Source organism: Pongo abelii, chromosome 6 (assembly GCF_028885655.2).
Source record: "Pongo abelii isolate AG06213 chromosome 6, NHGRI_mPonAbe1-v2.0_pri, whole genome shotgun sequence".
Lineage (NCBI taxonomy): Eukaryota > Metazoa > Chordata > Mammalia > Primates > Hominidae > Pongo > Pongo abelii.
In genome coordinates this window covers 117,382,434-117,454,522 of record NC_071991.2, presented here as the reverse complement: position 1 = coordinate 117,454,522, position 72,089 = coordinate 117,382,434, and the positions used below count along the sequence as shown (strand labels likewise).

The 72,089-nt window shown below is 34.4% G+C and overlaps 1 long non-coding RNA gene across 2 annotated transcripts; it reads left to right on the top strand.

Moving 5' to 3' along the window:
• The first annotated feature begins 22,895 nt into the window (after positions 1-22,895).
• LOC129060459 (uncharacterized) lies at positions 22,896-43,382 on the top strand. 2 transcript variants are annotated; one of them, XR_008527204.2, is made up of 4 exons: positions 22,896-23,375; positions 23,815-23,969; positions 24,593-24,799; positions 43,210-43,382. It is a non-coding gene; the product is annotated as an uncharacterized LOC129060459 (long non-coding RNA). The 2 variants fall into 2 exon arrangements; XR_008527203.1 differs by lacking the exon at positions 23,815-23,969 and having other exon boundaries at positions 22,902-23,375.
• The last annotated feature ends 28,707 nt before the right edge of the window (positions 43,383-72,089 follow it).

Here is a 72,089-nt window from a genome sequence, read left to right as displayed (position 1 = left end):
AGACATTAAAATTTAGATGTCAAGGAAGTTGTTAGATATTTGAGCTAGAGTTCAGGGAGAGGCTAGATGTAAAGTTGAGAAATTGACAGCATGTAAGTGCTATCAATTCATTTCATGTATTGAAGAAATTACATGTGATCACCAAAGAAGTCATTACAGACAGAGAAATCCAGAACATAAATGTAAGAGCACTACAACATTTATAGCTGCTAGCATGAGAACAATTAATTGAAATATTAAAAGGGTGCAAGCCATGGTATCAAAGGAAAATTGGGATATATTTTATGAAGTCCTAAACAAGGAAAGTAGGTCTTGCCAGGAGAAGGGAATAATCAAAATGACAAATGGGACAGATAAAGGAAATATGCAGATGTGGGCTGAGAAATGACCACTGGCTGTGACAACATAGCATTCATTGGTCATATTAAAAAGACCGGTTTCCATGGAATAGAAGCAGTGAAGAACTGATTGTATCGGGGTCAAGAGCGAAATACAGAAAGTGAGCACAGACAACATAGTCAGAGTTTCAGTGGGTATTGGAAATGTTAAAGTCATTTGTTTACTTGAAATTCAATTTCTATCTTATAGTAACTAATATATTATTATTAAATTGGTGCAAAAGTAATTGCGGTTTTTGCCATTAAACCACAATTACTTTTGCACCAACCTTAATATTTCTATTTTATACCAATTCCATTCTGTGTCTATTTTGTAATAATTAATTTATTATTAATTAACTACCATCTATGAAAGATAAAGTTGTTGGCACTATAAACCTCAATCCAATTTGTTCCTCCCTAAATATTTAGAAAATATTTTTATCTGGTTACCTTGTAACACTTACATTTCTGCAACTACACTTACTGTAATCTGCAATTACAGTTTTCCTGGTTTCAAATCTTAATGTCATATTTATATGACTTCGGTAAATACCACCAGCCCTTCTCAATGGCTTCTCCACTTCTCAATTATATGTTTTAACTCTCTTTTGGTTAGCAAAGTTTAAATAAGTAGTTTTTGATTTAAAAAAAAAAAAGGCTCATGAAGGTGTCTTTGAGTTTTTTCGTATTTGAAAACATCTTTCTTTTTTTATATTTGAGTGAAAATTAGGTTGAATATAATTTTCTTGGTAACGATATTGCCTCAATACTTTTAACATTTTACTGAACTGTTTCTGATTTTGTGAATGTCTTAGTCCAGCCCGATTTTCTCTTTTCAGGTGACTTTCTTTTTCTATCTAGATGAAGTATACTTTAAAAATATTTGACCTTTTTAACAGTCAGCATGTAACTCAAAGTTGATTTTATCTTTTAACTCATTTTGCTATAATTGGCGTATTTTAATCTACTGATGCAAGTTTTCATTACAGGAAATTTTGCTGTATCATTTCTCTGAATACATTTTTCAGGTTCAGTTGATGCATTCTCCATTTTAGGAAGCTTCTGTTGGATCATCAGTCTCTTTGTACCTATTATCTCATTCTTATCACTTTAATCTCTTTGTCCTTTACCTCAGTGTTTAAAGTAACAGTACAGATTTCAGCAATGACTAATCTTCCTTGCTGTTTATAATTTATTTTATTAGATAAGCTGTAGTATTGTTTCAGTTTGTAATATACTTCCTTTCCTCTGCAATCTTTTTCACCATCATTATTAAACAAGCAGCATTTGTATGTATGTGTGTGTTCATGAGATTTTTAATACTGGGGTAGTTTTCTGTGTATTTGTATTAGAGATTTTTTTCACTTTTCTACCAGTTTGATTTCCTAGTGTTCTCTTCATTAAGATTTTCATTTTTTTCTTTGATAAAAAGAAAAAGCAAAAACAGGTTAAGTTTCTTGTCTAAGAAAATCAATACATAGATGAACATTAGATCCTAAGTATTTTCTTTTTTCCTAGTCTAGGTAGGTATTATTCTATTCTATTATGTTCTTATCTGAGCTTGGGTCATTCAAATTGTAGAAAGTTCCTCAAGTTACCAGGTGCAGTGGCTTACACCTGTAATCCCAGCACTTTGGGAGGCTGAGGTGGGCGGATCACCTGAGGTCAGGAGTTTGAAACCAGCCTGGCCAGCATGGTGAAACCCCATCTCTCCTAAAAATACAAAAATTACCTGGCCATGGTGGTGCTCATCTGTAGTCCCAGCTACTCTGGAGGCTGAGGCAGGAGAATCGCTTGAACCCAGGAGGCAGAGGTTGCAGTGAGCCGAGATTGTGCTACTGCACTTCAGCCTGGGCAACAGAGTGGGACTCCGTCTCAAAAAAAAACAACAAAAAAGAAACTTCCTCAAGTTTTGCCATTTTAGACTGTGAAAAATAACTACATAGGCTGGCTATTAGGCCTTATATTCAGTAGGCGGCCATCCCTCTTTGAGATGCATTTGTGATGCATCTCTATTTGAGTTAGTTTCTTCCCTCTTTCTGGCCTGGTCTTGCTACTTTGTTTCAGAAGTCAAAGTGGTTATAAGTCATAGACAATAAATTAAAACAGGCATCATCTACACTATGGTATTTTCTTACATATTTTGACAAATGAATGGTTAATGTGCCTGGTATCGTTTCAGTGCTATTGCTACGCTGCTTCTCTTAGGGCTACTTCAAGAGTATATGGATGGAAGGTAGATGTGGAGAGCAGGAATGAGGACAGGGCATGGAGTGAGAGAAACTTACTCTTTAGGGTCCCTAGCTTGGCTGGGCCTCTGCAGAAAAAAATATCTTTTCTGTAAACAAGAGTTCCAGCAATGTTTTCCTGATAAGTCATTCTGTCACACTTTCAAGTAGAAACTATGTGATCCTTAGTCATGATCTCTTTCTAGGCCAGCTTCCACTTTTTCAGACTTTCCCTCCTGTCAAATGTCATTGCAATGGCTGCGGAGATTTTTTATTTTATTTATTTATTTATTTATTTTTGGCTAAGTAAGTTTTGAGTTGAAAATAAATACTTTTAGTATTTTTTTTTTTTTGAGACAGAGTCTCGCTGTGTCACCCAGACTGGAGTGCAGTGGCGCCATCTCAGCTCACTGCAACCTCCACCTCCCGTGTTTCAGTAATTCTCCTGTCTCAACCTCCAGCGCAGCTGGGACTACAGGTTCCCACCACCACATCTAGCTAATTTTTGTATTTTTACAAAATTTTTTTTTGTATTTGTATTTTACAAAAATTTTGAATTTCACCATATTGGCCTGGCTGGTCTTGAAATCTTGACCTCAAGTGATCTGCCTGCCTCGGCCTCCCAAAATGCTGAGATTACAGGCATAAGCCACCACACCCGGCCCATATTTTTAGTTTTGAGTTTAGATGAGATGACTTCTTTTATGTTTGCTTTTGCCAGGAGCCAAAGTTACTACTTATCTAGAACCACCGTAGCCTCTTCAAAATTTCCACTCTCATATGCTTACACCTTGGTGTGGACTAAAGTCTTACTTTCCAGAACTTAGGACCCCTGTTGACTTTTGCCCCAGGTAAAACAATTAATGGCATTTATTAAACAGATCTTGTTTTAGTTTATGCTTGTTTGTTTGTTTTCCTCTTTTTGGTGATTTTCTTCTATGAGCCAAGTAATGCTTTTAAAAGTATGTTCCTGGTGGTAATTCAAAACTATTTGTGCTGTAGTAGGGGAGACATTTTCTTGTCCCCTGATAGCCTTCAGGAATCAGAAGTCTCTTAGCATTCAATATTTATTGCTCATGTTTAGACTCGTTTTCCAAATACGTGTAAAATTAAACAGCATCTATATATCTGAGAAAAGCAAACATCTAATCGTACTTCTGATTCCCTTAGCTATCTTCTGTCAAATTGGTCAAAAAGAGAGTCTGTCACTTTCTTACCACCAGTCTTTACTTCCCCCATTGATTTTGTCTGGCAACTTATTTCTAGATTTGTTACATTTTCCCATTTATACATATCTATACTTAACATTTAGCTTTACAGATGTATTTGTTCATTTTTTTTCCCTGCAACCTTATTCTGTCTCTTGAATTAAATTTTCTTCTCACTGAAGTGTATACTCTGGGAATTTTTTCATTAAACTTTTAGATGATATACTCTGAGAATTTTCATGTTTGAATTAGTTGTGCTTCAGCCTCATACTTGCTTAGCTACAGAATCTGTTCTTTCTCCTTTGAAAATGTTCATTGTTTCCTGTATTCTATTGTTGATGAGAAATCTGAAATAAGTTTGATTGCGGTTCATTCTAAATCTTTTTTTTTTGTCTGAAAGATTTGTTATTTTTGTTTGTTGATCCTCTAATTTTACTACACATATTTATTTTTAAATAATTGTTTTATCTTTTCCTGCTTACCACTTAGAGACTCTTTCAATTTGTATACGCACATCTTTCCTTGGCTTTGGAGTATTCTCTTTTCTTTCTTTTTTTTTTTTTTTTTTTTTTTGAGATGGAATTTTGCTCTTGTTGCGCAGGCTGGAGTGCAATGGCTCAATCTTGGTTCACTGCAACCTCCTCCTCCCGGGTTCAAGCGGTTCTTCTGCCTCAACCTCTCAAGTTGCTGGGATTACAGGTGCCCGCCACCCCACTCAGCTAATTTTTTGGGTTTTTAGTAGAGACGAGGTTTTGCCATGTTGGCCAGGCTGGTCTCGAACTCCTGACTTCAGGTGATCCACTCACCTCGGCCTCCCAAAGTGCTGGGATTACAGGCATGAGCCACCGCGTCCAGCCTCTCTTGCTTCTTTAAAGACAACCTATCTCCCACTTTCTTTTCTCCTTCCTTTTCCATTAGAAGAACCTGGAAAATCTGCCTTCATTTTCTATTTCCCTTATCTTTCTTAACCACATTTTTCACAATTAATCCCTTTGTGATGCATTCTGGAAAGACTTTGTGGCTACATTTCCTAGAAAAGTAATATGCTATTTAGCTCTATTCTTTTAAGAAAATAAATCCAACATAACTACCATTTTATACAATATTTCAACAACCATTACAAAAATTTTGCCTATGTCTATGTATTTTTTCTTTTATGGATTTTTTAATCTTGATGATTATATTGTTTATACTTAATTTAAAATTGACTTCCACAGGTTACTTTTATATCAGATTTCAAAATTTGGAGCGCTTATTCTTAAAAACAAAATTTATGTAAGCCCCTGGAGAGGCAAAGTAAATGCATGCAAACTTTCTGCCTTCACTCAGAAAGATAGAAGCAACCATATAATGAAGAACATAATGCAAAGCAGTGCAGGGAAGTTATGACATAGAGTTAGCCTAAAAACTCCAGATTGAAACTTTAGGATTATAATATGGAGGACTGGATTTAAGTCTTCGTTCATGTTAGACCTTTATATTTCATGCAATTGTAATTACTTTGGTTTGTTGCTATAAGTTTTTTATGTTACTGGCTTTACTCATATCCTTGTTGAATTTTCGACATGCCTTCTTTTTTGTATTTGACATTTTCTGTTAGACATTCTTCTGTGTCTGTTTGCATAGTTTGTATAGAAGGTGCTGCAGGTTACTAATGGTTATACTTGGCCTATCATTTGTGGAGGAAGGAGGTGGCCAGAGGGCTGGAGGGAAAAGCCTTGCAGGTAACTTATGGCTGGGGTCTTCCTAATCCTGTTGGAAATGACTAGCCACTTGAGACACTGCTTTGATGAGTTATTTGTAGGTGCATCTGTGCAGAAGAAAAATGATCCCAAATGATGATGCAGAAAGGAATGAAGAGTGTGGCATAATGAAAAATACCTGAGGAGAGTTAAAAAAAAAACACCCTTTTTATATTTGAAAGCAAAAAATAATTAACTATGATGTGTGAGTTTGAAAACAAGTGAAGTATTAAAATTTATACTAACAATAGCATGAAGTTGAGAAAGGAGGTAAGTGGAAATAAACTTTTGTAAGGTCCTCATGTTGTTTAAGAAGTGGTAAAAGTACTTATTTAAGGCAGGCTATAAGCAGCTAGAGCTGCATATTTTCATGCCTGCATTAAAAACTAAGCACTAAAAGAATAATATAGAAAGGTATAAATAATACATGAACAAAGGATGTCAAACAAAATAGTAAATGATATTTCATTATTCCAGGGAATAATAGAAAAGAAGAATAAAGAAATAAATAATACATGGAGCAATTTGAAAATAAATAGAAAAATGGTAGCTTTAAATCTATATATAGGTGATTAAATTAAACATAAGAGAAATAAACGGTTAAATGACAAAGGTCATCAGAAAGGATAGGATAATGAAAGGCCAGCCATTTTCTCTTTACGAAAGTCATACTTTAGATGTGAACATACATAGATTGAAAGAAGGCAATTAAAAAAAATCTTATGCCATGAAAATATAAAAATACTAACCAAAAGAAGTGTGATGTAACTATGGTAATATTAAAACTCCAAGCTTTAATGTAGGAAATATTATTAAAGGCAAGAAAAGACATTTTGTTTGTTTGTTTTTTTTTTTGGTTTTTGGTTTTTTTGAGATGGAGTCTTGCTCTGTTGCCCAGGTTGGAGTGCAGTGGCATGATCTCAGCTCACTGCAACCTCCACCTCCTGGATTCAAGCAATTCTCCCACCTCAGCCTCCCCAGCAGCTGGGACTACAGGCACGCAACACCACGCCCAGCTAATTTTTTTATTTTTAGTAAAGATGGGGTTTCACCATATTGGCCAGGCTGGTCTCAAACTCCTGACCTCGTGATCCACCCACCTTGGCCTCCCAGAAAAGACATTTTTAAGTAGATAAAACTGTCCTTATAAACCATAAGGCCCTGACTTGACCAGTATGAAATCTATGCATGTAACACAATTGCACTTGTACCCCATAAATTTATACACATAAAAATAAATAAAATAAGTTAAAAATATAAATAAACATGGAGGCATACACATATTAAATTTATATGCATCTACTAACATTGCTTCAAAATGCAAAAAGTCAAAATTTAACGACATAAGAAGGAAAATAGAAAAATTTAAAATCATATTTGAAATTTGAACAGAAATATTAGCAACAGTTAAAGCTGACACAAAACCATAAAGGACATATCATATTTAAATAACACAATTAACCAACTTTTCCTATTTGACATTTATAGAATGCTATGCCAAGAATGGCAGAATGCATATCATTCGTGAGTAAAAAAGGGACACTTCTCAAAATAAACTATATGCTAACCACTTAAGCAAGTGTAAACAAATTTTAAAGTATTGAAATAATAATTAAGATTTTTCTGATCAAAGTGGAATTAAACTGTAAAGCAACACTAAAATATATTTTTTAATCCCCAAATGCTTGGAAATTAAGCACACTTCAAAACAACCCATGGGTCAAACAAAACTCACAATAAAATTATAATATACTTTGAACTGAGTAAAAATAATACAACTTATCAAAACTTATCAGATGCAGCAAAAACAGAGGATATAGGGACATTTATAGCTTTAAATGCCTATACTGGAAAAGGTGAAGCATGAAGCATGTCAAAAAGCTACACATTGAAGTGTTATAAAATATCTTATGTTTGAGAGTCTCATTCTGCATACAGGAAGGTAATTCTCTTAGCAAGAATCATAATTTCATTGATAATTTATACATTATCCATTGTCACAGTGATTCTAAAATTCTTAAAATGCAAACATATAACAAACAAATTAGTCACTTTAATAATAAGCACATAATAAGTACTGTATATAACGTAAGCATATAAAAGGATTAATTTTCTCAGTGAAGATTATTTAACTATTACTTTTCAGCACCAAATTAAACCTTTTATACTCTGCTCTGATTCTGTTGTTTGGATTCTGCAAATTGCATTGACTGCACTTCGCTGTGGGCTGGCTTCACAGTAAGTCAGACAGTAGGCATTAGAGCATGGAAAGTAGGAGTTGTGGAGAAGTGATTCATTAAAGCTGGTGTACTACATCATGTGTGTTTTATTCAATAGGAGTAATACATTAATTATAATTACATATTTTTAAAAGATTATTTCTTTTTAATATAATATGACATTATAGAAAACTAGAAATAAAATATAATAAATATAACAAAGTCAATGACCTTCAGATTAGAAACCTATGAAATGATGCCTAGCAGAGGAACCTATTCTGTTTTAACATTATGAAAAAGGGTAAACATAATACTATGTATCCAAAGTAAGGGGAAATTTACTACAATGATTAACAGGCATCAGATCACGCATGCACACACACACATACACACACACGCCAAAACAAGGATTTAGGAAGAGCAAAACTGTAGGCTGGGTTTTTGTTGTAGCTTTGGCATCCTTGAATATGTAAAAATGACTTCATTCCTCCACGGCTATCTTTCCATCCTATTACCAGCTGTACCAACTGGTTTATTCTCTGCTCTAATATCTTTTCTTTTCAGTTTTATAGCAGTATTTATATTTTCTGATTTTTTTTCAAAACTTAATTGAAAGATAGTACATTATGCCTCGCTAGCCTTTATCAATATTATGACTTTTTGGCCTTTGAATATATTGGTAACTATTCTTTATGTTTTCTATATTCCAATTATTAAGAGAATAATATTAATATTTCCTTTTACTCTTATTTTATTATTTCAATCCATAATAGAAGCAACAATCAGTTTGGGATCAGGTATTAACATTGTATTAACATTGTTTAAATCCACGGTGGCTAGGGTATTGGTTATTTTTGGCATAGCTATTGGGGAGTACAATTTTAGACTTCAAGATGCATAATATTTAACAAACAGTTGATTGGAATATTTGCTATTTTGCTTCCATACTGATAATAGTGTCTCTTAAAGAAGACACATGAATATCTGGATCAACATATTTTGTTGTTTTTGTAAAAGATACACATTACTGGATTCCATCCTAGATCTGTTTGATTTTGGTTTCTGTGATTAGAATTGGGAAACATGCATTTCGACTATTTTTCCAGGAATATGAGAAACTCACCAAAATGCAATTCTAGACCTTCTTGAGTGTCATGTATTTCATCTATTCTTCTATATATTCTAAAGTTTATCCCAATAAGAGACTGTGTGTGAGTTGGGGGTAAAACTGTATCCTTGCTACTACAGACTCTTTAAGGCTTGAAATATAGACACAAATTGTCGATTGATTTCAAAATACTAGTTTTTCTTTCTGGGAAAACTAGATTTTAAAATATTGTATTTGCAGCAAAAATAAACATTTCTGCTACTTTTTAGAAAATCCACATCTGAGATCGATGCACAGAGATTTGGTCTGCAGTTTGGACATTTTCTCAAGCAGCCCAAGAAAAAGCACTGTTTTATATTCATCTTGTCCTCAAAGTGCTGATAAAGTAGGCTTTAATTCAAACTTGCTTCTAAAAGGCAGACCCTGGACACAGATGTGTTTATTTTATGGTACCTAGAATCAGTGAAGACTGATATGTTTCTGTAAGCTTAGCCTTAAAGTGAAAAACAGAAAACTATACTGAGACAGTCACCTTCAGCACCTCTAACTTTAATAACAGAGGAAAGAGTGTCAATAGCTGTGAGATCCTTGTCATTCCACTGATCAGAAAAATCCCTCCTTGCATAGTGAAAGGAGAGCCAGAAATATTTTTCCCAGTAATCCCCAAAGGGAAGAAGTTTCCATCATAATAACTCAAATAATTTGAGAAGAAAGTTATCCAGAGCCCAACCCTCCAAGATGCCTACTTGGATGACATATTTCCTTTAAACTTCCTTTCACTTAACTATACTTAAATATTATTTTTTGACCATGTAAAAAGATGTTGTTGAAGATATTGTTCACTGTGTTTCATCATCTTCTGTTAACACAGAGAGAGAAAAGTTCACGCTGATCTTAGTTCCAGAAATAGCTATGTTTCTTCTAAGCAGCTTCTAACACAATTATTTGTTTAAAGTATAACTCAATTATTTGTTTAAAGTGTAACTCACTTCCTTGAAACACAGTCTTTTTTGTTTGTTTGTTTGTTTTGAGACGGAGTCTCACTCTGTCACCCAGGCTGTGGTTCAGTGGTGCAGTCTTGGCTCACTGCAACCTCCACCTCCCAGGTTCAGATGATTCTCCTGCCTCAGCCTCCTGAGTAGCTGGGATTACAGGTGCCTGCCACAACGCCCATCTAATTTTTGTATTTTTAGTAGAGAGGGGGTTTCACCATGTTGGCCAGACTGATCTTGACTCCTGACCTCAGATGATCCACCCACCTGGGCCTCACAAAGTGCTGGGATTACAGGCATGAGCCACCATGGCTGGCCCCTCTTCCTGTTTCTTAATCTTTGAGAATACTGTAAGCAACCAAAAATGTGGTATTATTTTTCTTTGCTTCCTTCTCATTCATCATGTTCCTAGTACAATCTATCACTATATTTTATAAATTCAACTTCTTTAATATCTTTCTATTCCCACTATAACTACCTTAGTTGTCTGGATTACTACAATAGCATCCCAATGTGGGTCATTGCCTCCTATCTTGTTCTACTCCAGGTCGCATGTTTTGAATAATTTATCATAATATTTGGATAGTAGATTGAAATTGGGTATGTATGTATTTGTCTCACAGATTGGACTACGAACTCTGAGAAAGTAACTTCTGTCTCAAGAACAATAGGATTAATATAATTATTTTTCTGTCTGCATGTTAGACATTTGCAAACTCATTGTAATTTTTATGTCAGTTCTAATAGTAGTAGAAAACCTCAATGATTGTTTCAAGTCATAGCATCTCCATGGATGTATTCCATTTTGCATATTTTGGATCTTAGCTCTAATTTTCTCATGTACTCAATTATTCCTCTTGTAGGTATTTTAAGTACAAATCACTTTTGGAATTAGGAAAGATAGAAACAAATTAAATAATATAAACTAATTCAGTAGAGAAACCTGGGCTGGCAGACAACTTGCGATGTCCTTGGGGACAATCAGTTTCCTGTAAATTACATTTGAAGAAATATTAATCTTGCTCAGTGCATGTCTGTGAGGTTTTGTGTCTTTTATACCTGTAACCTCAGAAATAGCATGCTTTGTCCGCCTCCACTATAAATACTAAAGTATTAATACGTCTACCTATAGAATACTATTTTATTTCATGCTTCACATACTCTATGGATGTGACCTTTTAAATAGTGTTAGTAAATGCCGTAACTGTCTTTGACCTCATCCTCTTTAAGAGACATTTCTTAAAGCACTGCTGAGAGGCATAATATTAAAAACAATATTAGAAAAATCTACTGCAGATCAGCTTACAGAATATTAAAAATATGTGAAGTTTTTCAATTATGTTACCCACTGAATTATCTGGAGATATTTCTGAGGCTGCTGTGAGGGGGAAAGGGGCAGATGATTGGTTGGATGGATATTCCCCACCCTTCTTGGGTTTCTGCTTCAGCCATAGCACCCTGCTCTGGGGATCTGTGGAAGGCAGATCTATGTAATTGTTGGCAGAATTTTCATTTAATGAAGTATTTCTCCCACTCTGCTTCCCAACAGAAATCTCATTGACTATAGCCTTTATTATTTTCATCTCTTTCTCCAAGCCCTTATTTAAAGTATGCTAGTGTTTTAGTTATCATGATTAGGCCTCAGTTTTTATCTAGATTTTAGCCGGATTAATCACTCTGTTCAAAGATAGATTAGTCATCTACCTGCAGAAGAGCCAGAACCTCAATATATAGTACTTATTTTTGAAAGTTACAGGTTATTCCTTTTTCACCAGTTTATATATGCTGATTGTAATTGGATTAGATTAAAACAAAGTTACAGAGAGGGAACATTACATACATAAGTGTTTGAAAAAGAAAACATGAAAATGAAAATTTTTAATAGTCAACTCTAATTCAATCTGGGTAGCAGATCAATCTGGAACTGAGAGAAGTATAAATTGTACCCTAAGTACTTCTGATTCACTTAATCAGAAAATCTTCAAGAAGCAAATATCTCAGTATAAATTGCACTAGAGAACAGTTGTTACCAAACAGCTGGCACAATATCTAAAAAGAGTTATTCTCATTAACAAGATTTTTAATATCTACATTTTAAAACAAATGCACTTAATCTTACTCTGCATGATCACTACTACTCCATTAACTAATTTAGAAGATAAAATGTAAGAACCAGTGTTTCCTAGATGAAGCAGAACACTTCCAGAATGATGGAAAATATTCCAGTCCACTGAGTATAAAATTAGATTGCTGAATGACTGTGGCTGGCTCAGATTCTGAGGTCATGATGACTCTTCCTTATGCTAAGCAGATGAAATGTCAGAATAAAATCATAGCCTGGCTTTAGTTATGAATCTTAAATTAGGTGAGATAAAAAAACCTTTTGAAGTGTCATGTAGTATGATTTAAGTTTGTAGCTCCTTATTCTTATCCAGGGTACTGGAAATCTTATTATATACCATGAAGACAAGTTGCTAGCTAAGCTGACTTTAAATGAGCTTGTATTCACCCTTTGGGACCAGTGAAGTATCTTCTGAATACAGTTAGTTTACAATCATAAACTTGCTCTTGGATTCATATCTTGTTTTACTTTCGTTGTTAATATTGTCATTGGTAGGCAGGAAACCACACAAAGCCCAATACATCATTTTGTACATAATTAAACAATTTTATTTCCTCTCCTCTATTTCACTCAATGGTAAAACACATTTAAGTTTTGAGGAGGAATTCAAGAATTGATGAGTAATGAATTCAAATTTACTAAGTATTTCGTGAATTTAAAATAAAAAATTTAAACTGTGTTATCTTTGTATTTTTGATACTTGATTGTATTGTGTTCTAACTCCCTAATTTCAGAAGTGCTGGCTTGGAAGGGGTTCAATGTGTCAACACCAGTATACTTTGCTTAAATTTAGGCACTCTATATAAGGCAAGAGCCCATAAATTTTTTACTCAAGGTTACCACCATTACATCCTTAGCATATTAGAATTATTACTATTATTATTATCATAGATTCTTTAGTATGCTATTTCCTAGATTGTAGCCCAGTGACATCATGTGTTGTTCAATAAAACTTGGAATATTAGTACTTTTAGTAATATGGAACTTGGATCTGTTTTCCCTTTTCCATGTCAAAATTTTGAGATGGATGTTTCCTGAAGGACTAATAACTTCAGAACTCAAATTATGCACAGCACCCTTTGCATTTTTCTCTTCTATAAACTGCTAGAATATAAAAACCAAGAGTCTTCACTGACATAACTTTATATGTTATGTTCATCATTATCTCATTTCCCTGTCTCTATCTCCCTCTCATAATATTCTATCCCTTCAAGCTGATGGAAACATATATATTTCATCATATAAATACGCATACACAGACATGTACACATGCATACACATAAGCATTTTGTTTATAATCATTAACAAAACTTGCACCAAATTTGTGAGGCTCTGCTACTGCCCAGTTCTGAGTAATGAATTTATTTCATCACTCTTGGGTTCTATTTATACTGTTAACTTTGCATTATATATAGAGAGGTCAAGTCTGTTCTGGTCTTTGAATTAATTTTCAAGTTAATAGAATATTAAGCATGATATCCAACTTCACTTTTACATATCCAATTTTCCAACACCCTCATATATGATGAATTAATTTTAACCATTTTCTCCTATAGAAATTTAAATGTGTCTTTAGGTATTCCCTTCATGCCAATAATTTAAATTGATTGCTTCTATCATTTTTTAAGGAACCTGATTAATGCGTCTATGTGACATCTTTTGAAGGTCTTTCCAAAATTTTAATGGATACCTTGATTCCAGTCAAATGTGATTCAACATTCTATCTTAGGCTTAAGAAAGATTGATGATATTTGATTATAGTATTCTGTGGGACCAAATTCTTGAAGGAATATAAAACTATAATACTTAAGATCATAGTAACTGCTTTAAAATAAGTTCAGTTTATGTTAGATATGAAAAGAAGTAGAAAATAATGAATCAATAACTGTCATTAATTTTAATGTTTGTGTCTTTTCAAAAGTTATACATTAAAATTCAATGACTAATGTCATGGTATTATGGGGATGGATTAGTGCCTTTATAGAAGAGGCCCCCGAGAGCTGCCTTGCCAATTCTTCCATGTGTGTACACAGTGAGAGGGTGCCATCTATGAACCAAGAAGGCGGCCCTCAGCAGACTCCAAATTTGCCAGTGCCTTGATTGTGGACTTCTCAACCTCCAGAACTCTGAGAAATAAATTTCTGTTGTTTATAATCCACCCAGATTACGGTATTTAGCTAGAGCAACCTTACTGAACAGAGACAATAACTCTAAAAAAAAATTACCTTTATTTTCTAGACCATTAGTTTCTACAACCTGATTGTACAAAAAAAAATTACCAAGGTTAGTTCTTAATAATAAAGGTGTCTGGATCACAACATTTCTGAAACAGAATCTCTAGGGGTCTATTTTCTAAGAAGATTCCTAGATGATACTTACATAACTATTGGTTTTTTTTGTTTTTTGTTTTGTTTTGTTTTATAAAAAGGGACAAGATATCACTGGCTAAGAATTTTATACTTAAAAGCATTTAATTACACTTCAGGATTTATTTATTACATGTAGAGAGCTTGGAAATAATTACACCATCCTTACAACAGTAAAAGCTGGAAAAGCTGAAAACCAGTAATTTCTGGGTCCTATCAGAGAACTGAAGTTACAGAACCCCAAATCTGTAGAGAGAGGTGCATACAAAGAGATAGCAATGAAGAATGGCTTACTTAGAATAGGAGGCCCTGGGGCTATAAACTTGTTATTTAAAGGGTAATTTTGATGAATTGTCAAGTCTGGACTATTGATGAACTGTCGAGTGTGGGAGTGAGAAAGACCTCAGAACCACAGCATGGGCACTGCAAGATTTTCATGGATATTACCTCCAAGAATACCACCAGTTTCTCACAGTGAAGATCCAATGATGACCTCATGGCTCTGTTAGGGAGAGAAGAGTAATCATTATGCAATATTCCCAGAACCTTGATCATAATAAAGGCAAGTTCCCCAGGGGAAAGGACTTTGACAGAACACAGTTCTAAATCTAATACTAGTTTTCTTTCAACTAAGAAGGAAGAAAGGTAAAACAGCATTCTGGAACTCTGTGGCTGGAAAAAGAAGTAGACGGCAGAAGAAAATAAGAAGTTAAACCATTGGAAAAACACTTCTGAAAGTCACAGCTCTGGAAAGCAGGCCTGCTGAGACCAGCTCGGTCGGGGAGACCCTAACCCAGCGGCGCTGGAGGAATTACAGACACACACACAGAAATACAGAGATGTGAAGTGGGAAATAAGGGGTCTCACAGCCTTCAGAGCTGAGAGCCCCGAACAGAGATTTACCTACATATTTATTAACAGCAAACTAGTCATTAGCATTGTTTCTACAGATTTTAAATTAACTAAAAGTATCCCTTATGGGAAACAAAGGGATGGGCCGAATTAAAGGAATAGGTTGGGCTAGTTAACTGCAGGAGGAACATGTCCTTAAGGCATAAATCGATCATGCTATTGTTTGTGGCTTAAGAATGCCTTTAAGCGGTTTTCCGCCCTGGGAGGGCCAGTTGTTCCTTGCCCTCATTCCTGAAAACCCACAACCTTCCAGCTTGGGCGTTAGGGCCATTATGAACATGTCACAGTGCTGCAGAGATTTTGTTTGTGGCCAGTCTTGGGGCCAGTTTATGGCCGGATTTTGGGGGGCTTGCTCCCAACACAGGCCACTAAAATAATCAGATTTAATTAGAAGATTAGAGAATGTTCACCCTCCACAAACATTTCTAACCTAACAGAGTGAAAAACGAAGAGAAAAGATAAAGTAGAAAAGAATATACAAGACCTTTGAGATGATTTCAAAAGTGTAAAAATGTGTAATTAGAATGACAGAAGATAAATTGAAAGGAACTGAAGAAATATTTGAAATTATAACAACTGAGACAGAGACCAAAACACAGATTCAAGAAACTAGACAAATCCAAGCAGAATAACTACTGAGAAAAAGCAAGCTGCAGCTACACATTTTATATTTAAGCTGCAGAAAACCAAAGACAAAGAGAAATCTTAAAACAAGCCAGAAGGAAAAAAAGGTCACCTTACCTACTGATGAACAAATACAAGAATTACAGTAGATGACTTATCATAAACCATGGAAGAAAGAATAGAGTGGTGAAAAATATTTAAATATACTTTACTGTAAATATATTTAGAGTATTCTAAAAAATTTACATCCATTAAAATTATCCTTCAAATGTAAAAAAAGACATAATTTTTTTTTATGTATTGAATGTTCATTTTCAACCAGATCTTCCCTGCAAAAAAATTTAGTAGATATTCTACAGGCAGAAAGAAAAGGATGTAAGCCACAAACTTGGATCAAGCTGAGAAAAAGAATAATAAGAAAAAATAAAAGATCAGTTATATTTATTGATCTTAAAAGTAACTGCTTTCTTAAAGTAATAATATTAACAATGTTTTGGGAATTATATGGATAAGTAAAATGAATAACATTGATATAGTTTGTATCTTTGTCCCCTCCAACTCTCATGTTGAAATGTTATTTCCACTGCTGGAAGTGGGGTCTGGTGGAAGGTGTTTGGCTCATGGGGGCAGGTCTCTTATGAATGACTTGGTATGTCATGGCGATGAGTGAACTGTTACTCTATGAGTTCATGCAAGATTTGGTTGATTGAAAGTGTGTGGCACCTCCTCCCCTCTCTCTTGATCTCTTTCTCACCATGTGAAGCACCTGCTCCTCCTTTACTTTCTACCATGAGTGGAAGCTTCCTGAGGTCCTCTCAAAGGCAGATGCTGTTGCCATGCTTCTTGTATAGCCCATACAACTATGAACCAGTTAAACTTCTTTTCTTTGTAAATTACCCAGTCTCAGGTATTCCTTTATGGCAATGGAACAGACTAATACAAACAGCAGTGTCAGAAGGAACAAGAGGGAACAATTGAGAATTCTCTATTACAGTGTATCTGTGCTACATTTAAAATGATATATGATTTGAAGATAGATTTAGAATGTGTGTCAAAACTCTACAGCAACAAATAATTTTTGAAAGGCAAAATAGCTGATGTGCTTAAAGAGATCTTATAAAATGCTAAATTAAAAAAACAACAACAGAAAAGGCAGACAAGGAGAAGGAAAAGGGAAAAAAAAAAAACAAATGTGACCAATAGAAAACAAATACTGTATATATTAATCCAACTATAATAATTACTCTAAATGTTAGTGGTCTAAATACACCAATTAAAAGACAGATAACTAGAGTTGATAAAAAATCAAGATCCAATATGTATCTCCTGAAACTAACTCATGTTAGATTCAACGACACAGATATATGGGTAACAAAGGGACAGAGAAAGTTACATCACATAATACTAGTCAAAATAAAGCTGGTTCAGCTACATTTTACTCAGTCAAAGCAGACTTATGAACAAGAAAGATTACTGAGCATTTCATAATGATAAATGGTTTAATCACTTAAGATGAACATTTTAAATGTATATGAACCAAATAAAAGAACATCAAGGCACATGAGGAAAAACTGATAGAATTACAAGGAAAATACACAAGTTTACTATTTCAGTTGGAGGCATTGATAACACTTATTCAGTAATTGATGGATCAAGCAGAAAGAAAATCAGTAGTATACAGTTGGCCTTAACAGCACCATAAATACATTTGTTATAATTGACATTTATAGACTGCTCCATCCAACAAACCTTCCAGTGCCCTGATTTTGCAGGAGCTCCCAACCTGCAAAGCTGTGAGAATTAAATTTTTCTATTGTTTATAAACTACCCACTCTGTGATACTTTGTTATAGCAGCCCAAATAGACCAAAACAGGAATTGGTACCAGATGTGGGGTGTCGCTAAAACAAATACCTAAAAAATGGAAGTGGCTTCGGAACTGGGTAATGTGTAGAGGCTGGAAGAGTTTGGGGATGCATGCTCGAAACAACTGCATTCTGATAAAGGCTCAGAAGAAAATGAGAGCTATAGACAGAGTCTTAATCTTCTTAGAGATGACTTAAGTGGTCATGATCTGATAGATGTTGGTAGAAATAACAGTAAAGGTCATTCTTACGAGGTTTCGGATGGAAATGAGGCATGACTTATTGGAAACCAGAAGAAAGGCCATCTTTGTTATAAAGTAGCAAAGAACTTGGCTGAATTGTGTCTATGACCTACTTCCTGCCTTGTGGAAGGCAGAACTTGTGAGTGACACACTAAGGTATTTTGCAGAAGTATCTAAGAAAAGTGTTGAAGGTGATGCATGGCTTCTCTCCTTGAAATAAAACCTTTCTTCTACTTGAAATAAAACCAAGAAATAAAGAAATTAAAGATGAAATTTACAATCAAGAGGAAAGCAGAACTAAAAGATTTGGAAAATTCTCAGCCTGGCCATGTAAAGAATAAAAATCCTAATTCTGGTTAAAAAAAAAAAAAAAAAAAAAATTCCAAGGGTGTGGGTAAGTGAACATTTGATAGGGAGATTATTATGGATAGAAGAAAACTAGATATTATTCATAAGAACAGTGGAAGAATGACCCTGAAGGCATTTTAGAAATATTTGAGGCACCACTACCATCATGGGCCCAGGATGCCAGGGCCTTGATAGGAGAGGTTTCAGGGAAGGGGCCTAGGTCACCCTTCGGATGTCGAGGCTTGCAGCCCAGCTAGGCTCCAAGTTTCTGCCCTTCACATTTCAGCACAGTGCTCCTTGGCCACCTCAGCTGTAGCTCAAATGCACCCAGGTGCAGCTCAGACCACCACACCAGAGGTACAATCTTTAATCCTTGCAGCATCCACATAGTGCTAACTCTGAAGGTGCACAGAGCATCCAAGCTGTGGAGGCATGGTTGCCTCCACCTCGATTTTAAAGGATGCATAGGAGAGCCTTGGTGTCCAGGCAAAGAACCACCACACGGGTTGGGCCACTGTAGAGAGAATCTTCACTATGACAATGCTTAATAGAACTGTGGGGTTGAGGCAACCCCCAAAACCCCAGGACTGTAGAGCCACCAGTGTGCAATGCCAGACTGGGAGAGCCGTAGGCACTGGACTCCAACTTGTTAGCTGCTGTGTGAGTTGCATGCAGCAAAGCCATGGACACGGGGCTTCCCAGGGCTTTGAGGCCCCAACTCTGACCCCAGTATGTTCAGAAAGCAGGACATCAAGCCAAAGAAGATTTTCAATCCTCAAGATTTAATGTCTACTTTGTTGGGTTTTGAACTTACTTGTGGCCTGTTACCCATTTCTTTTTGCTTATTTCTCCGTTTTGGAATAGAAATGTGTATCCTATGCCTGGGCCACCATTGTATTTTGGAAAGAATAACTTGTTTGATTTTACACATTCGTAACTGGAGAGAAATTTGCTTAGTATAAATTGTACCTTTAGTCTCATCCATATCTGATTTAGATGAGATGCTGGGCTTAGACTCTTGAGTTCATGCTGGAACAAATGAAGACTTTGGGGGTTATTGGGATGGAATAAATATGTTTTGTATGTGAGAAGGATACAAATTTTGGGGAGCCAAAGGAGAAATGCTATGGTTTTATTGTTTGTGTCCCCTTCAGTTTCGAAACTGAAACCCCAATGCAACATTATTGAAGAAGTGAGGCCTTGCAGGCAATTGAGCCATGGATGTTCTGCCCACGTGAATGGAATTAGCAACCTTATAAAAAGGCTGAATGGAAACTAGCTAGGCCCTTCTTGCCCTTCTGCTTTCCACCATGTGAGGACACAGCCTTTAAGTCACCATTTTAAAGCGGAGTGCAGCTCTCACCAGGCACTGAACCTGCTGGTGCCTTGATCTTGGACTTCTCAGCTTCCAGAACTGCAAGATATAAATTTCTGTTATTTATCATGTAGGGCAGTTTAATGTTTTCCCTGAATATTTGATCATTTGAGTTTACAAAAGAAACAGAACAGATTAACAGGTAAAAAGAATACACAGTTATTAATGTGCATATACATGCATGGAAGCCATACAAAATATGAAAACTCAGAGAAAGGGCCAGATGGTTGATGTTTTTATACTGTCTTGAGGTTACAGAAAGAATAGGGCCTTGGAGCAAGGCAAGACAAGTTATGAAAGGGAGCAAGAAAGAAAGGCATAGAGCAAAGAGGTCTTGTTATGCAGATAAAACCTCACAGGTAGAAACTCTCAGAAAGAATACAGGGTAGCCTGTGGGATAAGTTTCTCTGTTAGACTTTCAAAGGTGTCAGACTCTCAGTTAATCTTTCCTAGATCCAAGAAGGGTCCTCAGAGAAAGCCAGTTTGCATCTGCTGTTTATCTCACTTTATTTCCTCTACAGATGTAAATCTCCCTCACAACATAGTAGCTTTTTAGGGCTGTTTTTGTGTTTGCAGTCCCTCTAAATAGCCGTCTCAAAATATGTCAAAAATATATATTTTGGGGTGAAACATTTTTGGTTTTCTTCAATAAATTACCCAGTTTGAGGTATTTTACTATAGCAGCACAAAGGGACCAAGACAATAGGTTTATTCTACCAAAATATATACAACAGGGTCTTTATGTGGAAATGTACACATCTTTGATTAAATAAATCAAAGATATAAATAAATGAAGAGACAGTTCATGTTCATAGATTGGAGGCCTGGTGTCAGTTATTCCCAAGTTGATCTATAGACTCAATGCGATACCAGCCAAAATACCTGCAAAATATATTACAGATATTGACAAATCAATTCTAAAATTTATATTGAAAAGTGAGCATTCTAAAAAGCACCAGAAAAAGAGAAATAGTTCTTCCTAGAACGTAGTTGGGCAACTCACAGTAATTGATTTTAAGACTTACCCTTAAGCGGCGGTATTCAACATAGGATGGTATTGACAAAAGAATACTACTGTTGAAATACTCAGTGCTTTCCTTTTTAACAAACAGTGCTGAAGCAACTGGACATTCATCATAAACAACCAACCAGGCAAACAAACAAAAAATATAGACACAGACCTCACATCTCTCCTACTTAAATGTAAAATGCTATATTTAATACTGTAAATATTCTAAAAGAAAATATAGGAGAAAATTCAGGTGACGTTGGGTGATGAAATTTTTAAAACAACCATAAGGACAATCCATTAAAGAAGGAATAGATAAGTTGAACTCTATTAAAATTCAAAACTTTCAATCTTTGAAGGACACTTTCACAAGATACAAAAGATAAGTCACAGACTGGGAGATATATTTGAGAATCATGTATCTCATAAAGTAACTGTATCCAAAATATACAAAGCATCTTAATCTCAAAATAAGAAAATGAACAACCCAATTTAAAAATGAGCAAAAGATCTGAAAATATACTTCACAAGGAAGATATACAAGTGGAAAATAAGCATATGAAAAGTTCAACGCCTGTGATATTGTAAAATACATATATTTAGTTTTCAGCCCCATTTCCTTGCATATAATGCCTAAAATACTGAGAATATCAAGTATAAGTTTACTGGTGGCTGACAGCTTCTAGGTAGCTTCAGGATAAGGGCTGGTCCCCAGTTTCTCCTCCCATTCTCCAGAGAGGGAAAAGGAGCTGAAGGTTAAGTTATCACCAATACCCAATGTTTTAATCAATCGTAGCTACATAATGATGCCTCCATAAAACCCCCAAAGGGTAGAGTTTGGAGAGCTTTGCAATAGCTGAATACATGGAGGTTCCTGTAGGATGGCATACCTGGGGAGGGCGTGGAAGCTTTGTTACCTCTCCCATACTTTATTCTAAGTATTTCTTCATCTATATCATCCATCTGTAAAATCCATTATAATAATCCAGTAAGCATAAGTAAGTGCTTCCCTAAGTTCTGTGAGCCACTCTAGTAAACTAACCAAACCCAAGGAGGGGTTTGTAGGATCCCCACTTTATAGCTAGTTGGTCAGAAGCACAGGTAAAACTACCTAGGACTTGTGGTTAGCTCCATAGGTGGGGGCAGGCTTGAGGACTGAGCTCACATCTTGTGACATTTGACACTATCTCAAGGTAGATAGCATCAGAACTGAATTGAATTAGAAAAGACTCAGATGGTGTTCACTGCGGAATTGATTGTTTGCTTGTTGATGAGGAGAATTCCCCACACATGTGGTCACAGAAGTCTTCTGTGTTGATTGCTGTACTGTGAAAGCACAGGAAAAACAATTTGTGTTTTTTCTACAAACAATCCCATTTGTCACTAGGTAGTTGCAAATCAAAACAACAAGGAAATGTCATTCCATACCTATTAAAATGGCTAAAATAATAAAAACCTTTCACTACCAATAGTGAGCAAGAATGCTGAACAACAAGAATGCTCATTGCTGATGGACATGCAAAAAAGCACAGACATATTGGAAGGTGGTTTGACAGTTGTTCATAAAGCTAGGCATTGGGTTACCATGTGATCTTAGCAATTGAATACCTATGTATTTACCAGACTGAATTAGAAATATAGGTCCCCACAAAAACCTTCACATAGATGTTAATAGCATCCTTGTTCATAATCACCAAACCTGGAAGCAACCAAGATATACTTCAGTAGGTGAATAGGTAACCAACCTATAGAACAATCATACAGTGAAATACTATTTACCAGTAAAAGAAAATAAGCTAGCCAGATATGCAGAAACATGGAAGAAACTTAAATGAATTTTGCTTAAAGAAATAAGTCAGTCTGGAAAGGCTACATAGTGCAGGCTTTTGTTTATATGATGTCTTAGATCATTCAGTCTCCTATAATAAAATACTGTAAACTGGGTGGTTTATAAACAACCAAAATTTATTTTTCACAGTTTGAGAGGCTGGCACGTTCAAGATCAAGTACCAGCAGATTCAGTGTCTGCTGAGGACCCACTTCCTGATTCATTGATGGCTGTCTTTTTTTGCATTGTCCTTATATGGTGGAAGAGGAGTGGAATCTCTCTGTGGTCTCTTTTATGAGGTCACTAATCTCATTTATGAGGGTGGATGACCTAATCAGCTTCCAGGTCCCATCTTTTAATACCATCAACTTGGGGGATAGTACTTCAACAATAGAATTTTAAGAGAACACAAATATTCAGACCAAATCATATGACATAGTGAAAAAGCAAAAATAAACATGGTAAAAAAGATCACTGCTAGCCAGGGTTTGCAGGGAGAGAGAGTTGAATATGTAAACCACACGAGATTGTTTAGGGCTTTAAAACTGCTGTATATGATACTGTAATTGAGGACACATGGCACTATAATTTGTTGAAACCCATGCATTATACAGCATAGAGTGGACCTTAATGTATGAAAATGACAAATGAATATTTACGTAGTTGGGAGATCCCAGGATAGAATGCAGACAATGAAAAAAATCTAATGTTATTGCATATGTATAGAATAATCTTACCTAATGGAGTCAGGGGAAAATGGTGCTGACCTAAGTCGCTTTGGAAATGATGGAGATAGTCAGATTAAAAGGTACAATATATAAGCATTATAGTCTAGTTAACAAAGTTGTTTCCAGTAAGACTATTGGCTAACAAGTCTGAAACCGCTAGATCTGTATACCAGAATTGAAAAATGGATGGTGAATGAGAAGAGTTTTCTCAATGTTAGAGTGGAAGGTTACAATAAACAGTAAGCCTGGTATGATCCATGTGGTAAGTGATTTGACTTACGGACATCATTATGAACTCATATCTAGCTTAATGCAGGCACAGATCCATAAATAGAGTATTATTATTATTATTTTGAGACGGAGTCTCACTCTGCCGCCCAGGCTGGAGTGCAGGGGCACGATCTCGGCTTACTGAAACCTCCGCCTCTTGGGTTCAAGCGATTTTCCTGCCTCAGCCTCCCTAGTAGCTGGGACTACAGGCACGTGCCACCACGCCCGGCTAATTTGTTGTATTTTTAGTAGAGACGGGGTTTCACCGTGTTAGCCAGGATGGTCTAGATCTCCTGACCTCGTGATCCGCCCGCCTAAGCCTCCCAAAGTGCTGGGATTACAGACGTGAACCACCGCGCCCGTCCCAAATAGAGTACTATGTATAGATACGTGCATGTACACAGGTTAGTGTATATATGTACATATATCTTCTTGTCTGTAAGCTAAGAGAGTATAGAAGTAATGGCATCTCAGCAGCAATGCACTATGATGACACACACTGCTTAGAAACGAAGATTCAAGATCTTCGTTTCTAATGGCATGTGCAATTAAAAAAAAATTAAACAGGTCTCTTCGGAGAAACATTACTTTTAATAGCAAAAGCCACAATTACTTTTACACCAACGTAATAGCTAGTTCTAGGACTACGGCAGGAAATATGTAAGATAGTCTTGATATATCTTATAGTGACTGAATGTAATAAAATACTAAAAAAAAAAAGAAAAAAATGTACAATTCTGGAAGTATGTTGAAGAGATACCATAGTCAAATGTAAGAGATTTTATTGGCCAAAACTGAAAAATTCAATCAACAAAATAAAGTTGTATTGGATCAAAACTTAGAGTATAAGATAAATATCCATGAGTCCATACTGATGTAAATAATTAAATAAATAAATAAAAGGAGACAAAAAACAAATCTCCCTTGCAGAAGAATTCCAATTACTTAATGTAGACAGTGCCCTAAAGGAGGTTAATCTTCACTTCCCTCTCCTGAAACATGGTCTGTACATTGTGACTTTCTTCAGAGGAGCACAGGTACGAAATGAGAAAAACAGTACCTTGGAGAAACCTGAATCCTGCAAAACACCGTACCAGTATACCTAAAATTGTCAAGATCATCAAAAACTAGGCAAGTCTGAGAAAGTGTCACTGCCAAGAAGAGCCATAAGGGACATGCCAACAAAACAAATGTGATATTCCGGATGTAAACCAGGAACAGAAAAATAACATAGGTAAAAACTAAAAACATCTTAATAAAGAATGAACTTTAGTTCATAAGAATGGATCAATACTGTTTCATTAATTGTGATAAATGTATGATACTAGCTTAAGATGTTAGTAATATAGGAAATGGGATAGAGCATATGAAAACTATCTTCACTACACAACTTTTCTGTAAATCTAAATATTTTGAATTTTTTTTTAATAAAAAACTAACAAAAGTAGTTTGGAATTATGTAATTGTTCTATTTCTCAATTCAATGTTAACCTCATTTTTGATTAATAAATTTATTACTTTTTAATTATCTTGAAAGGTATAATTATTTTGATGTTTGCTCTCTACCATTTAGCTAAGGGTCCTTCTTTGAGACTTTACTGGTAGATTTAGAAATGTTAAGCACCCCCATATTTATTTTGTTTATTAAAAATTACATCTAAATTTGAAATTCAATTTTTTTTTAAAGTGGGCATTCATAACTGAGAACTTGATTTATCTCAGAGATTGTCCGTAGAAATTACACTTTAATATCTTTCTTCTAGAGGAAACCAGACTGAAGATTCAATAAGTAAGATAACTTGCCTGGATAACACAGCTAGTTAGTAGCAGAGCTTAGATTACAATAAAGATCTCTGAATTTACAGTTCTGTGTTTCTTTCACTTCACAACATTGCTAATTTTCTTTCTTTATCTTTGGTCCTGTTCCTCCAGGTGTAGGTATAAATTAAGATAATTCCTCCAATTGTATTCTGGCATAACTGGAAATAAATTAGAATGAAATCTGAATAATCTAAATACATACCATTCTAAAACATTTAAAGATACGGAATATTTCTTGAAATATACTGCATTTTAAAATGTTTAGAAATTAATGTTTTCAGACATCTCTCACCTTTTTGAAAGGAAAATATATATGCATTTCATTTTTATGGCATCTTCTTTTTATAGTAAATCATTGCAGTACAGGCTTGATATTTTTATCTGTGAAAAATTACAGGTGATTTTAACCAAAGGATGGCCCATATGTAGCACCTGTACTGACCTAATCGACAGTTATGGCTCATTTGTAAGTTTTATAACCTAAGGGTTTAATATTTCACTGCAAGGACTCTAATACGCTTTGGCATAAGAAAAATCTATGGAGGAGTCAGATGACTTTTTATAGATTATTAAGTAAATAACACTCATTTAAAATAATATGCATTTCAGTACCAGGAGATTATGTAAAGTTAGAGATCCCTTTTAAAAAAATGCTTAAATTGCTGTCATGTTTATCATTTTTAGTAATAGTTCTGTTTTGTAAGAAGTTAAAAATTGCATACTATAAATGGTTGTTAAGCACATTTGCTTAAGAAAAAGAATATTGAGACCATTTAACCTGTATTGCCTCATCAGTATCTCCATTTCTTTTAAATTACATTCATTATTATAATAAACATTTCATACAAAATATTCAATGGGTGACAAATTATTGCTTTTATAATTAGCATAATGTAACAAAGCATTTAATTTTGAATGTTGTTTTTCTAGTTACTTATACTGCCTCTGGCAATTTCATCAACACATTCTACCTTTTATTATTTATATCATGTACATAATGCTATTTATTAGAAATAGAACTTTTTTCAAGTATATTCACTTTAGGGCATGATTTAGAATACTCCTATTAGGGTAATGTCAAGCAACTCTCATGTTATTAAGTGGCCCTTCTTGACAAAACGTTTTAAAATATTTCTCTGCCTAACCACAGCACATTGACCTACTTAGCACTGTATTACACAGCACATTACCTACTTAGCACTGTATTCTACAGAATAATTTGTGTGGGTCACAAATTATTCTGTAGAAGCAATTGCTCCAAACTGATGCAGATTTGTTTTTCAGACAATCTTTATATTTTCTTTGAAACAGTATCTCCATCAGTGCATAGTCTGGGAATAATTCCATTTGATTTTTTAAAATCCAAGCATATGCAAAAGATATGATGTTTTGGTGATGTTGTATGCAAAAGATATGATGTTTTCTGAGAAATTAGAAGGCAAATTTTGGAAGGAATTCTTTCTCAGGAGGCAGGAAGACAGGGATGATGAAAGAGACTACAGGATAAGCAGTCTTACAGTTGCTGGTCTCAGTTGTCTAGAAGAAAGCAAAGAATACAGAAATTCACTTGTAAAGAACGTTGCTGCTACCTGGAACATGGCATTTATGGAAAGCTCTATCCAACAGTAGCAGACCACCCATTATTCTCCAGCTTGCATGAAACATTCACCATGACTGACCACATTCTAGGCCATAAAACACAGCTTAATAAATTTTAAATAATATAAATTATACAAAGGATGTTCTCATAACACAATGAAATTAAATTAGAAGTCAATCACAGAAAAATAGCTGGGAAATTCCCACATATTTCATGATTAAACAACCTGAATAAAGGAGGCGATCTTGTCATTTTCATGAAACTGGAAGACATTATGAAATAAGCCTGACATAGAGATAAGCTAGACATAGAAAAATATTACATAATCTTGCTTATATGTGGAATCAAAAAGTCAAATGTATAGAGATAGAGAATAAAACATATAAATACGATTCTTACATGTAGAAATATATATAAATATTTGTATACACCTGGGTAATCATAGGCAGGTACATTTTTTGCCCTATAAGTCTAGAGAGCCTAGAAGCAGTGATCCTCAACATCAACAAGCATACATAGCAGCCAGATTTTGGGTTTTGATACCATTCTGCAGTAAAGGGACCCAGATTTATTTGGAGAAATGGCTGATTCTAGGATTGTGACAGGAAATACACAAAATTAGCCTGGAATATCTTGTAGTGCCAGAGTGCAATTTTTTTTTTTTTTTTTAGTTTACTTCTTCTTCTAAAAAAAGTGGGATACATTTACAGAACATGCAGGTTTGTTACATAGGTATACGTGTGCCATGGTGGTTTGCTGCATATATTGATCCATCCTGTAAGTTCCCTCCCCTCAACCTGCCACTTCCCAGCAGGCCCTGGTGTATGTTGTTCCCTGTCTGTGTCCATGCATTCTCAATGTTCAACTCCCACTTATGAGTGAGAACATGTAATGTCTGTTTTTCTGTTCCTGTGTTAGTTTGCTGAGGACGATGGCTTCCAGCTTCAGCCATGTCCCCTGCAAAGGACATGATCTCATTCTTTTTTATGACTGCATAGTATTCCATGGTGTATATCTGCTACATTTTCTTTATCTAGTCTATCATTGATGGGCATTTGGGTTGGTTCCATGTCTTTGCTATTGTAAATAGTGCTGCAGTAAACATATAGGTGCATATGTCTTTATAGTAGAATGATTTATATCCCTTCGGGTATATACCCAGTAATGGGATTGCTGAGTCAAATGATATTTCTGGTTCTAGATCCTTGAGGAAGCATCATACTGTCTTCCACAATGGTTGAACTAACTTACATCTCACCAACTGTATAAAAGCGTTCCTATTTCTCCACAGCCTTGCCAGCATCTATTATTTTCTGACATTTTATTAATCGCCATTCTGACTGGCATGAGATGGTATCTCACTTTGGTTTTGATTTGCATTTCTCTAACGACCAGTGATGTTAAGCCCTAGAAGAAGACCTTGGCAATACCATTCAGGACATAGGCATGGACAAAGACTTCATGACAAAAATGCCAAAAGCACTTGCAACAAAAGCCAAAATTGACAAATGGGATCTAATTAAACTGAAGAGCTTCTGCACAGCGGAAGAAACTATCATCAGAGGGAACAGATAACCTACAGAATGGGAGAAAATTTTTGCAATCTATCTGACAAAGGTCTCATATCCAGAATTTACAAGGAACTTAAACATATTTACAAGGAAAAAACAACCCTTTCAAAAAGCGGGCAAAGGAACAGACGCTTGTCAAAAAAAGACACTTACGTGGCCAGCAAACATATGAAAAAAAGCTAAACATTGTTATTGCTGGTGGTCAAAGAGACATAGGAGCTGCCTGAGAGCCCTTCCAATGGCTGAAAGGCTCCCCCAATCTGAAACCATTGGAACCACAAAATAAATGTATTAGTATTGGATTATAAACTCAAGCTTTAAAGTAAATATCTATGAGTCTACACTGATATAGATATCAGTGATTTTGATATAAATCAGTGATATCTATATCTAAAAGTAAATATTATAATATTTCAATGTAAATTATTATAATATAATATTATTTATATTTAGATATAGATACCACTGATTTATAATATTGTATTATAAATAGAGATATATCAGTGATTTATCTAAATCAGTATAGACTCATGGATATTTATACCTTGATATAATAGGTATACTTGATATAGTTATCAGTGATTTAGATATAGATATCATTTATATAGATAAATCATGGTTATTTACTTTATACCTTGAGTAAATGAAACAAGGAGAGTAAATGAATGAATCATTTATCTATATCAATAAGATGGAAGAGACACTCTCCTTTGCACAACAATTTCAAATAATTTATATAAATAATCCATCTTCAAGTGGGATATGGGGGCATAAATCCCTACTCTTTAGGTGTAGTCTGCACATAATGGTTTCCATACAGAAAGCATAATATGGAGTAGATAAAAAAAAAAACTTTAAGAGAGATAAACTTGACAAATACTACCTCAGCTAGATGATCATGGTCAATGTCAGCAGTAGATAAATCATGTTGTCAGTATGTACTCTTGATATGATGAGATGATAATGACACTTTGTTTCTGTAATCTTCCTCCCCCAAACCCATAACCCTATGCTAACCATGAGGAAACATGAGATAAATTTCAATAGAGGGACTTACCTATTAATCCAAACATTTAAGGTAGCAAAAATAAGGAGAGTAAAAATCTATCACAGCAAGGAGGAGTCATGACAACTAAATGTAGTGTGTTATCCTATATGGGATTCTGAAGCAGAAAATTAAATTAGATTAAAAAGAATACTGACTAAAGCACAGATCTTAGTTAATAATAATGTATCAGCGTTGGTTCATTAACCATAAACAATCACCATACTAATGTAAGAGGTCAATAATAGGGAAAACTTGGTGAGAAGATATATGGAAATTTTATGGATAACTTTTTAAATTTTTTATTAAATCTAAAATAATTAAAAACTCAAGCCTGTTTAAAAAATATAATCTGAAGATATTAGGTAGAAATACAGAAGTAAATAAGTGAAAAAGTGCCTTTTTTATTCTCAAATTAGAAGTTAATAGACAAGGTCTAGGATTAGAAAGTTATGTGTATTGTGAATGTTAAATTAAAGATATAAAAGGAATGAAAGAATGAAAAATGCAAACCTTCCAAAATCTCTGATAAAATACACATACAAAATTATTACAGAAAAGCAGACTAGATTTTAATATTAATAAATAGAATAAAAACAAAAGCAGAGCATAAAAATGATAGTAAGACCAAATATATCTGTCCTATCAATAAATACAACTGTAATTTCGTAAGTGCATTTTTAATGAGTAAAAGCTGCTTATTTCAATTTTATGATTTTTAAAAAGGGATATAACTATAAGTGGTCTGAAAAATTTGAAAATAAAATTAATGGAAAAAATACCAAAAAGATGAAGAACCTTGGTCATAATGTCAGAGTCAGACAGTTCTGAATTAAATTTAAATGGCATTAAATACCCAAGAAACGGATAGTTTATAATGATAAAATTTCAATCTGCAATAAAATAGGCAACAATTTTGGCTATTCATACACCAAATAATAGCTTCAGTATTTATAAGGCAAGAATTTTATAAATTTTAGAGTATTAAAAAATCTTAATTGAATATTTCAATAACATCTTAACAAATCTTATTTTTAGATAAACATCTTAATTATACCTTATCATATTTTGGTTATTTGTATTTCACTTTTGCATTATAAATTCCACATATAGAATTATGAATTATATATATCCTGAAAACATATATTTTCTTTAAGGTGCTAGGATGGCATATTCTGCAGAGGAAAAAACAAAAAAACAACAACAAAAACCTCTCATGTTGCATCTCTTCAAAAAAACTTAATGTATTACAAATATTTGCAGACAAATTTTGCATCTGAAAAAGAATAATAAATACTTTGAAATCTCTTTTAAATTATATGTCAAATACAAAATCAATGTGTAAAACTGCATATTAAATTTGAATGGAATAGATAACCTTTGAGAAAAATAAAAATTCCCAAACTGACCTCAGAGGAGATAGAAAAGTTTAAAGACTTTTGATTCATAGAAGAAATAAATTTGACAAAGATAGACTACTCATAAATGACCAGGTCTAAACATTTTAATTGATATTTTATGAATATAAAAGTATATAAATGTAAAGAAAATATACAAGAAATGCCATGCAGTCATAAACCAGCTTAAGAAATAAAATATTAGTTGTAGAGGCTCATAGAATGTGTGGGAAAATGAGAGTAAAAGGTTTAAGACTCTAATTTGGGAAAATAGCAATACTTTCTGGGATTTCCATGACCACATATAAAGAAATCATAGACATATTTAGTTTTTGAGACCAAACTGGTGGAATATCCCAGCTTGGGAACATATGTGATGGTGACCTTACCTTGGTAATTTAAATGCGTGAATGGCTTCCAGGGAAGAATTAGTTGTTGACTTGCTCTTGAAGTACAGGTGAAGTACCGTAGGATGGAGGGCCTCATATGAGTGAGTTTAAAGTCACTGAGGTAGGAGATAATGAGTGGGAAGGTCATAGAGGGTAGAATGGCAAGCCCAACAATTAACTTGTAAATGTCAAGGAATTTGTTCATATCTTCTAAGTTGTCAAATGTACGAGTATAATGCATTTATAGCAGTTCCTTACTCTCTTTCTAATGGCTGCAGGATTTACGGTAATATCCCCTTTTTCATTCCTGATATTAGTGATATGTCTTCTTTTTTTCTTAGTCTTTCTAGAGTTTGTCAATTTTAGCAATATTTTGAAGAACAAGAATCTGTTTAGCTGATTTTCTGTATTGTTTTTTCTTTTTAATTACATTGATTTTCTGTTTTCATGTTTATTATTTCCTTTCTTCTGCTTGCTTCCTTTTTCTAGTATTTTGAGGTAGAAATTTAGGTTATTGATTTGAAACTTTTTCTTATTTAGTTTTTGTAAATTTTAATGTGTATTATGATATATATATAGTAAATGGTTACAATAGTAAAACAAATTAACATATTCATCACCTGAAATAGTTACCCAATTTTCCTCTATGGAAAGAACACTCATAATCTACTAATTTAGCAAACATCCTGAATACAATACAGTATTATTAACTATAATTCTTGTGTTGTACATTAGGTCTTTAGACTTACTCATCATAAATATGTTCTACTTTGAATTCTTTGAACTGCATCTCCACATCTGCTTCTTCTTAAATCACCCCTGGTAACCACTGTTTTATTCTCTATCACTGTATATTCAACTTTAAAAAAAAATATTTCACATATAGGTGAGATCATGCAATACTTTTCTTTCTGTGTCTGGCTTATTTCATTTACTGTAATGTCCTCCAGTTTTATCCATTTTGTGGCAAATGATAGTATCTGCTTCTTTTTTAAGGCTAAATAATATTCCATTGTGTCTGTGTACATGTATATGTGTATATATGTTTGTATATATAATATTTCATCATATACACATATATGAATATTATTTAGCCTTTAAAATTAAGGCATATATATATCACAGTCTTATTCATTTATCTGTTGATGGACACTTAGGTTGTGTTCATACTTTGGCTATTGTGAATAATGCTGCAGTGAACATGAGAATATAGATGTCTTTATAAGGTGATGATTTCATTTCCCTTGGATATATACCCAGAAGAGGAATTGCTGGCTCATTTCTAATGTAGACATTTAGTGCTATAAATTTTCCTCTCAGAACTGCCTAAGCAGTGTCTCACAGATTTGGATGTTTCAGTTGAATTTTTATTCATTTAATTATTGAATAAAACTTTCTAGAGATTTCCTTTTTTAAAAGTGTGTTGTTTAATTTCATTGTATTTAGAAATTTTCTTCTTGACTTTCGATTATTGAGTCCTAGTTTAATTCCATTTTGATAAGAGAACATACTGTGTATGATTTCAATTACTTTTAATATAGTATTTTTTTTGTATAGGTATGAATATACAGAAACCAAAATAAAAAACACAATATCACTTATAATTGTTCCAAAAAAGTAAATATTTAAGTAGGCACAAAAAAATCTGTACAGGGTCTATGTATCTAAAATGACAAAATGCTGATGAAAGAAATCAAAGACATGAATAAATGGCATCATGTAACCTTCATGGATTCAAAGATTCGACATAATAAAGATATCTCTTTTCCCCAAATTGGTCTTTAGGTTTAATGCAATTTCTATGGAAACCCCTGCAGTCTGTTTTTAATATACAGAGCTGCTTCTTCTAACACATATATAAAAAAGGGCATAGACCCTAGAATAGACCAAACAATCATGACAAGGTAGAATAAAATGGAAGAAATAATTCTATCTTAAGTTAACTTTTACTGTATAGCTATAGTCATCCAGATTATTGCCAGGGAGTAGACACATAGATCAATGGAACAGAAAATGGAACCAGAGGCCAGTGCAGTGACTCACGCCTGTAATCCCTGCACTTTGGGAGGCCAAAGCAGGTGGATCATGAGGTCAAGAGATCAAGACCATCCTGGCCAACATAATGAAACCCCGTCTCTACTAAAAATACAAAAATTAGCTGGGCATGGTGGCGTGTACCTGTAGTCCCAGCTACTTGGGAGGCTAAGGCAGCAGAATTGCTTGAACCCGGGAAGTAGAGGTTTCAGTGAGCCGAGATTGCACCATGGCACTCCAGCCTGGGCAACAGAGCGAGACTCCATCTCAAAAAAAAAAAAAAGAAGAAGAAAATAGAACCAGAAATAGACCCACACCAATATGCCCAATTGATTATTGAAAAAGGAGCAAAAGTATTTCAATGGAGGAAGAATGTTCCTTCTAGAAATGGTGCTGAAGGAATTGGATATCAATAGGGAAAAATGACAATAAAATAAAATGACCTGAATTTAAATTTCACACCTTATGCAAAAGTTAACTCAAATGGGATTACAGATCAAATGTAAAACATAAAGCTATCAAATTAACAGAAATAAAATCTTTGGGATTTTATTCCCAAATAAAAATTTAGAGAAAATTTTTATTTCTAAATAGAGATTTAGAAAAAATCTTCGGGATTGAGGTCTAGAAAAAAAGTCCTTGGACTTGAAACCAAAAGCATAATTCATAAAAAGTTAAATTTATTAAATTAGACATATTCAAAATTAAAATGGCTCGCTTGTGAAAGGCCATGTGAAGAAGACTAAAAGAAAAGACGCAGACTAAGAGAAAATATTTGCAAGTCTCATACCTGACAAAGCATTGGCATCTAGGCTAGATAAAGAATTTTCAAAATATAACAAATAACAATTTAATTCAAAAATGAACAAAAGTATTAGCAGAAATTTCACCAAAGAAGATATGCAGATCAAAATAAATACATGAAAAGATGTTCGATATCATTATCCGTTAGGAAAATTCAAATTAAAATCAAAATGAGACATCACATACACCTTTCAGAATGACTAAAATATAAAATAGTGGCAATGCCAAATGCTGGTGAGAATACAGAGAAATTGGCTCACTCATGCATTTGTAGTGGGCATGAAGAGTAATGCAGCTACTCTGGAAAACTGTTTCATGATTTCTATTAATAAACCAAACTAAACATAGTACTACTACATAACCCAGTAATTTCAGTTCTGGGCATTTATCCTGGAGAAACAGAAACTTATTTTCACATAAGAATCTGTACCTGAATGTTCATAAGAGGTTTACTTGCAACAATCAAAAGTTTAATCACCTCAGATTTTCTACAATCGATAAATGTGGCATATGCATATCATGGAACACTACTCAGCAATAAGCAGGAACAAACTATTGATACACAAAACAACATGGGTGAATTTCCAGGAAATTATGATAAGTGAAAGTTAAGAAAAACCATCCCCAAATGTATTACAGGCATACTTCATTTAATTTCACCTTAGTTGTGTTTCACAGATATTGCATTTTTTACAATTTGAAGGTTTGTGACAGCCTTGCATTGAGTAAGTCTATCAGTACCATTTTTTCCGGTCTCATGTGCTCACTTCCTGTCTGTGTGATACAGTTTGGTAATTCTCCCAATATTTCAAACTTTTTCATTACTATATCTGTTACAGTGATCTGTGATTAGTGACCTTTGATGTTACTATTGTAATTGTTTTTTGGTGCCATAAACTACATCAATATAAGATGTTAAACTACTGATAAATGTGGTGTGCATTCTGACTCCTCTGCCTATCAGCTGTTCTCCCATCTCTCCCTTTTCTCAGGCCTTCCTATCCTCTAAGACACAATAATAATAATATAATTAGGCCAACTAATAACACCACAATGGCCTCTATGTGTTCAAATGAAAGGAAGAGTTGAACACCTCTCACTTGAAAACAAAAGCTAGAAATAATTAAGCTTAATGAGGAAAGCTTGTTGGCAGCCAAGATAGGCCAAAAACTAGACTTTTTGTGCCAAACAGTAAGCCAAAATGTGAATACAAAGGAAATGTTCTTGAATGAGACTTGAATGAGATAAGAAGTGCTATTCAAAAGTGAACAAATGTATGATAAGAAAGTGAAACAGCCCTACTGCTGATACGAAGAAAGATTAGGTAGTCTAGATATATCAAACCTGCTACACATATTTCCTTAAGCCAAAACAATGCAAGAGCAAGGCTCTAACACGCTTTCATTCTGTAAAGACTGTTGAGAGGAGAAGAAGCTGCAGAAGAAAAGTAGGAAGTTACCAGAGGTTGGTTCATGCAGTTTAAGGAAAGAATTGTCTCCGTAACATAAAAGTGCAAAGTGAAACAGCAAGTGCTGATGGAGTAGCTGCAGCAACTTATTTAGAAGATATAGCTAAGATCATTAATGATGGTAGCTACACCAAACAACAGATTTCCCATGTAAATGAAACAGACTACTGTTGGAAGAAGATATCATCCGTCAGGACTTTCATAGCTGGAGAGGAGAAGTCAATGCCTGGCTTCAAAACTTCAAAGCACAGCTGAACATCTTGTTAAGGGCTAACACAGTTGGTGACTTTAAGTTAAAGCCAATGCTCATATATCATTCTGAAAATCCTAAGGCCTTTAAGAATTATGCTAAATCTACTCTGCCTATGCTCTATAAATGTAACAAAAAAGCCTGGAAGACAGCACATCTATTTACAACATGGGTTTACTGAATATGATAAGCTCACTGTTGAGACCTACTGCTCAGAAAAAAGATTCCTTCTAAAATATTACTGCTCATTGACAATGTACCTGGTCACCCAATAACTTTGATGATGATGTACAAGAATAATAATATTGTTTTCATGCCTGCTAAAGTATCTATTCTGCAGACCATGAATCAAGAAATAATTTCAACTTTCAAGTGTTATTAAGAAATAGATTTTGTATGACTATAGCTACCATAAATAGTGACTCCTCTGATGGAACTTGGCAAAATTTTTTGGACAAGTTTTACCACGTTAGATGTCATCAAGACCAATCATGATCCATAAAAGAAGGTTAACAAGTCAACTTTAACAGGAATTTGGAAGAAGTTGATTTTAACTTTCATGGGTGACTTTGTGTGGTTCATTATTTCAGTAGAGGAAGCAACTACAGCTATCATGGAAATAGCAAGAAAGGTAGAATTGGAAGTGGAGGTTGAAGATGTGACTGAATTGCTGAAATCTCATGATAAAACTTGAATAGATGGGGAGTTGCTTTCTGTAGATGAGCACAGTGAGTGGTTTCTTGAGATGGAATTTACTCCTGGTGAAGGTGCTGTGAAGATTTTTGAAATGACAACAAACAGTTTAGAACATTACAGTGGTTTATAATGATATATATATAGTTGATAAAACAGTGGCAATGTTTGAGAATATTGACTCCAATTTTGAAAGAAGTTCTACTGTGAGTAAAAGGCTGTCAAACAGAATCACACACCAAAGAGAAATTTTCTTGAAAGGAAGAGTCAATTGATAAAGCAAACTTCATTGCTGTCTTAAGAAATTGTTACAGCCACACAAACCTTCAGTAACCACCAACCTGATGAGTCAGCAGCCATAAATATAAAGACAAAACTCTCCACCACCAAAGAGACTACAACTTGCTGAAGGCTCAGATAATGGTTAACATTATGTAGCAGTAAAGTATTTTTAATTAAGGTATATACATTATTTTTTAGACATAATGCTATTACACACAGAACAGACTACAATGTTAGGTAAACATAACTTTTATAGTCATTAGGAAACCAAGAATTCATGTGACTTGGTTTATAATGATATCTGCTTTATTGTAGTAGTCTGAAACCAAACCCCACGATGTCTCTGAGATATGTCTGTACAACATGACTGTATTTTTATAACATTTTTGATATGACAGAATTTTAAAAATGGAGGACAGATTAGTGGTTACTGGGAATTAGAGAGATGGAAAATGTGACAGGAGGAAGATAGGTAACGGATAAAAGCAGAAGGAATGTTAAGGTTAGAGCTGTTCATTATTTTGACTGTAGCCACGGACTCAGGTGAAAAGCTTGTATAGAACTTAATATATGAACACATACTCCAGATGAAACTGGAGAAATCTGAGTAAGTGGATTTTATCAATATCAATATCCTGGTTGTCATATCATACTATAGTTTTCCAATTTACCATCAGGGAAATGGAGGAATTGTGCAAGATATTTTGTATACTATTACCTGCAATTGGCATGTAAAGGTACAATGACTCAACTAAAAAAAATGAAAAAGGCAGAAAAATGATATCCTGGGACACAAATTGTGTAAAAAATATAATAACATGTCATGTTTTTGATAAGACTGCTCAATATTATATAATTTAATTTTTCCTAAATTTCCGTGGAAATTTCCTGTGATCCAATAAAATACTAAAAACTATTTTTGGTTTCAGAAACGTAGAAACAAAAATTCTATTCAGTAAATAAACTTCAATAAAGGAAGAGAACTCACTAGGGCTCACTAAAGTTGAATATAAAATAGATTCTGAAATTACAATATGTTAAAAATGTTTTATTGGTGAATTGATTGATAGAATAGAAAGTCTAGAGAGAAATATACTCTTGAACTTAATGTATTTTATCAGCTGAGAAAAAAATTATTCAGTGAATGTTTTTGGGACAACGGGATTATCAGTGTAAAAAGCAAAGCTGAGACCTCTTCTACTATTTTATCTACCTCAAATTTCTGAATTGATCTAAAATTAAGAATGATAAATCATAAAAGTTCCACAAATATAGGATGATTTTCTAATAATGTTGTAATGAATAAACATGACACAATATTTAGGTATCACAAAAGTAAGAATAAGGTTAAATAAATTTAAAATACCTGCATGAAGACAAAAATATGTAAACATAAATGACAAAGAGAGGTGGGAAAATATTTGCAATTCATATCACATAAATAGGGCTAGATTCTCTAACTGTTAAATAAATATGAAAAATGCATAATATAGATACATTAGCTCAATACAAATGCACAAAAAATATGAATAGTCAATTTAATTAAGTCAGTTTTAATAGTTCCAAACATATAAAACTGATCTCACTCATAATTTTAAAAATTATATTAAAATTATATGATGCCATTTTTCATAGCTTGGTTAGGCACTAACCAAATTTATATGTCATAATCTTAGAGGAAGTGGAAAGATAGGCAATGTCTAACCTGATGCTTGGAGTTCAACTATAATGCAGTTAGAAATATTTATCAAAATTAGTATTTCACTTACCCTCTGATATAGCAATATAGCAATTGTGTTACTTGAAATAATATATGATATTTGACAATATCTAAATATGACACAGCTATACATAGTTGTGTATATGTATGTCTACAATTGTAGCTGTTAAGAATAAACTGCACATATATTTATACATAAATTTCAAAATATAATGCTAATTAAATAAATCAGTGTACAGAATATTGTATATAGTGAACTCTTTTTGGCTATATAAAATATACATGTGCTAAATGTAATGCATGTTATATGCTTATATATGTCTCCAATATCTTGAAGAGTATCTTCAAAAGCACTACCAAGAACTGTCAACAGTAGTTGTCCCGGGGAGAAAAAGGAGAAGTCAGGGGCAGGGGTAAGGTAGGGTTTGTTTTTCCATATTGCATGTAGTGCCAATGGAAAAATAAATAAAATGTAACTCAAATATAAAAAAGAATTACAAATATTAATTGCTATCATTTGTACTTATATATTATTTACTTTCAGATAAAGTATTACTGGTTTACTTAGCTTGTCTCTTAGTAAAAGCAAAGTATATTTTTTAAATGTTCCTTAATTTATATTCTGTGAGAAATAATATCTTTGAACTACCTTTGACCTGCTTGTTCTTTTCCTATTTTTATACTAGCAGATTTAAATAAATGTCACATGATTATGTAACTCTGAGTTTAGATGGCCTCTTTATATTCTTTTAAAAATTATTTATAAACATTTAGAAAATATAGCTAGAATTATTTCCAAAAGTAGCATTGTAATTTCCTGGACTCATTTACCTTTTGAACTTGCTTTCCAGAGGACATTCCTAGTCATTATCATTAGCAAAAATCAATTTATTGAACTCATTTCTTTAACAGAATAATTTCCTTTTTTCCACCCGTTTATATTTAGAAAATCCTTTCTCAAATGTGCCTCTCTCTCTACCCTTAAATAATGCCTTGGATATCTTTAATTAATTTTTCATCATATATATATATATATATATATATATATATATATCTAACTTTGACTACAAAGTTATTTTTTTGATCCTTATTGTGATCCTTACCGGATTCAGAGGGAATGGCATCACATGCCATTTCTAAACAACTTCTGTGTAACTTGTTAGTCATCTAAAAGTTCAAGATTGTATGAAGATATCAGCTCAAAAGTAAGAAAACAATTTCTTTGTTCTATTTGAAGGTTTTCTGATTCCCTTTATACTTGAAGGAAGATTTAGTTATGTAGGCATAATTATCACCAATTCAGTTTTTTTTTTATTATACTTTAAGTTTTAGGGTACATGTGCACAACGTGCAGGTTAGTTACATACGTATACATGTGCCATGCTGGTGTGCTGCACCCATTAACTCGTCATTTAGCATTAGGTATATCTCCTAATGCTATCCCTCCCCCCTCCCCCCATCCCACAACAGTTCCCAGAGTGTGATGTTCCCCTTCCTGTCTCCATGTGTTCTCATTGTTCAATTCCCATCTATGAGTGAGGACATGCGGTGTTTGGTTTTTTGTCCTTGCGATAGTTTACTGAGAATGATGATTTCCAATTTCATCCATGTCCCTACAAAGGACATGAACTCATCATTTTTTATGGCTGCATAGTATTCCATGGTGTATATGTGCCACATTTTCTTAATCCAGTCTATCATTGTTGGACATTTGGGTTGGTTCCAAGTCTTTGCTATTGTGAATAGTGCCTCAGTAGACATATGTGTGCATGTGTCTTTATAGCAGCATGATTTATAGTCCTTTGGGTATATACCCAGTAATGGGATGGCTGGGTCAAATGGTATTTCTAGTTCTAGATCCTTGAGGAATCGCCACACTGACTTCCGCAATGGTTGAACTAGTTTACAGTCCCACCAACAGTGTAAAAGTGTTCCTATTTCTCCACATCCTCTCCAGCACCTGTTTCCTGACTTCAATGATCGCCATTCTAACTGGTGTGAGATGGTATCTCATTGTGGTTTTGATTTGCATTTCTCTGATGGCCAGTGATGATGAGCATTTTTTCATGTGTCTTTTGCGTAAATGTCTTCTTTTGAGAAGTATCTGTTCATATCCTTTGCCCGCTTTTTGATGGGGTTATTTGTTTTTTTCTTGTAAATTTGTTTGAGTTCATTGTAGATTCTGGATATTAGCCCTTTGTCAGATGAGTAGGTTGTGAAAATTTTCTCCCATTTTGTAGGTTGCCTGTTCACTCTGATGGTAGTTTCTTTTGCAGTGCAGCTCTTTAGTTTAATTAGATCCCATTTGTCAATTTTGGCTTTTGTTGCCATTGCTTTTGGTGTTTCAGACATGAAGTCCTTGCCCATGCCTATGCCCTGAATGGTATTGCCTAGGTTTTCTTCTAGGGTTTTTATGGTTTTAGGTCTAATGTTTAAGTCTTTAATCCATCTTGAATTAATTTTTGTATAAGGTGTAAGGAAGGGATCCAGTTTCATATTCATTATCATTAGCAAAAATCAATTTATTGAACTTATTTCTTTAACAGAATAATTTCCCTTTTTCCACCCGTTTATATTTAGAAAATCCTTTCTCAAACATGCCTCTCTCTCCACCCTTAAATAATGCCTTGGATATCTTTAATTAATTTTTCATTATATATATATATATATATATAAAACTTTGACTACAAAGTTATTTTTTTAATCCTTATTGTGATCCTTATCGGATTCAGAGGGAATGGCATCACATGCCATTTCTAAACAACTTCTGTGTAACTTGTTAGTCATCTAAAAGTTCAAGATTGTGTGAAGATATCAGCTCAAAAGTAGGAAAACAATTTATTTGTTCTATTTGAAGGTTTTCTTTTTCCCTTTATACCTGAAGGAAGATTTAGTTATGTAAGCATAATTATCACCAATTCAAATTTTTTTAATGCAAAGAAATGCCAAAGCCATGGCTCATGGAAAAAATACTTGATAAAGTAGATTTTACTGAAATTATGATGAAGTAGACCTTACTGAAATTAAAAATTTCTGTTTTGCAAAAGACAATGTCAAGAGAATGAGAAGACAAGCCTCAGAATGAGAAAAAACATTTGTAAAAGATATATCTAATAAAGCAGCTTTATCCAAAATATATAATACAAAGAGCTCTCGAGACTCAACATTAAGGAAGCAAACAACCAGAATAAAAAATGAGCTCTAGATACTAACAGCCACCTCATCAAAGACAATACACAGATAACAAATTACCATATGAAAATGCGGTCTCTATCATATGTCATCATGGAAATTCAAATTAAAGCCACAATGAGATACCACTACACACGTATGAGAATAGCCAAAATCCAGAATACAGACAACACCATACGCTAATGAGGATTAGGAGCAACAGGAACTCGTATTCATGCTGGTGGGAATGCAGCAAGATAAGTTTCTTTGGAAAACAGTATGGCAGTTTCTTACAAAACTAGAAATATTCTTACCATGTGACCAATTAATCACAGTTCTTGGCAACTACCCAAAGGAGTTAACACAGGTCCTATATGTATACAGGTCTTTGTGTGAGGCTAATGTCCATACAAAAATCTGTACACATATGTTTATAGCAGCATTATTCACAATTGCCAGCACTTGGAAGCAACCCAGATTTCCTTCAGGAGGTGAATGAATAAACTGTGGTATATCCAGACAATGGAATATTATTCAGCACTAAAAAGAAATGAGCTATCAAGATATGAAAAGAATCTTAAATGCACATTACCAAGTGAAATAAGCCAATATGAAAAAACTGTATCTTCCCCTCAATTTTTCTGTGAACACAAAACTGCTCCAAAAAACAAACTTATAAAAGTTCTTTGGAGGCATTTTCAAAAAGATGTTTGATCTTCTCTTTCCTTCTTTTTTAAATGGGCTGTCACCCTCATTGTATTTACATTTCATCACTTCTATGGAATGTATTTGGTTTTCTATGTATTTACCATAAAGTAAGTGATGTCTTGAATATTCTTTTTGACTTCATTGAAATACTAGCATGGTGGCTATTTGAGGATTAGTTTATCTTTCTCATTATGAAGTATAGTCTTTTCCTTCTTAATATAGTTCCTTTTTAATTTAAAAATTTCAATGTTATTGGTTTGGGGACATACAGCTATGTTTATGCACAAACGTGAATATTAAAATTTAATTTTTGAATTCTAGTGTTCTTTCAAAGGTATCAATTGCTAGTCTTGAATTTTTGAAGGTATTAGAATTAAGATAATGTACAAAGCTTTATTTCAAAAAATATATTTTGGGTATGCTGTAAAATATTGATACTATAAGAATATAAACTTAAGAAGATGAACTTAAGGACCCTGTCAGAGTTGATGCAGTGTACTCTTTGCAGACAGACCATTTTCTCTTCCTTGGAAAGTAGCATGGGCATATTTTCCAATATCCCTTGTAGTTCAGTTAGAAGCCATATAACTTTCTAGATAATGGAATGTGAACTGCAGTGTCATAAGCCAACTTCAGCCTTGAAACCTAAAATCATTTTACACAATGTTTCATCTCTTTTTTCATGTCCTAGGAACATTTCCCTCTCTGGATACATGTGTTTCAGATCACAAAGCCATAGATGAGAGGAATCTGTCTTTCTAAATCACTTTTTGAAGAACACCTACTCAAGAGAGTCACCTGACCCCACTGGAATATAAGATGTGTGGGAAATCTAACTTATTGCATTAAACTACTCAGATTTTTGTGTGGTTGGTTAAACAGTATTAATTACTATAACTAATGCAAGGATAAGATAAACATCTATCTACTGTTCCTTGAACGATATAAACAATAGGTATATATAGAGATATAGATATCCTTAAATTTTAGTACCTTAATCTTTAAGCACTTCTCCCAAGATGTCTCTTGCTGCCATCTCCTTGTGTTTTGAAAACTGTGTTTCACAAGTGAAGAAATAATGGAGAAATAATGTATTTGTTAGAAGAATCATTTCAATATATCTTGGATCATTCCTAACCTCATGAGATAAATGGTATATCTGCACAAGTAAGACCAATATTAGCATAAACACTGGACTTTCTGGGAGCAACTTGAAAGGTAGGTCAGAACTGAATATGTGACAACACAACAAGACATGATGTGTTGAGGAAACTGCAGGAGCAAAAGAAGAAAGATCAAATAGCTTAAAGTTTAAAGGAAGTATACTTTATGAACACACAGGTCCCGGAAAGACAATTTAGATAGCAGATTATAGCAATTTTATGAATAGCCTTGAATGTTTGAATATGGAGTCAAAACAGGCAGTGGGAAACCAGTATGCTTTTGAATAAGTTAGTTGGTTGCATCATCAGAGCTGGACTTGGAAAAATCAATCTATCAATAAGATGTAGAATTATAGCAGGAGAGAGTAGAAACGTGTAGACAAATGGGGGTGTTATTGAAACTGCTTATGAGTTAATAAGGGAGCTGGAAATTAAGGAATATTTTAGTGTAATATTGTGGATGTAAAATGCATAGTGTTGGCCAACTGAGTGGCTATGGAAGGCATTAAATGTAGGAAAGTGAAAGATTATTTAGTTTTTGAGTCTAAAATGGAGAGATTACCGAATTTATTTTAAAAAGATTAGAAAGAAAATGACAAATTCATTTTAAATAATATTGACTTCCATAAAGATGAATTAAAATGAAGTTTGAATCCAATATAAGAAAAATTTTCCAATATTATTCATGCATCAAATATTTTTAAATGATGATTATTATGACAACAAAATACCTAAAATGTTTATTTACTATATTATTTGGACTATACCATGTGAAATATATGAATCATAAAAATATTCATGGTAAGTTTATATGAGCAGGGCAGACATTTCCATGTTGTCAACAAGCCTAGTTTTATTTCAGGCTTTCTGGGTACATAGGAAGTCTACATTAGTTTAGCTGCTTTGACAGTCTGGGTTGTTCTTACTCTGTTCTGGCCTAGTCATAAATATCCCCCCCACGATAATCCATGATCTTTACTTCCTTCATGGTGTCCTTGGAGGACCCATGTTAATGATGACAGCACTGCAAAAGGGAAGGAAGCTGAGCTGCCTGGTGAATGCTTGGAAGAGAGCTACCAAGGAGTGCACAGAACCCTAATTAGACTATGACATGAACTTTGGTGGAACTCCCCTGTTGTCCTACCTACTCAGGAGGCTGAGGCAGGAGAATCACTTGAACTCAGGAGGTGGAGGTTGAAGTGAGCTGAGATCGCACCACTGCACTCCAGCCTGGGTGACAAAGCAAGACTCCTCCGTCCCAAAAAAAAAAGAAGTCTTTTTTTTTTTTTGACAGATGAGATTTCACAGTTTTCATCACAGCCTATATCTTAACTAATATAAAAATGGCTCTTTGAAGTGGGGACCTGTCTTAGCATAATCCAAACATATGTGACATTGACTTAACAGATTACATCAAATGAGAAAAGTGATATTGAAGATTTTTAACAATCATAATTCATCTTTGCAATGGCAAAAGTCATCACCTGCAATAATAGAGAAAAAAAACATGTGCTTGTCAGGTCAGCCAGCCTAGGGGATGAGACTAGAAAACAGGACTTAGAATAATACCAGAACTTATTATTATGTGTTGGCTCTATGGGATGAACTTAGAAAACATATCATATGTAGTAGGTTAACACGTGAATAACCCAGCCAGTTTGTAATCAGTGATAAAGGGATAATGGGTTTTTGGGGGGTTGAAAAGTCACTGTTTCAAACTCCAAAGAATGAAAATGAAAGTTCTGATAAAATATCTCAGTTGAATAAGGAGAGAGAGAAAGGGAGAGAGAGAAAGAGAGAAAGATAACCCAGATAACTTTGGGTGTAGTTAGTGATGAATGCAATGATGAAGAACATGTAGAAATGGAGCCTACTGAATTTGTGAAAGTATTTTATTATTAAAGAAACCATTAAGCTGGGCTAAAAACACCTTCAACTTTTGGAGTCATTAGTCCTCTAGTTTTCCATGAGCAGGAGGCTTTAAAGGCAGTACAAGTCCAAAGGATGATGTGCTCCAAAATATTGATTTCACATTTGGCCAAGGAGAATGACAGATAAGGCAGAGCTTCCCAGAGGGTAGAGCAAACAATAAACAGAATGGCAAACAATGAACAGAAAATTCCACCCAGATAAAACGTTCAGGGCCCTAATAAATGTTGCTCATTTTAATTGTTGCATTTTAATTGTTGCTGACCAATTGTTGCTATTTATGGTCAAGCAGTTAGACCCACCTGTATGTATATTTTACTTTTAAACTTATTTGAATATGAAAGATATCTTAGTCTGTTTGTGCTGCTATAACAAAATGCTTAAGACTGCTGGATAATTCATAAAAAACATTTTTTTTTTTTTCACATATCTGGAGGCTGGGAAGAGTAAGATAAAGGCACCAACAGGCTTGCTTTTCTGGTAAAGACTGTTCTCTACTTCCAAAATGGTGTCTTGTTGCTGCATTTTCCAGAGGGGAGAAAGGCTGTGTCTTCATATGGTGGAAGGCAGAAGAGCAAGGGAGCTGAAGGCTGCATGAAGCCACTTTTATAAGGACCTTAATCTCATTTATGAGGGAAGAGCCCTCATGACTTAATCACTTCTTAAAGGCCCACTTCTTAATAATATCACATTGACCATTATGTTTCAATACTGAATTTTGGAAAAAACACTTTCAAACTATAGCAACAGGTTATTAATTGCTTTACATCAATATTTTATTAAAGTACATTATAAACTAAATTTGATGTATATATTAGAAATTAAAATCTTTGTTCAAAACATGAATTAAGCAAGCACAATAGGATGAAGACTATGTATATATGTATATATATATGTAGTATTCAAATATATGTTGTATTTTAAACTTATGCCAATCTTAATAATTTTAAAATTACATCAAATGTTTTTGTACCTTTTACTAAGTCTTAACCATTTGCTTAGGGAATAGCCAGTGGTCCTCCAAATTGCATCTTCTCTTTCTTATGCTAACATGGCTAGATTATATTTCCAACTTCTGTTGTATCACAATGTCTCCATAAGACAAAGTGATTGTCAGTAAAATGTGAGCAGAAGTAATATTTCCCATTTCTGTGTTCATTCCTGAAAATGGTAGCCTTACACTTTCTAATGATAGAATAGTTAGAACACACAAGTGATTCAGCTTTGATTGCTGAAACAATAAGAATGCTTTATGGGCTGTGACTGAAACATGATGGAGGAAATCTAAGTATTTGAATGTCCATATAGAACAGGGTTGTCCTGTAAACATTAACTATTAACCTACAACTATTACATGAAAGTGAAATAAATGTCTCTGTCCTTTTAAGCAATAAATTATGGGGCTTTTCTGTTAGCATCAGTGAACCCGTGAAGCCTGAATATCTGAGACAGGTCTCAGTTAATTTAGAAAGTTTACTTTGTCAAGGTTGAGGACATGTGCCCATGACACAGACTCAAGAGGTCCTGACCACATGTGCTCAAGGTGGTCAGGGCACAGCTTGGTCTTATACACTTCAGGGAGACATGAGACATCAATCAATATGTGTAAGATGTACATTGGTTCTGTCCAGAAAAGCACAACAACTCAAAGCAGGGAAGGGGCCTCCAGATCACAGGTAGGTGAGAGACAGTTACATTCTTTTGAGTTTCTGACTAGCCTTTCCAAAGTAGGCTATTAGATGTGCATTTATCTCAGTGAGCAGAGGGATGACTTTGAATAAAATGGGAGGCAGGTTTGCCCTAAGCAGTTACAAGCTTGACTTTCCCTTTTAGCTTAGTGATTTTGGGGCCCCAAGATTTATTTTTCTTTCACAAAGCCAAAGCATAGTAATTTTTATATTACATTCCTAAACAGCATATGCATAGAGATTGGAACAGAATCCTGTCATCTAATGTGAAATCTCTCCTTATTCACTTTTTCATCACGTGGGTTAGTCAATAAATAATACCTTGTTGATCATGGGAAGGATAGATCTCATCTTACATTATTTTGCACAACTCATGCCTCCGTTCCCCAACCCCAGGTACCAACATGAAAAAGACCACTGCTAAGATATGCGTATGTAAAAACATAAGTCAGTTTTGAAATGCTTCATTTAAAGATAAAATGCATTATTCCAATCTTCACCTTCATTTTTACTTTATCTTTTCATGAGGAGGTCCTTCAAAAATAAAATGTAGTTGAAAATGTACTGGAAAACAAATGATATTTAACATATTTGAGAGCTTTATACACAAAGCTTGAAAATACATTTTGCTAGAAATTATAAAAAATTAAAGATTTCACTTTTTTATGTCTTAAATATTTATCTTGAGATGTTATAAGATACTGTATCATTTTTCAAAATTATAGTGACTATTTAAGCTACAGAGAGGACCATTATCTAATATGAAATAATCTATCTAATATATTATGCAAATAGTGAATTCTATTTTCCAATTTAAGCCTTGAAGGACAACTACGAGTAGCAGAGTCATAGGCATTGATATAAAAGCATAAGAATAAACACATATTTCTGCACAAAATGAATTTGAAATTTATTTTCACTTTCATTTAAATATAGATCAAATAAAGTCATTTTAGTGTGTAATTTTCTGACTGCAATTTTTGTTTTCTCATTCAGGCGTATAACAATATAAAAGCAAAGTTAATTCTTAAGCAATTGCTCATTAACTTCAACTTGATGTAATAATAAGCATTCCCCAGAGGAACTATCATCACTGATGACTTATGTGTCCATAGTTTGGGTTCCTCCAAGTGTAGTACTGAGAAGCACAAGTAAGGAAGTGGGAAAAGTGGGACAAAGAAAAGCTGATAAATAGTGTATGAATGAACTGGTTGCTCCTGAAGTCAACTGAAGCTAAATCCTGCTGGGATCTTGGTGCCCTCTGGAAATATCATCAAACAGACCCCAGGATAGTTTTATCAGAGGGCAGGTTTTTCTACTAACTCTCTTAGTGCGTTGTTGAGGGTCACTCCTAGTGGGTGGCAACTCCATGACACTACAGCCATTGCATCTGGCAATAGGGAGTAAGCTCACTTGGCACTGGGCAAAGATCTTATGCAGAAAAGGGGCTGGGTGCAGTGGCTCATGCCGGTAATGCCAGCACTTTGGGAGGTCGAGGCAGGCAGATGACCAGAAGTCAGGAGTTCAAGACCAGCCTGTCCAACATGGTAAAACCCCATCTCTGCTAAAAATACAAAAAAAAAAAAAAATTAACCATACATTGTGTTGGGCACCTGTAATCCCAGCTACTCCAGAGGCTGAGGCAGGAGAATCACTTGAACCCAGGAGGTGGAGGTTGCAGTGAGCTGAGATCACGCCATTGCACACCATCCTGGGCAATAGAGAGAGACTCTGTCTCAAATATATATATGTGTGTGTGTGTGTGTGTGTGTATATATATATATATATATATATATATATATCTTAGGCAGAAAAGGGAGACAGATGCATAACTTTGAGTTAAGAATGGTGGAAACTGTTTTTAGGTACCCATAAACTCAGGTGGCCCAAGCAAATGTTCTGGTTCATCAATAGCATCCGACACACTCTATTATGTATCTATTATACTTTAATTGTTCATTCAGTCACCCCATATTTATGAAACACTTTTTATTAGGAAAGATCAGTTCTAAATGCTTTGAAAATAGCAGTCACCAAAATAAAATCCATACTCTTGTGGAAATTTTAGTCTAGCGGGAGAGACAGAGATTAAAATAAATCAAATAATTATGTAAATAATAGAGATAATAAAATTGTCTACATCCTCCCACCCCCCACCCCAAGCACTGAAGAGTGACAAGAAGCAGGTTTTGGTTCTTGATAAGTCAGTTCTTATAGATAACTGTAAGAAATGAAATGGACCGCCTCTTGAATTAATAATTGGACTCTTTTGCATCAATTCTGTGTTCACGTCTGTTTGAGTGAAGATTTTAATACAGTGATATTCAATCTCTTTGGTAACTAGTGGTTGGTAGTGCTAAGCATGCCCAAAATATATAGTTTCTAAAATTTTCTATATGAAATGTATTTGTTGTATACTAATACCAGGTAATTTATGGGAAGATGTATGTGTGATAAGTTTAAAAAGTTGCTTTCTTCTTTTGATTATTTTTCTTTGAACTAGAAAAAAAATTGAAAAGTCAGAAGCTACTAAACAAATAGTGAAGTAGAAGATTGCCCTCCAAGAATAGGAAGAATTCTTTTATAGAACCAAAGTGTTATGAAAATACAGTCTTTCTTGACTTGTTTCTTCTTTGCAATATATGATGCATATTGCTTTAGATAATATTTTGAATGACTGATAGCATGTAATGAGATGGCACTAATAAAGCTGTAGCCACCCTACAGAAATTTTGAAAATTACCACATATATAAATATATATGGATACACACACACACACACACACACACACCCCACACACACATTAGTTTCTCCGTATCTGCAGGAAATTGGTTCCAGGACACCTCCCACCTATACCAAAATCCACGCATGCTCAAGTCCCACAGTGGGCCCTGCAGAACCCACATATATTAAAAGTCAGCCTTCCATATAAGCAGGTTTCACATCCTGCCAATACTGTATTTTTTATCGGCCTTGGATTGAGGATATGTACCCTACACATACAGAGGGTTGACTGTATTTATTGAAAACAATTGCCATATAACTGGGCCCATGTACATCAAACCTGTGTTGTTCAAGTGTGAATAGTGTGTGTGTGTGTGTGTGTATATATATGCACACATATTTGAGATAATATATATAATGAGATTATATTATGTCATATAATCTCATATGTAATATTATATGAGAATATATAACATAAAATTGCATTATCTCACATTATATATTCTCATATGAGAATGATATAATAATAATATATGAGAATATGTACTATGTATGAGAATATATAATATGAGATTATATTATCTCATAATTATGAATCTCATATATGAGATTATATTATTTCATAGCATTTTATAATACATATGATCATAATTATCTCATATTACATGAAGTAATATGTATACATAACATATAACATATATAGTATAATATATTTATATATCATATTATCTCATACAATATATAATCAATATATTTATAGTATATAATCTCATATATAACATGAGATATTTTATATTTATATTATTTATAAACTATCATATATACACATACATAAAAAGTAGAGGTTCTAATTAAATTCTACAGTAATTAATAAACTTTATATAAGTGAATATAAATTGATACTTTCAAATAAAAATTATTTAAAATGTTTATATTAAAATTATAATTGATTCCAGAAACTGACTTAAAACAGGCACAAAATCCTGGTCATGAGAACATGATCACTACTTTCTAGGAATAATTTATATTAGACAGTCATACAATTTTACAAATAATCTTGATCAAGCTGCAGTTTTAGATTCATGAAATTTTGATATATAAGTTCTTAAAATTTTTCTACACATATCTACATTATACAATATATTTTAAAAGAGAAATAGTATATAATTAGAAAAAATTGTTACTTTTTAATCTACACTCACACTTAGGTTTTCTTCATAGTGTTCAATTGAGGATACTTTTGGCATATGCAGATTTGTTTTTAAAGACTTGAGATTGTGAAAATAGCCTTTCCAGTGATGGATTCTCACTTTAGATTCCTAAAATACAGGTGTGAAAGCACATCACAATTGATGCTACACAAGTGAGTAGTGTCATGCTGAAGGACAATGGTGTGTGGTTTGTTTTATACACATAATGATGTATATGAGAAGCTGTACACTGTGGCAAAATGACTAATTCTAAATATGTGTGATAACCATTGGGTCTATATTAATATTTACCTTCCTGCCTTAGATATATCCTCAACACAGTTTGCAATTACTTCTCAAGATAGTTTAAAGGCCTGTATGCCTTTCCCAAATATCTAATTATTTCAATATTCATATCATTTACTTAGATGATGTCTACAAAGGTGACTTAAAACTGTCATGTAACAGTAAAGTCCATATGTGTGATCAATTCATTGTATCCCAACCTGGTCAAATATTTAGATTGGATTATATTTTCATTCACTTAATCTCAGTTTAATAAGTGCACAGTTCCCAGCATTGAGTTAAGTACTGAAAAACCTTTTAAAAAACCCACCCCACCCTAACATACTTTCTTTTTAGTAGTTAATGACAGCCTTTTTTTCTTAACAGAAGTTTCTCTCCTCCACTTCTTCTTTGTTTCTCGTTTTCTTTGCTTTTTTCCTTTCTCTTTTATTTCTTCTTTCTCCTTTGGCCTTTTCTCCTGCTTCCCTTCCACCCTCCCTCCTTCTTTTGTGTAATTTTATGTTATTATAGTGAAGTATAAACAAATAAGAATACTGTACTATTTTTCTTCTCTTATCACAACCTACCGCTTTCAAATTCACTATCTTTTGGTTTGCCATCTTTCCCCTTGAATGGCTTCTGCTGAGGATAAATCAGGTTTTGGGTTAGTTCTCAGTTTCTCATTCATTGTGCCAATTACATTTTTCACTTATAGATCTAAAGTAACACTTGATTAACCCACTGATGAGTATATGGATGCTTATGCTTTATTATTTCTTAGAGAAAAGTTATTTTCTTCAACTCACATTTGTCTTCAACTCTTGCCACATACCACTTTAACTTTGGGAGCTCAGGCTAGCTGCCTCAAATACATTATTTAACGTAAATGATATGATGTAAAGATCTATTATAAATGATTGATAGATAAATAAATAAGGATAGATACTTGCAAAAATAGGGAATAAATGGTGACAATATTAAAGTGTGAATTCCTCCCTGCCACGTATGGCATTACAATAAGTACTATTGAGGTGAATGCACAAACAGAAACTAAACTGAAGAATTAGATAGTCCACAAATTGTTATTAAGCACTGAAAATATATTCTTTCATTGTGAGTTTGAGTATATAAGACTGCTTCAGTCAATAAAAACAACACTCTGCTTAAGCTCTAAGAAATCTAGCAACTTCTGTCTTAGCCTCTTGAAACCTTCAGTTGCCATGTAAGTTGTCCAACTACCCTGCCAGAAAGACCGTTTGAACAGGCCCTAAAACTAGAGAAGAGGAGTGCTACAGTTGAGTTCAGCCTTCAGTCTTTACCACCTAAGGTGCCAGACATAATGAGCAAAGCCATCTTGGACTATCCAGATAAGTCCACTGGACAGCTAAATACTACTGCTGGAGAACTGACGGTGCATGAAACAGAAGAATCACCCAATAGAGCCCTGCCCAAATGTATAATTCACAAAACAATGAGACATATTAAAATGGATGTTGTGTAATGCCCTAGGTATTCAGTATTTTGTTGCTTATCAATAGATAAAAAGATGGTGCTATAGGCATGAGAAAATTTACTTCGTCTTCTAATTATTTCTATAACTAATGCACATGTTCCATATTATTAATAAAATTTTCATATTTATATATAAAATTTCAACTGTGGTATTGGCTTTAACTATGTATGAGCTGAGGTAAGAGAAATGGATAGTACTGAATAGTTTCTACCACCAAAACCTGTGATATACTCTCTGTTTTTCCTCGTTTTTTTTCTGAGACAGAGTCTCACTCTGTTGCCCAGGCTGGAGTGCAACGGCACGGTCTTGGCTCACTTCAACCTCCACCTCCTGGGTTCAAGCACTTCTCCTGCCTCAGCCTCCGAGTAGCTAGGACTACAGGCATGCACCACCACACCCTGATAATTTTTGTATTTTTTAGTAGAGACAGGGTTTCACCATATTGGACAGGCTGGTCTTGAACTCCTGACCTCATGATCCGCCCTCCTCGGCCTCCCAAAGTGCTGGGATTACAGGTGTGAGCCACTGCGCCTGGCCTCTCCTCTGTTGTTTTTGATTTCAGAGACAGGAAGAATGCTAAGACAAGAGTGCAACTATATAAAAAGGAGGTCTTAAAGAAGGGGTCAAAGGCTAACCAAGTTGATGCCAAATACCTTCAGCTCTGTACTAAACAAGAGACACTTTTTTGATCTGGGATGGAAGCTGTGATTAGTGAATGAATGCACTGCTGCTTACAACTCCCTAAGGCAGTCCCTGGAGAAGCCATGCTCCATTCCATGTTGCTATCTAGAAGTCCTAGCACGCTTTCTATTTTTCAGCAGCTCCCAGCTCTGTGACAGTTTGAAATTGTGCTTCAGTTTCCCTTTGAGGCTTTTTCTCCCTAGTCTGCTTCTTTTAAAGGCCCTCCTTGAGCTTTTAAAAAGACGAAAGGATGCATGAAAGTCAATTATTTTCAGAAGAATAAGAGAAAAACAACAACAAGCACTGAGAAGTTGAGTGGCAAATATCTCTGTGAATTGCTTAGAATAGGTCAAAACATTTGAGACTTCTTTATGTCAGTTGTTCAAAATGGGTTTAATAACATGTAGATTTCTAGTCTGCATACGTACATAATTCTACTGATGTGTTTGCATTGCACTGGAAAAAATTACCAAAGAAAGACACAGTCTGTAGATATTCACATTATGATCTGTCCAAATGACTTCTCCCCGCAAAAGTATGACTACATATACTAGTATTTTTAAAATGTCTTCTCTCTGTGACCAAGTATTTGAAAATGTATGGAAATATTAATTGGCACATCAGATAATCATAAAAAATAAAAATGTGAAAATTAGAATTTAAGATGTCATCAGAGTATTGCCCAGTTGTCCCAAAATCATTCAAATACTTGTGGAAAATACAAACAGTACTGAAACTTTCAGCCTTGAAAGGCCAACAGTCTATCTATTGCCAAAATCTTAGATGACTTTTTTTTGGTACCAATTGGTTTGATGAACTAGATAACAAAATTAAAGAAATTCTACTACAACTTGAAACAGTAACTGCTAGTTACAGCTACTCACTTCCAATTGAAGTACCCCTGAAAACACAGCAACACAAGGCTATAAAACAACAGAAAACTGTGAACACTGGTCAAGGATTTGTGAGGAGTCTGAAAAGCTGTCACCAACCACAGCAGAGATAGAAACTCAAAGCATAAAACGAAAGGTGTTAACAAGATGATGGTAGATTTCTGTATCTTCTTAGACTAGAAAATGGAAATATCGATTCTTTTCTCCACCCGAAAAAGACATGCACACATCATACAGGGCCAGTTTTCCTCCCTTCCTTCCTTCCTCCCTTCCTCCCTCCCTTCCCTCCTTCCTTCCTTCCTTCCTTCCTTCCTTCCTTTCTTTCTTTCCTTCTCTTTCTTTCTTTCTCTCTCTCTTTCTTTCTTTCTTTCTTTCTTCTTTCTCAGGAATATGACAACATTGGTGCTCTAGCTCCTACTCATTTCTGTTTCAGGCCTTATGTGGGAATCCAGTGACCTGTTACATATTAGGATGTGAAGTTCATTACAGGGAAAAGAAAAGATAGAAAAAGTTGGAGGGGTGGTATGCTAGGGGTTACAGGGGCTCATGCACTTTCTGCAAAGGAAAGAACTGCAGCCTGCTTCAAATATTCCAGCAATAAATTTCTATCTTGAAAAAAAAGAAAGTCCTTTAATTTCAGTAAAATTAAGTTTGATATATGAACCTTAAACAATAGAGATCTGGAAACACATATTTTACGATCGAGGTTCATTTTTGCCTCAAAGAATTACAAAAGCAGAAATAACTTACCCATACTGTTTATGTCAAAACTTAAGCCAACCCATACCGCTCTGCATTGTAGGATTAGCAAACAAAGAGCAACTGAATTTTATCATAAAATCAACAAAAAATAATCAACATAAAAATGACATAGCAATGAAGATAAATAAGAAAAATATATGCATTCTCAAAAATTCAAGAAAATACTGACCTTAAAAATAGAGGAAAAATGAGATTATAACAATACATTTAAATAGAAAGGTATTTGGTAAATAATAATAAAAAAAAGAAGCACAGAGAGAGAGGAAAACAAAGTCAAAGAGAAAAAATATCTCTTTAGGATATGATAATATTATAAGGACAATTTTAAAAGTTCCTAAAATTTTATACCTATTTTTGAATGAAAACTACTTAAAATAGAATCAGTGATATAGATGACAACTGTAAAAATGCTTCATAATTTAGGGAATAAACACATATAATTAGAATGACATAACATTAGTGTAATAAATAAATATGGGGCCGGGCACGGTGGCTCACCCCTGTAATCCAAGCATGTTGGGAGGTTGAGGCGGGCAGATCACTGGAGCTCATGAGTTCAAGACCAGCCTGGCCAACATGGTGAAACCCCATCTCTACTAAAAATACAAAAATTAGCTGGGCACATACCTGTAATCCCAGCTACTCAGGAGACTGAGGCAGGAGAATCCCTTGTACCCGGGAAGCGGAGGTTGCAGTGAGCCGGGATTGCGCCACTGCATTCCAGTCTGGGTGACAGAGCAAGACTCTGTCCAAAAATAAATAAATAATTAAATAAATAAGTAAAATATGAGATATTGAGAGTGTGACAACAATATATAACACATATTCAGGACAGAGAATGAGATGCAACCACGGATAATATTTATCCTTGAAAGTCAAATTAAAGTATATGAAATAGTTAAAATAATCTACAGTGTTATAAATATGTATTGAGTAAGAGAAACAGCAAAAATAATTCTTGGAAGAGCACAAACATAGAAATATTTATTAATAATAATCTAGTTACAGGAACTATGTTTTTTCATTAATGGAATTTGAAAGGACAATCAAATGTATATATTTTAAATCATTTCTAATAAAATTTCCAGTTTTGACAGGGTGAGAAGGAGAAATGAGTGAGTGTAACCAAAAACACATTGAAAAGAATATGAGAGTGCCTTTTATAGCAGACATTAATATGTACAATAAAATTGTAATAAATAAATTCTGATTTGGGTGAATTAGGGATTAGCCTAATAATAACATGGTTTATTTATCCCTTAATACCTGCTTGGTACTATTTATCGTGTTTGACATAAATGAACTCAGTTAATGTGCAAAACCATCCTTCAATGAACGCCGTTGTCTTGGTTTTATATTGCTACCCCAACAAGTTACCTTAACAGTATTGGCTTAGAAGAAAACAAATTTACTATTTTGCAGCTTCTGTAAGTGATATGTCCCACCAAGGTGTTTTGTTGTTGTTGTTGTTTGCCTAAAATCTAGGCGTCCCAGGGCCATGGTCCTTACTGGAGACTCTGGGGAAGAATTGACTTTCAAGTTCAATCAGGTCGTTGGTTGAATTCACTTTCTTGTTGTTCTGAAGTCACCATTTCCTTGCTGGCTGACAGCCGGGCATCCTTCTCAGCTTTTAGAGGCTGTCCACAGTCCTTGATATGTGTCCTCTTTCTTCATGTTCAAAGCCAAAATGAGTATACAAGGCACTAAGTGATTACATATTCACCAAGGACACATAGCCAAAGGTAGAGAAATTGCGTTTTGAAACTGAGTATTCTGGCACAAGATTTCATGATAATCATTACTATATCATAAAAAAATAGTGCTGAGAAGCACATCCTAGCACAACACTGAATGTTAAAGACAATTCAAATAACACCAAAAATCAGGAAAATTGCTAGATCCCCATGACACAGCATTCACCAACATTAATTCCAGAGGTATGAAATGAAATACATAAATGTAAAAATAATATTTTTAAAGTACTAGCTTTGGCCTGTTGCAGTGGCTCCCATCTGTAAAACCAACATTTTGGGAGGCCAAGGCGGGAGGATCACTTGAGGCCAGGAGTTTGAGACCAGCCTGGGCAACATAAGGACATCCTGTCTCTACAAAAAAATAATAAAATATAATAGCCTGGTGATGTGCGCCTGTGGTCCCAGCTACTTAGGAGGCTGAGATGGAAGAGCCTCTTGGGTCCAGGAGTGTGAGGCTACAGTGAGCTGTGATTGCACCTCTAAACACCAGCGTGGAAAACAGAACAAGTCTCTGTCTCAAACAAAACAAAACAAACAACAATAACAACAAAACTAGTTTCTATCTCATCTTGGAATAATAAACGCATAAATAGCTAAGAAAAAAATACAGAACAAAACAGTGTTAACTTTGTGTACATTGAAGTTATAAGTATTATATTTCCAAACCCATTATAAAGGGGGAAATCAACTCCTTAGGTAAAATTTCTCAGTAAAATAAGACTATCAACTTATTATCTTTTTCTGACAAACAGAACCTTCCCAAAAATTTACATTAAATCTCATTCTCAAAGATGAATTATTCCCTTTGAAGTCAGAAAGCACAAAATAATGCTTTCCATCATTGCTTGGGTTAAACATCATAAAAGAGGTCCTAGTGAACCCAGAAAGTTAAAAAATGAAGGAAAAAAAGAAGTCAGAAAGAAACAGAACTATCGTAATTTACCAGCAAGATAATTGCTTGCAAGCAACACCTAAGACAACATATAATAAATTAATATAACGTAAGAGTTCCACAAGTTTTCTGGTGTAACACAAAAGTCAATATTTACAAATCAGTTGCATTCCTAATATCAGCATAAATCATTAGAAAAACTTACAGATAAAAAATGGGATTTCCTAAGATTCCCCTACTCCAACTCTTAAAAATTTTCTAGTCCTCTATTTCAGCAGTGGTGAGCTCAGACTGAATTCTAGCCTCTTTCCTCTGTATCTTGAATAGTTTTCCTTGCATGTTTAGTTTTGTCTGGTTCAATTTTTGCTTTGACGTCACTTGCACATTTGAGAAGAAAGAAAAACCCAGAAGTTGCAGAGTTTAGGAAAATATTGAACGAGGAAGTAACAGGGAGAGAATGTTCTCTTGGTGCAGGTCTCCAAGGTATGAGTAGGTCTTGAGCTAAGGAAAGACAAAATCCATGAACTAAAAGTGAGATTTAAATTTTAAATTGAACTATACTGTACTAATATTTTAATATCTGAAAGCAACCCAAAATTCCTGATATAAAATTTGTTTCTGCAGCTGAAAGTGATGGCTTCCGTATTAGGAGTCATTCAGGGAGGAAGAAAAAAGGAAATTAAACAGTTTAAGGGCAGTGTTTGGATAAAAATATGGATATTTCTTAATTGTACTCTTTCTAGGTTGGTACATTTAATCAGATATTTAAATGGTTTTTAAATAATGTATACCATTTACTGTATTAACAATACAATAAATACCTAAAATAACTCTAACGAAATATTTACAGGACTTTATTAAAAAAGTAAATCACAATAAATAGTATGAAATGATATTAAACTTAAAAAACAAATGGAAAGATATACTTAAATTTTTTTTATGGTACAAATTATTAGTATGTTAATTATCCCCAATTAGTTTTTTAATTTTTGAAATTGAAAATAAAACACTGTATTTCCCCTACCTTTTAAAATTTTTACTCAAAAAATATAGTCCAGGTAGATTAAAGGACTAAATGTAAAAAGCAAAACTTATAGAATAAAATAGTAAAGGGAAACTTTAGTCATAACAAGTAAGGGATGACTTTTTAATGAAAGATGTAAAAACTACAAAGCCTATAAAAATCAGATTGGTGAAATTGACATTAAAATTTAAAATGTTTAGTCAAGAAAACATATGAGCAAGATGAAATGAAAACAAGATACCGTGAGAACACAATTTTCATATACTCATATCACCATTTGTACACACCTACAGCATCTTCACCTGATTTTATGCCTTAAAGATCAATTTTTTCTTGTTCCTATGTAAACCCAAACTTTCCACTTTTGCACTAAATTTCACCCCTCCTTTCCGCCAAAGAACTTGCTCTAGAGTAATTCTTCTCTGTGATATAAGAAAAACTTCAGCCAAATTAAATTTAAAAGAGTTTAATGGAGCAATAAAGGATTCTTGAATTGGGCAGCCCCCAGAATCACGGCAGATTCACAGAGACTCCAGGAGTGCCTCATGGTCAGAAAAAAATTATAGAGGAAAAAAGGTAAAGTGATGTACAGGAATCAGAAGTGAGGTGTAGAAACAGTGAGATTGGCTACAGCTCGGCGTTTGCCTTATTTGAATGCAGTCTATGCGTGTTTGAAGTATGGCCGCTGGGATTGGCTAACACTCAGCTGTTGTTACAGTGCATAGTATTAAGTTAGGTTTTCAATTTTGTCTGACTATTAAGCTAGCTTACAGTTCATCCACAAGGACTCTAATACAAAAGTATGAAGTCCTTCTCAGACCATATACAGTTTGCTTTAACAATTCCCCCCTTTTGTTCATTTTCTCAAATTTGAGAGATTGACCAAAACCTTAGTCATTAATGTTATTATCACTATCATAAATGTACATAGATGTTTGTGACACCCACTGGGAAACAGTAGAGCAGCAAGTTTTGCAAGGAGGGAATAAGGACTGAGTAGAGGGTAGTACCTCCTTATGTGGGAACATCCTGTTTACAGGAGAAAAACAAAACCTTGTCTGTTCTAGGATCTATATTTTTTCTTAAAGCTTTAGTTTGATTATGTCACATTTAGCACGAGTGACTCCATTATAGTTTGGTTTGATTCGTTGGGGCCTAGTGCATGAGCTTAGTCCAAAATAATGGCCTCCCAAAATTCTGTTTTTAAAAAAACTCCCCCCTTATGGCCAGCTTCCCACCTAGGTGAGAGTATTACCAAAACTTAGGTCCTTAGTGCCACTCTCAGTTACCATCATTTTGGGTTTCTGGTCTCAGTGTCATTCATAGGTTATGGTGTCCTCATGATCACACATTTCTTTCAGCTTTTGTCATTCCAGTTGAAGAGAGACCATATGATGTTCTAGAAATGAATGCATGCAAACATTTAAAACCTTTGAGAGAATATAGTGCACCAGGGGGACTACTATGGCTATGCTTCTTACCCAGGGTCCCGATAAACCAAACCACCTAAAATTAAATAGATTAAAGAATGACTAGATGAAGAGTCTGCCCATGTGACTAAGTGGGTTTTTTTCATTAATCCCCTACAATTGAATTTTTATAATCTATATTTGATGTATTTATCCATAGGCCACAAGTGCCAGCAGCTGCACAGGTACTTTTCTGTTTAGCCCATTCTATTATTTCATATAACTTTCACAAGAGAATTTAAAGTCTGTTGTGTAACGATAGCCTTTAAAGTACAATTTGCTGTAGAGCCTGTTATGAGGGAGACATTTCTAATTAATGCCTCTTTTATTCTAAACCATGGAAAAAGGACCTAACAAATGATGTCCTTCTAAAAGAATGAAGGCCTCTTGGCAATATTCTCTTTAATCTATGATGTGGGTTAAGAGGAGTTTTGACTGATTATGAGGCAATGTATTTACCACTAAAGTTTCTCACCTACATTGGGCCTTTATCTTTTATCTATTAAAGTCTAAGTTCATTCATGTATAAAGCTGGCTGCAAAATTCTTCACAAATAAAAGTATACCATGTAAGTGCACATAATAGACCCCCTTTTCATTTCTATTGTTCCTAGAGGCATAAACAAAGAAAAACATATTTAAAGATATGAGTCTCGTGATAGTAGAAGTATTGATCTGTTATCTTGGGGAAAGCTGTTTACATCAAGGATGCCATCTTCTTCTGTGGGGAAATTTTTCTGGTTAGTTTTACCTTAAGGGTTCCAATGGGTGTACAGTTCCAGGAGTGTGGAGGGACACTTCTCAGTTGTGAGATTATGAACCTAAGGTTCAAGGCTCCAAAGTTTTGCTGCAGTGTGGATGGCCAGGATAGTCTATCTCTGATGTTCTCAGAAGATCCAATCTTCAGGTTCTAGATTGTGAAGGGATTGTCCTCAGTTAACCATAAGAAGCTTTTTATTTACCTGGTGAATATACACTGTAGCATAATAATTTACTGTTATAACACCAGCCCTCTTGCATGGGAAAGCTTTTATACAAACAGAAAAATGCAATAAAAGTGACAATTGAATGAAATCCCTTTATAAATGTTTAAATGGCCCATCAGGTAGCCAAATGTACCTGAAGATTTGATTGTCTTTCCAGTAATATGTAACCAAACATTGGTTTTAAACTATTTCTGCAATTTATAAATCATCACATCTATATATTCAATTTGGATTATTTTATCTTTTCCATGACGAGTCATGGAATGAGAACATTTAATAACAAAAGCTTTAAGGACTCAGGAAAGATAAGGTGGCTGTCCTGGTTTCTCATGAGTCCATGCTTAACATTGGACTTAGGTCCTCTAGTATACCAGTTGTTTCTCCAATTTAGGTGCATAGCACTGATAACTAATAACTTATCACAGGTAATTTGAATTAGCCCATGAAGTTCATTCAAAGTGTATATTTAAACCATTTTATTATTGGTTGATTTAGCATGCTAATCTAGAGCCTGATTTAGCCAAAATGATAATTCAAAATTTTTAGAAGAAAAACATTATTCTGATAGAGAGAAGACTCATCTTTCCAAAGAAGACCCAATGAAGATAGCATGAGGCCAGCTGACTCTGTCTCCTTTCTTTCCCTTCCCCCACTTTTTCTTTTTTAGTTTACTTAAAAGGTAAACCAAAACCTTTCATTATCTTTTAATATTACATAAAAATCATTTTTAAAAGAGAAAACTAAATTTTATATTTCCATTAGTGTATGTCTAATGTTAAAGATTGTTTTTAATAACATTTTATAAATCCCATTTAGTTTTAATTAGTTTGACCATAAGGCAAGTTTTTAATTAATCTTTTATAACCCTTTACAATTTTTTTTTTTCTCAGAGAAGAACAATGTTCTAAGAAAACTCTGTTGTGCTTTTATTCCAAAGTCCAATTTATGGAAAAAACTGAATAATGCTATTTTAACTTTAGTCAATATGTTCACACATAGAATCTCTTACAATTAATTATAAACTTTCCACAACTTGTTCAAACCTTTGGCTTTATTTAATTTAAAACAATTCTTTAACCCTCTAACCTAGGCAAAGATTTACATTCCCATAGTTTCTTATAATCTCTTACAAAAATCGCATTTCATTCTACTTACACACCTTGCATGTAAACTTATTTCTTCAGTAGTCTCAATTACATGTTACAATGTTAACTCATAACTACTTTTATTTTTGGTGAAAACCTTGTTAAGTAAGGGATTTTAGTTATGTACTAAGTGTGGAGCCTAAGACCCAGACAGAAATGCAGATAAGGACTGACTCTTTCCAGTGTGTAACTCCACGTGTCCCAGGCCTTACCTAGATGGAAAGCAGGCAGGCTGTACAGTTAAGAGCCATAATGGCATTTTTATGAAGGATTTAGGAGGCCTAAGCACCTTTAAATTGTACAACATTTCTGGCATAAATTCATTTTCATAATTCTTTCATGACTTACACAGACCATGTATGACATGTTTAGACTTTCTGACTTGACCTAAACATCCCTCTTTTTAAATAACCAGTCATTTTACTTTAGGACAAGAATTTACCATACAACATCCTTTCTTACATAAAATCTCTTTATCACCTTCTTTGCATAGCTAGGGGGCATAGCTAATTCCTTATATCCCCAGGCCTTATTTAAAATTTAATTTTTCCTTTTTTTAATTATTATTATAGTTCCAGGGTACATGTGCACAACGTGCAGGTTTGATACATAGGTATACATGTGCCATGTTGGGATGCTGCACCCATCAACTCATCATTTACATTAGGTATTTCTCCTAATGCTATCCATCCCCCAACCCCTCACCCCCACAACAGGCCCCAGTGTGTGATGTTCCCCACCCTGTGTCCAAGTGATCTCATTATTCAATTCCCACCTATGAGTGAGAACATGCAGTGTTTGGTTTTCTGTCCTTGTGATAGTTTGCTGAGAATGATGGTTTCCAGCTTCATCCATGTCCCTGCAAAGTACAGGAATTCATCCTTTTTTATGGCTGCATAGTATTCCATGGTGTATATGTGCCACATTTTCTTAATCTAGTCTATCATTGAAGGACATTTGGGTTGGTTCCAAGTTTTTGCTATTGTGAATAGCGCCTCAGTAAACATATGTGTGCATGTGTCTTTAGAGCAGCATGATTTATAATCCTTTGGGTATATACCCAGTAATGGGATCACTGGGTCAAATGGTAATTCTAGTTCTAGATCCTTGAGGAATCACCACACTGTGTTCCACAATGGTTGAAGTAATTTACGTTCCCACCAGCAGTGTAAAAGCATTCCTATTTCTCCACATCCTGTCCAGCATCTGTTGTTTCTTGACTTTTCAATAATCGCCATTCTAAGTGGTGTGAGATGGTATCTCACTGTGGTTTTGATTTGCATTTCTCTGATGACCAGTGGTGATGAGCATTTTTTCATGTGTCTGTTGGCTGCATATATGTCTTCTTTTGAGAAGTGCCTGTTCATATCCTTTGCCCACTTTTTGATGGGGTTGTTTGTTTTTTTCTTGTAAATTTATTTGAGTTATTTGTAGATTCTGGATATTAGCCCTTTGTCAGATAGGTAGATTGCAAAAATTTTCTCCCATTCTGTAGGTTGCCTGTTCACTCTGCTGTTTCTTTTGCCGTGCAGAAGCTCTTTAGTTTAATTAGATCCCATTTGTCAATTTTGGCTTTTGTTGCCATTGCTTTTGGTGTTTTAATCATGAAGTCCTTGCACATGCCTATGTCCTGAATGGTATTGCCTAGGTTTTCTTCTAGGGTTTTTATAATTTTTGGTCTAACATTTAAGTCTTTAATCCATCTTGAATTAATTTTTGTATAAGGTGTAAGGAAAGGATCCAGTTTCAGCTTTCTACACCAAAATAAATTGAATAATTTTCAAAAGTCAAAGTAGTTTATGACCTTAAAGCATTTAGCAAACCTAACATCTGACCTGCACAATTTTAACAAATGTCTTTATTTCATCAATCATCTTTAAAGCTGTTTTTATTTTCTGACGATTACTAAAGCTACATGAATTAAAAGGCATTATAGTTTTTATTTTGATTTCAAAATATTTGATTTCAGTGCTTATTTTTGTTTAAGCCAATTAATTAGAGCTCTTTTATATAAACATTACACACAACACATATATAATTACACATACAAAGAATACTACAGTAGTTGTAAGATTTTTCATTTGTCAGTTTTTAAGTTTCTTAATTGGCTATTTGCTTTATGTTGTAGTTCTTGAAAGAACAGGACCAGAAAAGGGGTTTCTGGTGCCTCCTGTTTTTCCCAGGAAGTCCAGCCTGTGAGAGCTTGAATATCTACTTTTAATTAAACTGACTTTTAACCATAGTACTTTTTAATAACGTCCTTTTGAAACTTTTTTTTTACCCAATTTTAGCCAGGCCAAATGGCTGATATTTCTGGCTTCTGAACTTTTACCAAAGGTAATTTCCAGGTGTTCAGAGAAAGAAAAATTTAAGATAGCCTGTGGAGGAAAAGAGGCTTGACAAGGACATGCAGATATTAAACCAGAAAGGACTTACTACCTAAGCAGGGAATTGAACCCAGACTACCAGTGTGAAAGGGCAAAAACCTTAGCTATTGAGTTATAGCATGGGGCAATCTCTACTACCCTTCTCAGAAGGAGTATAGAGTAGTTAATTTTGAGGTTAATAAGGATTTTAACCAGTCAAGATAATTTTTAGAGCTAACTATTACATAAACCCTAAAATTCCTCTTCCCTGAAAGGCGGAGACCAAAAGAACCGCCACGTGGTTACAAGGTCAAGCTCCCAAGGACATAAAACAAGATGGAGACCCCATCCAGTTTTTTGTGTTTGTTTTGGGGACCTGAAGCAAAGTTTGTTATTGAACAGCTTTTTGGGCCGTCTTGAGCAGCAAGCTCATGGGGTCCTAAGTCCATGTTTTATCCTAAAGTACCCCTCAACACAGAAAAATGAATTCAAAGCACGAATACATCAGTTTCATACTGGCCTCAGAATTCTTTTTTGCATTAATCAGAACTTTACAGAAGAGATAAACAGTGATTTTTACCATTCATTCAACCATTTGCACAGACAGAGCGAAGCCAGTAATCTGACTGGTAAGAAATTCTTACCCTTTTGCCAGCATGCCAGGCTTCTGGGTTCCCTTTCCCCAAGCGACCTCAGCGACTCAGCTTGCCACACCATCGTGCTGGGGGCCAAGCTGCATTATAAAGGAACATTAGTTTTTTACGTTCTGGCCAGAGCGAAATACATGTCATAAAGCCTAGACATTAGCCACTCTGCTTAGCACCCTATACCAAGCTGGCAAAGCTTAAATTTGCCCTCAGATGGGCCCCATCATCTTTAATCCAACCTTCAACTAGAAGTTCCAGCATGTGGTCTCTGATCAAGGTGGTTGCCTTGAATAACAGAAAAGATAAAAAAGGGAAAGGAGAGAGAAAAGCATGGGAGGCCAGAGAAAGACCTATCCATTGCAGTGACACTGAAAAGTTCGGCGGCTGTGGTTGCTGTCATGAAGGAATCTTTTCCCAACAGTCCCATCAGCTCTCAAGTTTCCCTTTTTTGAGGCAGAAGGAAAACACTCCCCATGTCCCACAAACCTGTACGTGCCTAATTTTGTCACCCACAGCCATCAGCAAAGGGTGCAAGGCATATTATTCCAAAGAGAATAGCAGTTGACATCCCATAGTGCCAAATCCATTCTTAGCCAACAGGGAGTTTACCAACAGCCCTCATTTTTAAATGTACTTCAATGCATTGTTATTCATTCGGAAGGTTCCACTGTAAGTTATCTTTAGTAAGATTTCACCATTTCTGCAAGACTTAGCTGCCTCCCAGGCCTAATGTATAAGCCAGAAGGAACTCATTTTTCTAGCCATTAAAGATCCCATTTTTACCTAAATTATTGGCTTTACTCTCAGGTTATATTGATTAACTTAGCCAATGATGTTTCCTACCTAAGTGCACAGTGAACATGAAACAAAGGGGTAGAACACAAAATCTCTGTGAATTTTAAAAAGCCAAATTTTATAACCTCTGCAATATTACTGCTTACTACCAGTTCCTTTCTGACCCAGTCAGATGTAAGAGGCCTCTAACTGGATCCATGCCAGTTAATCAAATCCATTCCTAGACCCAGTCCAGTTTCTGTCATGACTCCAAACCCAGTTTGGGTCAGAAATTTGCTCAAAGAAACTCAAAGGGCTAAAAACATAAATCCCTGGAGCTCCAAAATCTGAGAGGGAGCTTACTCACAATCCCTAGCCACTCAGAGATCAGTGGACACAAATGGGTCCTGCCAGTATCTTGCATGTTCACTGAGCACTCCTGGGGGTTGCTAGAAGCTCCACTTTGGATCCTACTTCTGAAACCATCTGATAAAAGAAAAATTTTAGCCAAGTAAATTTAAAATAATTTAATTTAGCAATGAAGGATTTGCAAATCAGGCAGCCCTCAGAATCACAGCAGATTCACAGAGACTACAGGGGTGCCTTGTAGTCAGAACAAATTTATAGACTAAGAAGGTAAAGTGACATATAGGAATCAGAAGTGAGGTACAGAAACAGCAAGATTGATTACAGCTCGGTGTTTGCCTTATTTGAACACAGTTTGAACAGTCAGCAGTCTATAAGTAGTCAAAGTATGGGCACTGTGATTAGCCAACACTCAGCTATTGTTACAGTGCATAATATTAAGTTAGGTTTTCAATTTTGTCTGACTGTTAAGCTAGATTACAGTTCATCCACAAGTACTCAAATCCATAAGTATGGAGTCATTCCCAGGCCATATTTAGTTTGCTTTAACACCTGTTTCATCTATACATCCTATTTTCTCTACTGGATCATTTTCATTTGCTTTGATGTGTGCTGTATTTTTCCTATTCTATATATAAAATAAAATATAAAATTTATCTTGAACCTGTTTTCTGCATTGTCTTGCTCCCATGTTGTAGCAAAAACCTTTGAATGACTCACCCACTCTCCTCTCATCCTCTCTTAAGCCCAATCCACTTAGACTTTTGCCCCACAGACACAATGTCCATGACTTCAGTGTTTTTAAATCATCATCATATTTGATGCAATAATAGCATTTGTCACTGTTGGTTGTGCTCTTTGCCTTCATTCATGTTCTTTAACTTTTCCTGATTTTCGTGACTCCTCTCTAAAGCCTCTAAAACTCCCCATTTTACTCTGAGTTCATATGAATCGTCTTTCTTTACCTTGAAAAGTCCATAAGGCTGTCAATGCCCCACCACAGACATCAACTCTTAATACCATCTTCTTCATGTATTACCACACAAGTCATCACTGTTTTGTCTCTCCAACACACCAGGCATCTTTCTGCCTAAAAGCCTTTGTTCCATATGGGAACATATATAGCAGACAAAATAATTGATGTTATTGTTACATGAAAAGCTTCTACTATATATTTTCATTTAATTGATTATGAATCAAATGAAAACCATCAAGTACAATACTAGAAAATGCATAAAAATATGGATACATATGTCACAATAGACCCAGAACTATGAAAATACTAAAAGAAAATCTAGAGAAAATGCTTCTGGACATTGGTCTAGGCAAATAATTCGTGACTAGGATCTCAAAGCAAAGAAACAAAAACAAAAATAGACAAATAGGACTTACTTAAACTAAAAAGCTTCTTTACAGCAAAACAAATAATCAACAGAGTAAAGAGAAGACCTGCAGAATGGGAGAAAATATTTGTAAACTATGCATCTTACAGGGGAATAATATCCAGAATATAATATACAAGGATCTCAAACAATAACATTAAAAACACAAATAACCCCATTAAAAAGTGGGCAAAAAACATGAATAGGAATTTTTCAAAAGACATACAAATAACCAACAAGCATATGAAAAATGCTCTAGATAATTATTAGAGAAATATGAATAAGAACCATCATGAGATATCATCTTACCCCAGTCAGAATGACTGTTATTACAAGTCAAAAAATAACAGATGTTGGCAAGGATGTGGAGAAAAAGAAATGATTATACACTGTTAGTGGGAATGTAAATTAGTACAACCTCTATGGAAAACACTAGGGAAATTTCTCAAGAACTAACAATAGAACCACCATTCAATCCAGTAATCCCACTTCTGGATATCTATCCAAAGAAAAGAGAAATCATTATGTCAGAAAGATACCTGCACACATATATTTATTACAGCATTATTCATAACAGGAAAGATATAGAATCAACCTAAGTCTCTATCAACAGGCGACTGGATAAAAAAAATTTCTCATGTATATGCATGTATATAGATCTTTTAAATATATATGAATTCTTTCTCAGCACATACTTTGACTACCATGTCAGTACTAATCAATTAGCACTATTACATAGGTGCTTTTATGTACTTCGTGCATTACTGCTAGTCCCCACGTATATATATGTATATACACACAATGGAATACCATTTAGCCTTTAAAAAGAAGGTAATTGTGTCTTCTGCAGCAACATGGGTGAACTGGAGGCCCTTAAGTGAGACAACTCAGAAACAGAAAGTCCAATACCATATGGTCTCATTTACAAATGAGAGCTAAATAATGTGTATATATGAACATAGAATGTGGAATAATAAACACTGAAGACTCAGAATGGTGGGAGGATGGAAATGAGGTGAGGAATGAGACATTACTTAATGGGTACAATGTATGTTATTTGGATGATGGCTACACTAAAATCCCGGACTTGACCATTATGCAATATATCCATGAAAAAACTGCACCTGTATCCCTTAAATTTATGCAAATAAAACGTAATTTTTGAATAAATGATTTCCATGTATTTTTATACTTTCCAAAATTTCTTATTATTAATTTCTAGTGTATTCCATGCATTAAAAATATGCTTAGTTTTACCCCATAAATATATATGCCTACTACATACAATCGGGAGAACCAGCCCCCAATATTTTAACTGAAGTCCTTTCTATTTTCCCTAAGTGTCAGCTGGTCTGAGAAATACAGAGAAAGAGTACAAAGAGAGAAATTTTACAGCTGGGCCTCCGGGGGTGACATCACATATTGGTAGGATCATGATGACGACCCTGAGCCACAAAACCAGCAAGTTTTTATTAGGTATTTTAAAAGGGCAGGGGGTGTACGAGCAGGGAGTAGGTCACAAAGATCACATGCTTCCAAGGGCAAGAAAGATCACAAGGCAGAGGCAAAATTAGAATTACTGATGAAGGTCTATGTCCTGCTGTGCATGTATTGTCTTGATAAACATCTTAACAGGAAACAGGTCTGATGAGAGCAGAGAACCGATCTGACTAGAATTTACCAGGCTGGAATTTCCCAATCCTAGTAAGCCTGAGGGTACTGCAGGAGACCAGGGCATATTTCAGGCCTTATCTCGACCGCATAAGACAGACACTCCCAGAGCGGCCATTTATGGACCTCCCCCAAGTATGCATTCCTTCCCAGGGGTATTAATTATTAATATTCCTTGCTGGGAAAAGAATTCAGTGATATCTCTCCTACTCACACGTCCATTTATAGGCTCTCTGCAAGAAGAAAAATATGGCTGTATTCTGCCCAACCCACAGACAGTCAGACCTTATGGTTATCTTCCCTTGTTCCCTGAAAATCGCTGTTATTCTATTCCTTTTTAAGGTGCACTGATTTCATATTGTTCAAACACACATGTTTTACAATCAATTTGTACAATAGTGATCCTGAGGTGACGTACATTCTTAGCTTACAAAGATAACAGGATTAAGATATTAAAGTAAAATCAGACGTAAGAAATTATAAGAGTATTATTAGGGAAGTGATAAATGTCCATGAAATCTTCACAATTTATGTTCAGAGATTGCAGTAAAGACAGGCATAAGAAATTATAAAAGCATTAATTTTGGGAACTGATAAATGTCCATGAAATCTTCACAATTTATGTTCTTCTGCTGCAGCTTCAGTCTGTCCCTCCATTCAGGGTCCCTGACTTCCTGCAACAGATACCCAAAAGATAAAAAAGAAAAGGAAAAAAAATCATAAATAAGCAGTAAGCATATGTACAAATGGACTGTGAGTGGCAGTGTAATTCTTACAATCTTTAGAGTTATTTAATATTTTAAATCAAGAGCCTCACATTTTTATTAATATTGTTTAAACAATAATTCCTCATTAAATGATATATGTTAAGGAGATAAAAATCTATGCAAATTTTTCAAACACGCATTTCTTCACTTTGTTATTGTTAATTTTAATCAAATATTGGACAGTTTAATTCAGTTAATTGTTAATTTTTAAATTAATAGTAATAAAAAGTCTATTTAGCAGCACTCCAAATAGTGTTTTGAAGAATATTGGATGTTTCACAATATGAAGTAAAAACACAGCATACATGTATGACTATGTGTATGTGCATGTGCTTGTGTAGGTGTGTATACCACAATAAAGAAATATATTTAAAAGGCCAATTATTATTATCTTCAAGTAGTGGTATTGGTTAGAGTTTATCTTAAAATGTGTTCTTTATCTTTTGCTATATTTTAAACATTTTATAATATGAATATTATTGGGTCTCATAATTCCATAATTAACATTTTATAAATTAATCTGTGCTCTTTCATGTTTTTAATGTTGTGTTAGAAACATGATATAGGTTGTTCTGAACTTCAGTTAAAACTAAAAGGAGAGACCTGGCATGGTGGGTCACACTTGTAATCCCTGCATTTTGGGAGGCTGAAGTGGGAGGATTGCTTGTGCCCAGGAGTTTGAGACTAACCTGTGCAACATAGATCCAGTCTCTACAAACTAAACAATTAAAAAAAAAAAAAACCTCAAAAGCTAAAAGGAGAGAATCAAAGCGAAAAGCAACCTCATCTAGGTCAGTAGATTAGCTTATTTTAAATATTTTGGAGATCTTATATCAAAAGGTTTTAGAGTAACAGTATATTTTATTAATATTTGTTACATATAGCATATTAATATTAGCATTATTACATGGTTTGCTCAAGGTCATGAACTCATTTATTTATTTAAAAGTACTTATTGAGCCATTAGTTCATGCTCAATATTGTTTTATATGCCAAGAATACAACAGTGAACAAGACAGATCTAGTCTGTGTGTCATGGAACTGCAACACTGATGGGCCCTGGATTCAAGCCCAACTTATTTGACTACAAGCTCATGGTCTTTCACTAAACTAAACTGCATCTTTAAAGTAAGCATTTTCTTGTAAATCTAATCTGAGTCTTTATATTTTTCCTTATAGGTTTTCATTTGTCCTTGTATAAAGTAATTGATCCACTCAGCAAAAATAGCTCAGAATTTATATTCTTTGTAAATAATTCAATTAAAATCTAAATTGTGTGAATGAAATATTTCTCTTCTAGGTATCAGTTTGCTGGTGGCCACCTGCTTAGACTGTACCTAGAAAGCTGCCAAACAAATATATTCTTTCCACTTGGTAATAGAAAACACTTTTCAGGCCATTACTTTCTGCAATGTGTTTCATCTAGGCATTAATTTTAATGAAATAATAATGTACTTGGCACCAGAATATCATCTACTATCCAAAGATCTCCAAGTATAT